The sequence below is a fragment of the Ruditapes philippinarum genome, unplaced genomic scaffold (genome assembly GCF_026571515.1).
Source record: "Ruditapes philippinarum isolate M1 unplaced genomic scaffold, ASM2657151v2 ctg267_1_1_1_1, whole genome shotgun sequence".
Classification (NCBI taxonomy): Eukaryota; Metazoa; Mollusca; class Bivalvia; order Venerida; family Veneridae; genus Ruditapes; species Ruditapes philippinarum.
Genome location: NW_026855002.1, coordinates 51,333 through 123,421, shown reverse-complemented (window position 1 = coordinate 123,421; position 72,089 = coordinate 51,333). Strand labels below are relative to the sequence as shown.

The window sequence follows — 72,089 nt, the reverse complement described above, 5'->3', positions numbered from 1 at the left end:
TCTAAAAATGAATCGTGAATTTTTTTTTTCGGAAAGTGATTGGAATGCCATATCAAAAGTCCTCTGTTCGGGAATTTGACCATATTTATTTCTAAACCCTTTAATAAAGAGGGAATGCTTTTTGAACTTAGTTATCGGATTTATGTCAAATAATTCTACAAGCTTACTGTACAAATCATAGATTTACTAAAATAAACCTATTTAGCCACAGTTTTATTTTTGTTGTATTATAGTTTCCAAAAATATTTATTTGCCGATTACATATCATTGAATAATATTTTGCTGCAAATGAATATTTTTACCATTAGTAGAGCGAATTTGTACCGGATTCAAAACACAATGTATTTCATGTTTTACGTTTTGCTGTCTATATGACAAATAAGATCACATAATTCAAGGCCACTTTCATTACGAGAAATACGTCCTCTTACAGCATTATTTATACGTTAAAAACTCATGCTTGCCTTTCACATCTATTCGTGTAGGCTTTCAAACGTTATGATCATTATTATTCTGTTTGACCTGGTTTTACTTTATATGATAAATACGAAAGATAAATAAACGGTTTTAAAATGTGTTTAGTTTAAGCATATTTATTTCCCAAATACATACAGTTACATATAAATATATACATATACAATACAAACGCATTTAATATTCAGGAAAAGGATGAGAACGAAATACTAACTCTTATAAAATTATTCTCCTTAAAATGTGTTTATAACATTTATTAAAATATTATGTCACGCGCTGTACTGTGAGCTTGACAGAAATAAACGTATACGTTGAGGCTGTTTTTATTATTATTAAATATGTTAAAAATAAAAATATCTATAAGCAATTCCCCCGCCTGAAACATGGAGTCAAGGAATAAATGAATGTCATGAACGAGAGTGAAAACGGCAGTTTAAAGTAATTAATTAATGTTAGAACAAACGAATTCTCAAGCAGTAATTAATTGTTGTTATAGTACTATGTTATTAATTGCTGCAGATGCAGAAATAATGAACAAAATAATCTAACATCGATGTTGCAACTTTGACCAACAACAATATAAACAGCCAGAGCTATTCCTGCAATATTAATAGTTCAGATGTTCAGCCTAAATTGATAGCCACAGATATTTGACAAAAGATTAATTATACGGGTGTCTATCAAGTCAATTTATCCTTTTGATTGACAACCATTTTTCAAAAGGTTGTAACTATAAATTAATAGTCCAGTATTGTTAAAGTAATAAGAAATTAATTCTCGCGAAAAAAAAAGATCATTCATTTGAAGTAATAAAATCTAGAAAATATAACTTAAATGTGTAGTTGAATTGGATATGTATCTCAATGGTGTTAAATATTTTATTTTGGATACAAATATTGAATAGTTCATTTTCAATTTTATATTTGACTAAGTGTACTGATTTTTTCTGACATTTAGAAGTCTAAGAACAAAATCTATAAGAAGACAGTCTTTCCTAACATAAAATGCATCTACAATGTGGGAAAGATTAATAAAGGATATTTCATCATGCATTTTATGTCCTTATTTGGTCAAGGCAATAGTGGAATTTCAAAACAACGTTCATGGCTAATCACAGAAATGATTTATTTTTCATATTAACTAAAATCCAGAGCTTTCTTATTAGAAATATCAAGTTTGTCAAAATAAAAAAGACAAAATACTGCCGAATAGGATTAATGTGTCATTATGCTTTTTGCATGACCGTGATACTTAGAACTTGGAGTTGCATGAGACACAAGTTTTTAAAACATTAATTTTAGATTTAAAACTATTGAAGGAATACGATTAAGCGAGAAAAAAATGACCATCAAATAAAGCAATGAAATTAGAGCTTTTTGTAACATAATTCAAAATACTTGACCTTTATCGATTCATTTCATTTCTTGTATTTGAATTATAAATCTAAATTATATTGACTTATAATAAATCTAAATAATGAAAACATGCTGATACATATAACAATATTGTTTTCCTCTCTTGTCTTGTCGGGACATCATGATGTATCTTTGAATTTCTGTGCCAATCTTTGGAACATTTAACCTATTTCCGTTCAACTGCAAATACGTCTCAGCCATGCCAATGGTTTATCTTTTCGTAATGTTTTTATTCGCGGTAAATAAATATGATAAAGAAATAGAAAAAATAACGCTAGACAAAATTTATTCCTTTATCAGAAAGATATAACGTATTTCAGACTAGTTACAGATGTGTTATCGCACTGAAAGGAAGCGTTTATGTCAAAATAAAACATAATTGGACAAGAAACATTTCTTTGAAATGTTTTGAACGAAGGACAGGGAACTTCTCGATTTGTTAGAATTGCGAACTATTTTATTGCACAAATATAATCATTACATAATAATTGATAAAGAAAATCATGTAACAATAGATTTTAAAATAAAACGAAAATATCAGATAATGTATATGAAAAGATATATGTTTACGTCTGAGATTATAAAAGGCCAACAGGACAAAACACTTTTTCTCTTTTCTTTTCCATGGAATTATATATAACTCTTTTTAAAATGTCTACAAGCTGTGTCAGTTTTTCATTTATTTTGTACTAAGTCTTGCCGAATTAAACAATTACTGTGTTTTTAAGGAGAATGGGAAGTTATAAACATGTACGGATATAATGTAAAACAATATTTTAGTTCCAATAATATTTTATGAAAATTTCCAATGCTATAAATGTTGCAGGTCCTGAAATCTATATTTCCATTGCTTTATTCTATGATTGTGTTTTTTTTCTATAAAATTTGGATGAATTATTATGCTTTATACGTTTAAATGCATTTTCAAATATGCTAAATAACTTTTCTGAAAGCAGGATCTCGTGCTTACACTAGTCTTTATGGTTTTATGTTTAATAAACGTGCTTATCTTACTCCATTTCAATTCCTTCCGGAAATAATGGTTAGCTTTTCAGATTAGGGCTTCAATAAATTTACACAGCTTTGTGTATTTCTAGATGTAATGTATAACCGACTCTAGATATATCCGACCCGATGAATATTTAACCTGGGGAACAACATAAGTATGATGTACAAGTACCTTGTGCATATAATTTTCTAAATCACTGCCTGTTAAATTTTAAGCCGCTATCATTCTGATCACAAATACTTTCTTCTTTGCTGCATTTTAAATGTAACCACAAATTCCTTGTAAAAGATATCAACTTTCCCTAGCATAACATGCTAATATTTATTCTGTTTAATCGATTTAATTTTTTATTTTAAGCAGGTCATTTTTTTTACCCGTGAATCCGGGTACTAACGATTATATCACATCGCTCTGAAATGGTATTTCAATAAAATAAAAATTGCTGGTTCCCATGATATCATTTTCATGCATAAATGTAATGCTACTAGTAATAAATTGGTAACTTCAATCATTTGAGAGATGAAACTCGTTCACTTAGATAATTAAAAAGCGAATTGAATTGTTTTTTAAAGCTAAACTACTACATACTAGTAAATTTGAGAACTTAATTTAGGTACGTATAACCCTACAACTATAAAAGTTAATTTGAAATATATGTCATATTTCTGCAATATATCAAATTTTTACCGTGTATACAATTACATAATATGAGTAATTAAAAGTACGGTATATTGATCTTTTTCAACAATTAATTACAAAAGAAAAGATCATCTCAATTTAAGTATTGTTCTGTTTGTTATATAAATGATACTTTTTTGTTTCTTCATTGTAAATTACACATGTTCTTCTCTGTTGTTATGCTTTTTCAATCGTGAATTTATATTTTAATAAATATATTCTTCAAATTTTAGGATGAACATGATTAAATTTTTAATTATATTTAATTGAGGTCTGAAAACCCCTCTTTAAAAGATATTAGACAGTGTATACATGTATTATAAATTATAATTATTATTACTTGACAATAATTGCATAATAAAAAGTGTGTGCCAGATAAAAACATAAGTCTAATGACAAGTTTGTGTAAAAGGTAACATATGAATGATTTATCTGTCACTTTAATAACAGCCAAGTGTTAACAAAATAATAAATGTTTGCTTCATATACTAGCGCTTGATTTGGGAATCTGTATCATATCAAATTCGTTTACACATGAAATCAAAGCCCAAATCCGATAAAAAATATCTTTGTAATTAGGTTTTATGAGCTTAAATCAGTTTTTGCACGAATGCATGTGCAACGTTATGCAAATTTGCAGCATGGAGGTATTTTGTTAAAAGAAAATGTTGGCAGCAGTGAGGACAAGGTTATCAGAGCGGTTTTATTTCAAATTTGATAAAGACCGAGAAAAAATAAGTGAATAGTGTAAGTATGCAATATTATCTGTTATTTTATTGAATGGGCTACATCATTATGTACAGACAAATATGAATTACGTGGCAAAGTATTTTTGTAGGTTATTGCAAAAGAGATTAATATAACCGTGGCAAAACTGGAGACTGCCCTCGCTCGACTAGTTATCTTTTCACATTTTTATCAATGCTGCAATCATGAACTGTAGAATATACTTAATTGATGATATTTGTTTTTGTGCAAAGTAATACCAATGTCCAAAGCTTTATCTTTCTAATCTAACATCAGCAGATTAATCAAATTAGAAACACAGTTTTGAATTGATGCCTTTCGTTTTAAATAACAATTGTGTACTGCTTTCCCGTTTAAAATAGCCTTTAAGTTCATAAGTTAGTGTTTTAAAGAACATAAGCGTTTGACGCTTTACATAAAGATAATATTATATTTTTATCATTTAAAAATGAAAGGATGTTTAATAAAATATAAATGTTAAAGACAGAAAATCGGATGATTTATTAGTGTATTTAGTCTATCAAAGTGTTTTTTTACGGATATATCAGAAATAAACGCCGATGTACCTCATATTTGTCAAGAAAATCTTAGTGCTAAAGATTAGAACTGCAATTACTGCATGTACAGAATTCATCAGAATAATTCCCAAGTTGTCTTGATAGTGGTTAATATGGTCTAACCTGCATTGTTTTCAAACACATTAAGGATTCCTAGGTCATGATCTTTAGTAAGCTAACACCCATTATATCTGACAGAGTAAATATTTGCCTTTTAGTAAGCACTACATTGATGAAACTCATTTGCTGGCTTTTATCAATTTAACTTCTTCTGTATCAAGAAAATGTAATTTGGTATTCGAACTGTTATTGTATTCAATCTTTTTATGATTACTAGCAATAATTGCCACTTGATTACGACTGCATATAGTCAGAAAAGTCTGCACATCTAGGCAGCCAATATTGACCTTGAACTGTTTGGCCTCGCAAGTTTAGCTTTTTGAAGATGAAGTATTTTAGAGTAACAACTGTAAAGCTTAACAAAGATCTGTCAAATAGAATATAATTACTTTTTTATTATATATTTGTCTAATTATTATGGGTTAGTAAGACGTAGTATTATAAAAATGTTCAAAATATCTATTCAAATTAGAAGGTTTATACTTAAGTGGTAAGTTAATACATTTTTATGCTCCCCGAAGGGACAGCAGATAGTCACCGCCTAGTCCGTCTGTCCTTCTGTCCGTCCGTTGCTAGTCCAGAGCATAACTTGAAAACCCTTGGAGATAATTTGTTAATACTTCACACAATGGTAGAGGGCATCGAGGCGGAGTCCAATGTCAAAGAATCATACTCTATTTTGTCTAATTTTGGAGTTATTGCTTGTTTTAACACTTTGAACTTTGTCCGGAAAATAACTCTTAGATTATACGAGATATCAACATAAAACTTTGTAGATAGATAGATCCCATTAGGTAGAAGTGCAGTGCAAAATAACCATATCTCTTTTAGCCCCGTTTTTAATTATATCCTCTTTTAGTAAAATATTGTCCAAGACATAACTCTCAAACTATACGAGATATCAACATGAAACTTTGTAGATCTCAATGGGTAAATACGCAGTCACAAGAACCGAAACTCTTCCTTGCCTAATTTTGGAGGTATCGCCCTTTGTTCATTTTTAACATTGTCCAGGACATAACTCAAAATCCATAAGAGATATCAACAAGAAACTTTGTAGGTAGATAGATCTCAATGATTAGAAGTCCATTGCAAAGAACAGTATTGCCTAATTTTCGAATTATTCGTCTAGGGACATAACTCTGAATTTACAAGAGGTGTATTTTCCTGTGTCAAGAACCTATTCGGGGAGCATCATCCGGTTCAAACCGGGCTCTTGTTAATCTTATATCAAACATAAGATACTTAATGAAATAAAAAATATATCTTGATGTTGTGATGTTGTTAATTTTTAAAGGCTAAACAGAACATTGAAAAGAATAAGAATTCTTGAAGAACGTCAAAAAAATGTCAAAATTGAAAATGTTGCTTGAGCCTATAAACGGACGGTACTGCAAAGTGCAAGCTATTTCCTAGTGCCAGCACTAGCTTAAGCAGAATTCAAGATTGATTACGAAATTGTCAATTTTTATATTTAGAAATATTCGCAGCTTTATTGTCATGCAGCCTTTAATGGTACATATGGTATTTAAGTAAAGAAATAACGAAAACAAAAGAAAAATTGGGCAAAACATTGGGCAAAACACAATAAAATGGAATTTCAAAAGGGTATCAGAGGTCATAAAATAGAGAAACAGAATCGCTAAAGAAAGCCCAACACAGTAAAACTCGGGTTGACACAGCAAAGTAGTTAAAAGACCAATTTAAAAGAAGGCAACATACTCTAGTGTAATTATACAGTATTCAAGTAAGGAATACTTGAAATACCAAGCTGAGTGTACTAAAAGTACCATAAACAAAACTTACAATAAATCTTGAACATTTTGGTTATAATTGTTACTAAAAGTATGATGCGATAAGTAGCCATTGCGTTTTTTTTTCCATTTTTTCAAATAATATTTTATATGTTTTCAATGAACCACACACAAAACAATAAAACTTGCACATTTTTGTTATAAATAATTGTTACTTAAACTATGAATAATATAAGTTACCATTGTGTTATTATATTCTTGATTTTTTGCCCCATTTTTTATCAAAGAATATCTCATATCTTTAATACGTGCAGTAATTAATTGTCCAAGTAACTTGACTTTCTCATTTATCATTGAAGCGCATATAAATGTCTTGAAAACATGCATTTTCAATCTTCCTATTTCTGATCTAAAAAATAAAAGAAAGACAACTCATGCACAGTTCAAACTAGCTAGCTAAATATAAAAACATTTATTTGTTCCTTTCTAGTAACACATTATACCATGATGAATTGCACGTTTTAGATTACTTTTAGACGCGGACATATAATTATCCCGCTTTGTAAAGAGAGCTTTGTTATATGAATAAGTTTTAATATAATGGCCGCGCTTGCATTAAACTGAAACTGTTCACAAGTTTTAGTAAATAGAATAAGTACAAGTTTAAAAAAGGAAATATATCGGTCGAAATTACATAATGCGTTAGGATTTTTGATGTTTATCGGTACTTGTTTTGAAAAGCGTATTGAAATTAAAAAACGTATTGAAATTAAACATGCTATATTTACTTCCTTTTAACATCTGATGAAGTTGTTCTATAAAGACTACATAAAATGTATTTTATATTTAATAATAGTTTATATTTGTTATTAGGGATACTTTTCTACAATAATCAAGGTAATTTCTAAATAAAACAACATTTCAAGTATTAAATAAGGAAAATATTTTGTTTTACCTGTTTGACCTTATACTAATGGTAAGGTGACATGTCCTTGTACACTGGACTGTATTGTTTGGTGTCTTCCTTGGCTCCTTTCCGGTAGTACTATATTGCTAGGTCGTGCGGCAGAATGCGTTCATTATATGTCACATTTTCTTGTTGATTTTGTATCTACATATGTGATCTACATTTCTTTTCAATATGGTGGCGGTTAACAAAAACACCAATACTCAAGATGTTAAGAATATACCGAAACAAGAGGACATTTTTATTGATATTTCATCATTTTGTAAATTGATACCTCGTGTGTTAAAAATCCATGGCGAAATCTCATTTTTTCTTCTTTCTCATTTTCTAAAATGATGTAAGAAATGTAGACACTTTACATCAAATCTAGTACGTGTATGTTATAATCTAGAACATAATCATTTTGGATATTGTTAATTATATAATTTACGTTATTTTTATACTTATTTCGTATTGACATATAGGTGTCCTTTGTAAGTAAATTTTAACTTTTGTACATATAATGTTGTGTCAATCATGGTGAAAATTCTTTTTTGGAATTTTTGACGAAGTGCTCATTAGGGACCGTAACTCTTTAAACAGAAAATTAACCGGTTTATATGGGCTCCTTGCCACTGACTCTTGTTACTGGTTCGGGTGGGGCTGTGTTCATTGAACTCCGCCTTTCCTTGATGATCTTGTTTATCATATTTTATGTAGACCAGTTAATATGACTTAAATGTCTCTTTCATTTTAAAACAGATTTCTTGCTTTTTAGTTTTTGGATGTAATTCAACATCTATCAAGTACGCAAGATCTAAGGAAGATGTGTTAATACAGTTCCAAGCAGTAACTAATAACTCGGAAGATTCTACAATTCCGGTTGGAAACCAGATACTGTCGAATAATAACAGTCCGTTATTGTCTGCAATGTATAGAAATGGTGAAATAGATTATATATCCCCTTGTAACAACTGTACATTTACCGGTAACGCTGCAACAGGAAACCTCTCTTTAAAACTTGAATACTTACAACCATCAAATGCAGGAACATACAAACTTACAGTTACTCAAGCCACCAGAGAATTTAAGGAATGTGTAGTTGTCTATGTTCTAGGTAAGAGTTAATCAAAAACAATAGAAGTTGTTGCATAGACAAAAACCTTAACTCTTATAAAAGTAAGCACATACGAGATTTGTAAAGCAATACATTTGTCATTGTTGTGAAGTGTAGGTATTCAAAAAAGATAACGAGACAAATAGACAAAAACAAAGACATTATGAATACATTTTATTGGGTTATACGTCGCACCATCACAGTAGTGGACATATAGCGTATTTCAAGCTTTATTGGTAGAGAAATACCTCAGGTCACACTGTGCATTATTTCAGGCACACACGGGCTCCTGGGTAGAACCACCGACCTTCCGTAAGCTAACTAAGTAGCTTTCTCACATAAAAAAGTCCGACGACACTTGCGCGATAAATTTTAAAAGAAGAAACCAATCATCTTAGATACTTATTAAATCTACGCATGTGTTTTAACGGGAACATTTCTAAGTGCTTGTACTACAAGTCAAGATTAGAAAGATGTCATTTCATTATCAGGAACCAACCAATCCAAACAAACATTTAATGGAAAACAGAAACGAACTTTGAAACAATACATGCTGTCTATTGATATTCACTTCTGGAATGGCTTAGTTAATACATATTTATTATGATAGGTTCATCATACAAGTTCTATTAGTATTCTTTGGCATCTGTTTTACCATGTATCTGTCACAGCTTTTATTCAATATAAAAATATATTCAACATTGAGATTTAGCAACAAAATGTCATCTCTGATCGTTTTGTGTTGTTTTATTGGAACATATTCTGTTTAGCATGTTTAGCAACGATGCCAGTTTCCTCGTTTCTACATTAATTTTAAAGGAATACCTACGAAACCAATCATCAAGTTGGATAAAGTACCAATAGAAGGAAAACGTGCAATAATAACATGTAGCAGTACGTCGACAACCAGACCCAATGACCCTCACATAAGTATGACATACAACTGGAGAGTGGACAACAACGAAGCAAATGACCAACGATATACTTACTCTAACAATAAAGATACATTGACGATATCAAACACTGACAGGAAAGATTCCGACAAACAATTTGCCTGTTCAGCAACGGAAAATGTTACTTATGCATATACATCCATCGACAGTGACCTTTTTAGCATAGATGTTTATTGTAAGTTTTCATCAACAGTTTACTTTCTTTTCTTTGACATCGTAGCATTACCAGCATAAATTTCATCTGATTTCACTAACCATTTTGTTTAATTTTAAATCCTTATAGTTATAAATGCTTTTTAAAGGGACTACAAAATGGAATTTTGGTATGACGTGACTGAAATATTTGGTTTCATGCATTTGATAAGGGCAATAAGCAACACATTGTTCGCAGATTTCAAATCATTCGCTCTTCATTGATCCGATCAATCATTTCTATTGAGATTTTATTTGTTTGTTCATTTTACGCCTTTCCCTAACAGTATTTCAGTCATATAGGCGGGAAATTTCCTAACCATCGTTCCTGGAGAGTTACACCAGTACTAGACTACCTTCCTCCGCGCTAAACTACCAAATCATCTCCCGGGGATCGAACCCACGCCAGAGAGGTAAATGGATAAGAAGTCATCGACTCTAACCCCTCGACCACGAAGGCGGTTAAAATGACATAAAATGAAAATAGCATGTAAATGCCTCTTACTCGAGCTACGAATCACACTTTAGATAGATTTTTAAGTTAATTTTAAATGTAATTCTTTACTGTCTTTTTTCATGTTTTTGTTTTCTTTTTAAGTACCCAAGTACCCTGTGTATTTTTTCAAATTTTATGTTTTAGGCCTTTTGGACCTCAGCTGAGTTCAGCCAACAGTATGAACAGATTGAGTTGCAATGTCATTCAAATATCGACATGTTTAAAAGTCAATCTTTATAAACCTTAAGCAAGTTGTTGTTTGATTAAAGTTAATTTAACTGTAAAACGATTCAAATTTATAATTTTACATTTGATATACATTCACCATTTAGATATTATTATTTCAGATGGTCCGTCTGTACGCCCCTTTAAAATCGGGCCAATAGTTGAAGGATCAGCACTATCAGTTGAATGTATTGTTGATCCAGGAAATCCACTTATAAATACTTATACATGGACAAGAGCATTAAATAATTCAAAAGCGAACGATTGGCATCATATACCCGATTCTTCAACTATTAACAATCAACTCGTCAAGCATAATATTAGCAGAAATGATGTTGGACTGTACAACTGCACTGCAACAAATGATTTAAGACAAACAGTTGACGATTATCATACAGGGTCTAGTTCTCAGACATTTTTCTTGGATGTTTTTTGTTAGCGAAATTTGTTTCATTAATCAATGTGTTTCAAACATGTATCATTTAAATATATATAGGTAATCAAAGTTATGGTACATGTGAATGCTGCTTGGTTATTCTTTAAATCGCACCATCATCATCAGGTTCGTGTGACGACTTTTCAGCTAAACTGGTGGAGAAAGACCTCATGTGCCCTTCTGTGCATTATTTCAGACACCTTAGTTGATCCATCGATGTTCTTTAATTTGGTGATAGAAGCTATCCAGATGGCTTTATCACATTAAAGAATCCAAGAAAGAAATATTATAAACAAGATCAACAAGGAAAGGCGGCGTTTAATGAAAGCAACCCCCACACGACCCAAGTCAATAGCAGGATTCGAACCAACAGTGGTGAAGGACTAGTGGTTAGAAGTATATGAACTTCTGACACACCGAGGAATGACCAGAATGTGCGAAATTATAATTATAAAATTAGGCACATGGTGTGCTGACTTGTGCTGATAGCCTTTACTACGTTTGTCGCCGATAGAGTTTTCTAGTAATATCGTAAAGTTTGCAAATACTGTCAAATGTATGCCATTAAATATTGTGCAACAAATGATTAAATATTAATCATAAGTTTATGATGATTATAAAACGGAATAAAATTTAAATATTGTTTCATACAAATTGTCAAATCATTCATCATTTGTTTAATCATTATGTCTAATTAAAGTAAAGTTACCATACATAGGATTCAACTCGTTGAAATTTATTTCTATTCTGCTTGTTTAAGATCCAACATCAGTTTCTGCATTTGATGTGAAGGAACATAAAGGGACGTCAAATGTGATTCTGGACGAAAACAATAAAGGTCTGCAGTTTTTATGTGAAGTTGATAGCAATCCAGTTTCGTCTGTAAAAATTTTATTTAAAGACGATGTTAAGAATGAATCGTATGATGTTAATCATGTCACATTCACATTAAGTAGCGTATCATGCTTTGATAGCGGTGACTACTCGTGTGAAGGAAGCAACAAGATTGGACGGTCTTCAAGAAGGAACATCCAGTTATTTGTTAATTGTAAGTACCATATCATTGACCTTAGAACAATATACATTACAAGTTAAGAATAAAACCATTTTATTGTACCTATTTTTAAAAATGTATCACATATTTATAAATAAGTGTGCCTATCTTATTATGTCTTATCACAGGTAAACCTCGCCCACTTCATCAGATAAGTCAGGATATTTCAAGGTTACTTCACACACAAGCCAAAATGAGTTTTACCGCTTTAGCCTACCCATATCCAGGCGCAAAAGGATTCTTTTGGCAGAAGAGAAATGATGCTAAGTGGACACCTGTTTTAGCCAATAGAGATGTACTTATATTATCAACAGCACAGCAGTCTTCTTTGACAATCCTTAACATAACAAATACAGATTATGGTCAGTATAAACTAACTGTAAATAACAGTTTAGGGACTTACATTCAACACTACAACTTAATAGAAAAGATATCGGACAAAGGTATAGTTTTTTTCCTTTTTTATCGTGAACTTGTACCGTCTATGTTTTGTTGCCTTGGCGCTGCTGAGAATGTTTTTGTGTAGAGGTGACTTACTTGATTGTCGTCAGTATTCGCTAGCACCTGAACTTAATATGAAATTATCATTCAATTCTGAGACCAGATATTCTTCTGTCCATGCATCAACCTGATACATGTATTTTTATAAATCAAGTCGTTAAAATGAAATATATCAGTACTCTAGCATCATTGTTCAGTATCGGAACAAATGAGAATATTAGTCAACTTTTTGATTAGATGACAATCTATGACTATTCAAAAATAGTCAAGAAACAAAGAAGGATTTAGCTAATCACACACAAAACGCCAGGTTGACATATTCAAATGTGAAGGTTTTATCTGAATGTCAAAATAGTAGTACTACATTGATGTTGGTGTCTTGTCCCATCTTTGTCATATATGGAAATAATTGAGCTCGCTGAGAACACGAGAACGAATTTGTATTTATACTTTTGATATTTTAATAGTAATCATGCCATGGTTCCTCTAATGGGCCCTGTTTGGGGGCATCATCTGTCTGTTTCAAACGACAGTTCTTTTTGTTTTAGATTTTAGTATTATCACAATGTAGTTATTTAACGGATGATATATTTCTGTTTTGTTGTTGCATAACTTGTTGTCACAGATTTTTCTCTTTTAAGAGGTACCTGGCCATGCCACAGAGTGTGACAAATATGATTCTAACAAAAACACGATCATTATAATTGGAATATCTCTTGGAGTAGTTATCGCAATACTTGTTGGGGTACTAGTTATCGTTTTGTGTAGAACGAAATCAACTAAAAATGGTAAAATTAAATTAACTTTGGTGATTTTATTTTAGTTATTTAATATACGTACATAACTTTAAGAATTTATATGTCATGCTTTAGTACTAACAAAGCATTGTGTGACAGATAATGACAAATAAAATACCTTTCGCTTTCTATTTCATTATAATTCATAATCGTTATAGTAATGTTTAAAATTTTAAAGGTCTCTATTTGAAAGCTTTTTACCTCAAATGGTTAAAGTCTATTTGGAATTTCTTATTTAAATAAGTTGCTTCTTTTATTTTAATCTTTAAAACAATTCAGATCCGATATAACAATATTAAACATAACCAAACTCTTACGCATTTCAATATGCAACTTCATTAACGATTAGCTATAGAAAAAAATCCAGCACACATTTAAAACTACGATATCAAAGTTTGATTACTAAAAAGGTATATGATTGTATACATTTCAATAAAGTTTTGATATGAAAACGTACGTTTATCTTATTTATGATATTGTTCTCCTTTATCCATTTTCTTTTCTTTCCACAGGCGCACAGTTAGGCGATCAAAATACGAAGTATGTGTAAGATATTTTAAACATTATTATATCTATCAATTGATTGAGTTATATTTCAGATTTAGAAGTACAATCAGTGTAGACCGGGTCCATTTTTCCAATTTTAATGCTGAGAAGCATATTTTAAATTCATAATTTGTCATTTCTCGCAGAGACCTATCCGTTTTTTAGTCAAACTTGTATTATTTATATGAGCTGCGCCAGGATCCATGCTGTTCACCTATAAACCCTATATCAAGTAGAGAAACTGATAGCGAACAGCATGGATCCTGATCAGACTGCGCAGATGCGCAGGCTGATCCTCGCAAACGCATTATGTTGGTTTTGTCATGACGCGGCTTTTATGTCGTCATAAAACATACTTTAAAAATGGGATAGGGGTGTATATATTCTTGTTTCAAAATGGCGCTAGTATTAGTAAGGAGTTGGATGTTCTCATTTAAATTATTATTTTTGAAAAAGCTAAAACATGTTGTCATCAATATTTGTTCTCACATGATGGTTTACTATCTTAAGGTAATAATCTACTTGGACCTTGGCAAAGGAGCTTTAATGAGCCGATTAGGTATCATCAATAATTTCTACCACGTTTATTTGATTTTCTTATAAATAATTTATCTTTTAGGGAGTATGTAAACCTTTCATACGATTTGAAGAATCATGTAGAAGACGAAACAAATATTGAAGAGAATCAACAATGCAGCAACAGAAAGGCCACTGGTATCTCTACTGTTCCAGCTGAGGATAATAAACAGTACACGGAACTTTCTGAATATTACAGAGATGATAAAAGTACCTATGATGAGATCAAAAGACAGTCACATTTGCGTCATAACTAACTTGAATTTCTGCGAAAATTGCAGCTTTTTTTATTAAAAGACAATAAGAGCTGAGGCATCTTTCCTGCAACCTTGGCACATATAAGTTTTAAAAAGAATATAAATAGACTGTAAACTCTTTTTCTAAATTGAACGTTTCAAGTAAATTTCGATGGATATTTACAGAATTTTCGTTAGGTCAAGTAAGATATTTATCTTTCATATCAAGTTAATCATAACATTGGAAGTAATTGTGGCCAAATAAACACTTATTTTGACTTTCACATGTTACGTCACTATATGCCATTGGGTGAACATATTGTTACTTAAAATATAGTTTCACATTTATTCTTATAATCATACTTCCTTGTAAAGTATTGTTTACTATAATGGTACTTCACACTCTTTTGGGTTTTCCATTTTATTCCGGATAACACAATAATACAGCTTTTATTGTTTGAAGTTTTCACTAGTGGCCTTTTCCTGAAATAAATCACGCATGTTCATCATGAGGAAAAGTTCACTTGATATTTGCACACCTTATTTAATTGCGTAGTTGCACTTAACAAATATACAGCAAATACTGTTTGCAGCTTTTTATATCCACATGTCATATTATGCACTCCTTATGCAAATGTTATGTGCACTTCATGAACTATGTGTATTTTGTTCCTTTTTCAGTTTGGTCTTGAATATTTCACTATTTCCAAGAAAAGACATCTTAGCCTGTATTAAGACCTCATCAATCCATTATATAACTGGAACATTATAACAGTTAATTGTTTCACTACTTAATTAATGAAATGTGTGAATGCTGGTCATCAGAGCTGCACAAAACAGAAAAAAGCAGCAACAAAAAACAAAAACAACAACAACAAAAAAACGTAAATAATTACACTTTAATCATTTTTTCTTGTGTCTATCATTGCTTTTTTCTTTTTAGAATACTCATTTAATGAACACAAATGTCGGATGACAAATCCTTAGCAAATTGAATATATTCGTGAACATAATTGTTCGCTTATTTTTAAAGGTATTTTCTACCTTAGAAATGTTTTTTATTTTGCTTTCTGAAAAAGCCATTTATTTTGACAACCTGTTATGGTTTCCAAAATGTACACATTGATCAATTATCTGAACCATCTTTTGCTTCCGTTGCATTTTGATTATTAGTACAGATAAATATAGTTTTAATTATTTTGTATGGAAGTCTAAAAACTTCTTTTTTTACATTTTGCTACAAATGGCAAACAATATCACATTAAAACTCTTTCTTCATAAGATAAGCATCATATAACACCCCAAGAAATTATTTAAGCGATATTAAATTCATGTATGAACTGATTAAAGAAGAAAAAAATAGTTTCTGAGGCATTTTTATCAAACGTTCATATTGCGGCTGACGAACTGGTTTGAGTGCAGTAATGGCATTAAATTGACGCTTAAGGACAAAGTCACTTTCAGTATGACAAGAATATTCACCATTATCGAATATTTTAAGATACAAAATACACAAAGACTTGAAACATTGAGGTCCACAACAACTGTTATGTAAGGATGAAGTGGTTTTTAAATGAATTTATCAGAAAGGATGTACTCAGGACATAATTAATGAAATGTATTTAACTATATAATCTGTAACATCAGAGATAAAATGAAGAACCATATTTTGAAAGAAAGCAAAACAAACCAGGATAACTGATAGTTACATGCCTAAAAATTGTCTCTGCAAAACGCTGCAGCATTGAGTTATTGTTTGATCTAAAACATGTCCACAATAATAAAATGATGTTTCGTCTTTAATGAAACCGCATTATCTTTGAAATGGACATTATCGGAAAGTTCTGTTTTTTTCAATTTAAAAAAACAAACACACAAAAAACACAACAAAAAACAACACAAAACAACATATACTTGCTTGAATATAACGATCAGAATATAATGTCATTTCTGATATTAATTGTGATGGTTGATTTGTGCCATGTCTAATTTTCCCTCCGCGGAAGTCAGGCAAAAACACGAAAATACGACGAAGTCAACATTTTGTCGTACTTTTCTCCGCGGGGCAAAAATACGAATATATGACAGTTACCAATTCGTCGTACTTATATTCCGCAAGGCGAAAACACAAAAACTTGACAAAGAAGTTCTTTTCCTTTAATTTTCATATTCTTCTTTTCTATTGTATGTGTTATGTATCGCATCTTTTGTGTAAATACATGCACATGTATTCATTTCATTGTCTGTTGTTATAAATTTCCTTTCATTTCAGATGCATGCCGGAAGTTTATGATACATTTAATGTGTAATGTTATAGTTTATATTTAATGTTTTAAGTAATTATCTGACAAATATCAAAACCCTCATCAAAATTTAGAAACAGGGAACATATTTGTGAGTTTAAGCATGGAGTACTTTCCTTTTGTGATGAAAATCTAGGTCATTAAAGAACTCTTCACTTTGAAGGTTAGCAGCTGAGGTCTAAACAAAATGGAACAAAGTATTGAGAAAGATATACAGAGATACTCTTGATTATCAGAATAGATATAGGAGATTTAAGAACATTAAAATTAATGTTAAAGCGATAAATATGGAATAAAGAAAGTTTTTGATATACCAGCGAGATATTTATATTAAAGAATCATGCCTCATCAATAATGCTGATTTTCATGAAAATTTTTAATTGAATTTAAAAAAACAAACAAATTTGTTTATAGAGCAAGGAATTGTTCAAAGTAATTTACACATTGCAAACGGCAGTTACTGTATACTGCCAAAAAAAAAACAGTTCAAAATATGCAAGCATAATACTAACTGTTTAAGCACACAGTAGAAATATTATGATAAACAATTCGAAATCAGTCTTAATCGCACATAACTTGTAAATTATTGCTTGACCCTTGAATCGTTTAACTTTTTTGAATTTTTTATCTCAAGATTTATATTTTTGAAATAGTTTGGCTCATCTGGAGGCATGCGGCTTTAAATCTGTTTTATAATTATTAAATTCTACTTTACTTGTTTTATCGTACGTCTTTTTTATATTTGCATAAGTAAAGCCGGCTTGTGTCGATTACTGCGTCTTCTTGCTTCGTCTGTTATTTATTGTGGGCAATTTCATGACCAGAGGCCGGTGCATTTTGATTCGTAGCGAATTCATTTACATCAATTCATTTATTTATGAATTCTTTAAATAAATCGCACATTCGTCCGTCCCTCTTGAGGTATAATAGCCAAATAATACAATTTGAAAATTTTTCATTAATCAACTGGTGCACTTAATATAAAAAAACTATGCAAAAGATTATATTAAGTAAATATATTCGGTTCTTAATTCTATGCGGTTGTTCGGTCGGTTTGAGAAGGCGCTTTTCATTTTGGGGTCAATTTGCGCAATACAATTGATAATACCAGGTAAACGTAGTAAACAAATGATCTGAAATTTTACACGCGAGTTATTGCTCCACACCTACATACACTAATGCAAAAGCCTTGAAAAAATATTTCCGGTCCCTTCATGCCAAAAATCCTCAGTGGTGCCCCTTTGACATAACAAAGCAAGGATACAAAATATTCAATATTTTCAATATCTTATCGATCTTTCAATGATGTTTTTAAAATTCATTTTTATCTTCATATATGTAGTGACAATAGTGAGACAAACCAGTAAATCAATCAATGCCCATTATCACTAATGTCCTATACCGGAGTTTGCTGAAAAACTTGGCATGCCTTGCCTTTCTTTCTAACCTTTTAACCTGATGTGTTTTGCTGTAAGAGACACGGAATATTTCACCGCAATGTAACATAAAAAGTGTTTATTACTCTCTGAAGGGTTTCATAATGCTAATCGGTGCTTTCTTTTAAGTGCGTAGTTAAATCAAACATGCCATATTATCTTCCTTATCGTTTGGGTGAAGTTTTATAGGCTACCTACTTTTATAGACAACAAAGAAAATGTGTTTTTGCTGAATAATATATTTTATTTGTTATCTGGTCTGGGATAATTTTATACAGTCATCAAGGTTAAACATTATATATAAGGTAATATTAAAACATATATTGCAATTCTGTAGTTGTAATTCTGCAAAGAGGGTATGAACAAATAAAAGGCATTCCACAATGCTACAGGTTTTTCCTCGAACATTGATAAGTAATATTAACTTTTATATACAAAACTAAAGAAATTCCAATGATCATCAAAATTATAATACTTTTTAAAAAGATAGAAAGAAACTTCACAGTTTTGTCTTGAGACCATTTATTGTGGTTTCTTTATTAATGAACGTTTCTCATTTTAGTTTTAGGCTGTATATCAAGAACTGCTATTCACAGAAGAATTGGGGACGATGTTGAAATTCAGTTTAAAGTAAAAACCGTAAACTCTGAAGCTTCTTCATTAACTGTTACAAACCAGATACTGTCAAATAGTTATAGTCCATTATTGTCAGCACTATATAACAATGGCGTAAATACATAAACATCAGCATGTAACAACTGTACATTTACCGGAAATGCTGTAACTGGAGACCTCTCTATCAGAATTGACATAAAAACATCGAATAGGGGAACATATAAGCTTTAAGTTACTCAAGCAAGCTGAGAAGTGAGGGAATATGTTGGTGTCCATATCCTAGGCAAGGTGAAATATAAATTTCACGAATGTATTCGGTATAATTAATGTAAGAATTGAAGTTGTCTATTTTCTACTTAAAAACTGATTTCAAAGCCGGTAAAAAATCATGACTTGCTATAAAAATGTCTTGTCTGTATTGTTATCTTTCCGTTTGAAGCAGTACTGAACAGGTGGATTTGAGATAATAGAGTTTTTCCTCATTAAACAATTTTCAGGGAAATTTCGAAACTAAGTGTTAGTGCTTTGTGTCGCATATCTGGTAAATATTCTCTGCCTATTTATACAACATGGACATTATATTTTTTCGTACTTATTAAAAGGAGTGCCTAAAAAACCAGTAACCAAGCTGGAGGATAGAGTACGAACTGAGGGACAAAGTGTAGTACTTACCTGTAGCAGTAGGTCAACAACATTAAATACCCCAATCTCAGTATGACGTACAGCTTCAGAGTGGACAACTTTAATGCGAATGACCAAATATATACTAACTATAGTATTCAAAATAAACTGACGATACCCAAATTTGACAGGAAAGAAGTTAACAAATAACAAGTAACATGCAAATCTTCTACCTTAAGCAGTTATTTTTGTGTTGTTGATTTGACTTACAATTTAAATGTCGGATGACGCAACATAAAATATCATTCACGTATCACTTTCTTTCAGATGCTCCATCTTTCAATCCCTTTAAACTTGAAGGATCAACACTGTTCGTTGAATGTGAAGCTGCACCTGATAATCCACCTAACACTACATATTCATGGACGATGAAATTAAGCAGTTCATTGGCAAAGACTTGGCATGATATACCGGATATATCAGTGATTGAAAGTAAACTTATCAAACAAACAATTACCAGAAATGATGTTGGACTGCACTGCACTGAAATGCACTGCCTCGAAAATTATTCAACAAACAGATGACGAATATCGGAGAGTTTTAAGTTCTAAGACGTTTTTCCTTGATGTTTTGTGTAAGTTAGTGTGAGCATTTTTTTGTTTCATGACTGTCCTACTGTTTGTATATTAAATAGGTCATTTTTTAATGTAATATAGATTCTAACAAATCGAATTTAAAAGTGGAATATAGTTCATTAACTGTATAATTATGCTGAAGTTTTACTATGTTTCTTAATTATAAACTCGATAACTCAAAACGAGTTTTTAATTCGGAGTATGAAAATGTTCTCGTGTGAACCAATACATCTTCACCATGAATATTTGTTTACCATGCGCCATTTTTGTTTACCGTTATGCATATAATTACGAATGTAGGTAGCTTTTAGTATATAACTTACCTTTCTCTGGTGATGTCGCACAAATCACAATTTGTATGAAAGGCACTGGTAATAAATGCTTTATGTATACCTGTGTCGTAAATAAATGAAATACATGAAATACCATCAACTATCGTCCTTATACAAAAGGTTTAAAGACTGGTACATTGATCATTATTGAAACTATGCTTGATTATATTTGTTCAAGATCAGCCATCAGTTTCTTCATTTGGTGTGAAAGAACAGATGGGACGCCAACTGGACGAAAATGATGATGGTAAAGAATTAGTGTGTGAAGTTGACAGCAATCCAGTTTCGTTTGTCAAAATACGTTTCTGAGACGAGGTAAAAAAAGAATCATCAGATGTAAATGGTGTCTTAGTCACATTCAGTAGCGTATCATACTTTGATACCGGTAATTACTAATGTGAGGCAAGGAACAAGATTGGACGGTCATTTAGAGAGATCATCCAATTATTTGTCAATTGTAAGTAGTATCCCATTGATCTCGGAATAACATACATGTGAAATGATTTGTTATAAAGTATGCGAACAAAACAGTTTATGGTTCTTATATTACTATATTTATTACAAATTTACTAATGTTATTATCACATCATATACCAGGTAAACCTCGACCACTGTATCGGATAAATTAGAATAAGCTTACTTCACACGCAAGTCAAACTGAGTTTCACTGCATTAGCCTACCGAATCCAGGCGCAGGAGGATTCTCTTGGCAAAAGGAAAATGGTGATAACTGGACAGACGTTTTAACCAACAGAAATGTATATATATCTTCCTAATTTGACCATCCTTAACATAACAAAGACAGATTACGGGCAGTATATACTCACTGTAAATTATAGCATAGGACCATACATTCAAGACTATAACTTAGTGGAAAAGATATCAAACAAAGGTATTGTTTCTATTATACTTTGAATATGAATGGTGTGTTGGTGAAGCGGGAGCTTACGATAACATTTTTGTTTAATCATGCCTTACTAATGTGCCGTCAGTATATTTGGACAGGCATACATTCTATCATTGATGTATATACTAATATCATCAATGATCAAGTCTAAACAATTTAATGTTTCGGTTATGTTACTTTGATATGTGCCGGTATCAGCTCAATTTTGCAGTTTTAGACAACTATATACAAAAAGTATTATATTAGTCAACATGTCTGCAGAACTGATAAATGAAGATGAATTTTACCTGCAGGATGAAGATCGATTTGTGTGATAGTTTTATCACAATGTAATGTATTAAAAGTTTATATATTCTTTGTATTTTCCTATGATTTAACAGGTTGTTTTTTTATTCTTTCAAGAATTACCCTGGCGTGACACATAAGGTGACAACAACAGCTTAATTTTAATTGTAATATCTCTTGGTGTTGTTATCGGAATATTTGCTGGGGTATTAGTTACCGTTTTGTATAGAAGGAAAACAACTAGTAAGAAATGGTGAGATTTAAATATTTATGTTATTTTTTTATTTCAGTACTTAATATAACTATAGGGACTTATTTCGTGCTTTTGTTATATATTTGCTAAATTGTACAATAACAAACATTTTAATCTTTAGAACAAAACATATTTGTCCAGCTCAACTTTATACTTTCAAATAAAACCATACAACTTCTGTTTTGCTATTTTTGATTAATTGATTATTTTCTCCTGTGTCTACAGATTCACAGTTAGACGATAAAAACAGGACATAAGAGTAAGTTATTTTAAACATCACTGCCTCGATCATTTGACGGTATTTGTATGAAAAATTACACATAACTATCAATACGCCATGTTCAATGGTTGTCCAGTAAGATTAAAAAGATACATATCGGTATCTAAGTCTTTTTCTATAAAAACAGGATTTATTTTCATTGAGTCGTATGAAAAATAAATATGTATTGAGTGGCGGTAACAACGAGTGATAATTTTCATACCAAATGATGAAAGTAAAGCTTGTACTTATAAAACAAACTCGACTTTACATTTTTCTCTTGTTTTTTGGACATTACAATTTGATTTGTTTAGAAGTCAGTAATATGGCAAGACTCCTTTAAAAATAAGGAAAATATGTTTCACTGCAGTGAATAATAATTTTTACTGTAAAAATACGGAAAATGAAAATACGCATTCTATTTTATCACTATTACTCAATATTTCATTTGTTAGTATATATTAAACAACATGTTTTGTATCAACATATGAGCGAATTTCAAGTATTGATGGGGATGTTCAATCATAGATAGGAGTAATAAACTATTAAAGTTAAGAGATGAGAGTACATATGTAGTTAGACAATAATACGTGTATAAGATGCCTAAGTTCAAAAGAAACCTTATTCATTTACTCCACATAATATCTGAGAAACAGCTAGTTACAATTGTCATTTCTTGCAGAGACCTATCTGTTTTGTGTCCAACTTTCATTGTTTACATGTCATCATAAACCCTCAAGCACTTGAAAGGGAATAGGCACCGAAACATTATTGAGGAATGGAATATCCTTTAAATTTGAAAAAAAAAAAACGCAACCCATGTGACTATCAATATTTTTTTCTCATTGAATGGTTTCGCAAATCAAGCCTATAGTCTCCTTGGATCTTGGTATTGGATCTTTATTGAACCGTTAAGGTTTCGACAATTATTTCTGCCAGATCTATATGATTGTCTTATAAATATCATATTATTTTCAAGGGAGTATTTAAAAGTTCCATTTAATGCTATTCCTACAGAAAACAAACAAATGTTACATCGAATCCACAATACAGCAACAGAAACGCCGCAAGTATCGCAAATGCTCTAACGGAGGAAAATAAACAGCATATGGATCTTTTTGAACATGCCAGAGATGATAAAAATACATATGATGAACTCAAAGCAAATGCTCCAACTGTAGAAAATAAACAGTATGTGGATCATTCTGAACATGCCAGAGATGATAAAAAATCATATGATGAACTCAAAGCAAATGCTCTTGCAACTGAGGAAAGTAAACAGTATATGGATCTTTCTGAACATGTCAAAGATGATAAAAATAAATTTGATGAACTCAAAGCACAATCGCATTAACGCTATAACCTTTGAAAAGGGCAATTGCTGAAAATGTTTCATTTAAAAGACATTAGAATTGTATCATCACCTCAGCTTAGCTCCACTAGCACCTAGAAGTGTTAAGAAATAGATGATATAAATGAACTATACGGTAAAATACGTGCATATTTTTTAACTGTTACCCCACACAGCTATACATCGGTTGTTGTTATTAATTATTTTGTCTTGATATAAAAGCTTACAAAAACATAAATTCGCTTAATATATGAAAGGTTATGCATGATCAAATTACCACAAAGTGAAGCGATATGTTTTGCAATCATTGTTTCAATAGACCAACACATGTTGTTCTGATAACGAAATTGTCGCTATCTTTTCCTTACACAACGATATTTTTAAAACTCTCGACTTTCTTATTATTTTATTATTATTATTCACAAGCTGCCATTACAGGAAATTAATTATGCGTAAGTTCATTAGGAAATTCACACTTGTATAATAACTATCTTGTACAGCAAATTTAATTATGTTGTTGCAAAATTATACAGCAAAAACAATAACAACATGGGCAGCCTTACGCCTCCACATTTTCTCCTACGCAAGTGCGATCTGTATAATGATATTCATTGTCAGTTTCCTCTGTATATATGAAATGATATCTTATCCAATATTAAAGCTCATCGCGTCTTTATACATATACACCTAGAACATTATCAGTAGTTTCCTGTATAGAAGCTAATATAACTATTCAAATAAATATTGAGGGCCGTCCGTGCCCGAGTGGTAAAGGTCGTTGACTTCAAACCACTTGTCCATCACCGTTGTGTGTTCGAATCTCGACAGGTACTTTGGATTCTTTCAGGTGTCGGTGGTGCCCGTTTGTGCCTAAAATAATGCACGGAAGGGTGTCTGAGGTCTACCTCCACAAGTAAAGCTGGAACGTCGCCATATGACCAAAACTGTGTCGGTGTTACGTGAAAAAAAACATATTTAACAATCCTGTTTAACTTTATGACAATTTGCATATCATATCATAATATTATTTGCATTATATATAAAGTAGCATTTAAAAGATAAAGCTGTGAATATTATGCTTGCTGTCAAAGCCTTTGATTTATACTCATTGCATCTGATCACTTATCTTAGAAAATGCTACGATAAAATATCTCTTATGGTATTAGAGGACTAATGCAGCATCTCTTTTCTGAACAATATTCATTTGCAGTGAGGAGACAGAGTTTCGATAGGGCATGGGTTCTGCCCCAAGAAGATGCATTTTTCTTTCAATTTTTGTCTTTTTTCATATTGATTTCTTATTTTGTCTGATTTTTATTTTCTTTATTTATATCTAAAAATTTCAAAATTCTTATCAAGTTTTATGTATTATAATTTATACTTTAAAATGTATGAAATTGGATAGCATAACAAATTAAAATGATTATAATTTAAAATAAGCATGTTAAACTTTCTTTATATCTTACATTGATGTATTGGAAATCATCAGAATTGACTTGTCGATTTAAATTTGTTCGTCCGTTCGTTCCCACGTTCGTTCGTTCGTTCATTAATTAATTAATTAATTCATTCATTCATTCGGAACAAAGAAATTAAATAAAATCAATTTCTTTATTATAATCGTAATTGTTTTTTCAATAACCATATTTTTACAAGGCTAGACCTACATCAAATATGTATCAACATTAATGACATGTTATGACTGTTTTACATTTCTTTGTACTTTTTACTAATATGTTGAAGCATTAAACAATTATGAGTAGGTGTTAATTCAAATAATAGCTAAAACAAAATTGAAAACTACAATGAGTTAAAAGATTTTACTATCTGAAGTATCATAACGCGTGACGTTATACGATGTTCATCTACAAACGCTTTAAAAGTGGATTTTAAAAGCAAACATTCTATACTTACATCCTTTAACGCTGGAGTAAAGTTATCAAATATAGGCTACGTTTGTTAATATATCAGAGATAAAATGTTTTTTGTATTGCATATAAGTTTAAATTTCTTTTTTTGGATAATTATCTGTAGTAACAAAGGTAAATAGAATTAACATTTACGTTCTTATTAAAAAATATTTTTTTAAGAGAAAACCTTTCCACAAAGTTACTCGTTAATCCTCGTTGTATAACTACTACACGTAAAGTCACAGATAGATTTGCTATATACATACCAGTCATATTAAGGAACATACGGTCAGTGTATTCCATAGTGCATAAATACAATTTCGTTAAGATAATTTCCGTCTAAAATAATTGCAGATGATATTGCAATACCTTTTTTCAAAAATTACATATGCTCAATGACGTAATTCCATGAATAGCATGAATTCTACCAACTCAAATCGTAAACGGTCAATGTCTTATAACAGAGTACGGGCTAATACATGTAATAAGTAATTTCGAGTTTACATTTCAAATGTTATCAACATTATCCGGATAATAAATTGCGGTTGATGATTTATTTTTATTAGTGTTTGGCTGTACTTCAACAACGTCTACATACAAAAGATCTGGGGACAGTGTGACCATTCAGTTTCAAGCAATAACTGTAAACTCTGAAGATCCTTCTATGCGTGTAATGAACCAGATACTGTCGGATAATGATACTCAAATATTGACCGTTTTATATAGAAATGGTGAAAATACATTATTATATAACTGTACCACGTGTACATTTACCGGTAATGTTGCTACTGGAGACCTCTCTATCAGAATTGACAACATAAAAACATCGGATAGGGGAACATATAAACATTCAGTTACCCAGACAAGACAGGAAGTAAAAGGATGTACAAAGGTCTACATCTTAGGTAAGATAAAATAGAAATTGTACAATGGTATTCACAATATTTGAACCACACGTAAAGTCTTTTGTGTGTGCTTTTTTTGTCTTATTGCTAAGTGTTACTTTGTCAACTGATTTTAAAGCAGCATGTCTCCAAAATTATGCTAATTTCCATGAAAAAATTGAAAAAATGCATTTAAAAATAAAAGATTGTGAAGTGACGAAAGAAAATAACAACAATCCACAGGAATTACCAAAGAAAAAAAGAGGTCACAGTACGGAACAATAGCCCTTACATCGTTAGTCATGCAGTAAAAAAAATGGTAATTAATTTTGCAGATACGGTCACTAATCATGCAATGCATATAAATAAGTATGTGGATTTTGAATATGATAATAATATTAACATTATTTAAGTTAGCCTATGAAATATGGTGCTATATCAGCCAAATTTATCTCATATTTGTTAAAAATAAATATGAAATAAGAATTTAAAAGTGGGCGGAGTCAAAACTCATGTTTATTTTAAGGAACTTCTTTCGCCATTTTGTTTGAAAAATCTAATAAATAAAAAACAATTTTTTTTCTAGAATGACATAAAATGGTCTGTCTAATAAAATAAATCCGAACACCAATATCGTTAGTTCAGTCATAAACGCTGTAAACACGTTTTAAGAGTGTTTACGCGATGTCACAATGTAGCACCAGACAGAGCGTGCAAAAACAGTCAATTTCATTGCCGCACACCAATCAAATCATCATAAATACTCTGTATTTTGCTTGAAAAATATAAAATGAAATAAAATAAACACGCAAAAGAATCGTTGCTTCCTGTAGACCTTTTCTCGGAAAAAACAACATCTTCTTTACTACATGCAATTTCTAAAAATTCCATAACAAATCTTAGGCTATATACGCCAAAACTTGAACGATAATATAAGTGCAGATGTCGGACGGGGTGTGTACAACGGGGTAAGAGGGAAGGGGGCAGGTATAAGAAGGTATGCCTGAATTCCCAGAAAAAATGGGTTAAAAGCTGTATTCCTCATGTGAGTAATATTTTAAGTATTATTTACATTAAAGTAAGGAGGCATTGATATTGTGTCTAGACATTTTGAGTGACTGTTAAGAAATTTTCTATCCCTTACGCATTATCTATTGATTTATTCTTATTTCAAATTTAAACGCAATTTGTCTATGATGTCTCTAAATATATAGCATGAAGCAGGTGATGTGTTGGCTCTGGAATTGAGTGTATTTGTATTTCCTATCTAAATTCCATACCCGTTGAGAATTTTCTTCAAAGTTGTCTTAAACGTCAAATAAAGCATTCAAAACATTTTGTCAAGCACTAATACTTTTTAGATAAATTTTCTCATTTATTTTTATTTATAATAAACGCTAAAATGTGATTTATACAACTACATGACTTTGTATACTAAACAGGAAGGCAATTATGACCCTTTAGCCCTGTTTACACAATTTATAAAATAGAGAAATAAAGAATCCCTAAAGAAAGCTTAACACGACAAAATTGAAAATGTTGCAGGCTCGGTTTGATTTAGCCTGTTCATGGACGGTAATGGAAAGTGCAAGTTACCGTCCACGCCCCCTAGCACCGGCTTAAGCAGAATTCAACATTTAACACGAAAATGGTGAAATTTTGAATTTAGAAACATCCGCAGATGTGTTCTAACGGCAGTTATCAAAGAACCTTCAATGTGACACAGTAGTGCCATTCCATGAAAAGCGCGTATGGTCCCTGAGTAAAAGAACGATTGTGCCCTAAACGAGAAAACAATGGGCGGAACTAAATCAAATGGAATTTTGAAAGAGGATCTGGGGTCATGAAGCCTGCATATCACAGTTATGACGTCAAAAGACAGATTTAAAAGTTGACTTACTCTTGATCCCAGGGCTTTTATTTGAACAAACTTGGTAGACACTTACCAGAAGATGTTTCATGATCAATATCTAAGCTCTAGCTTTTTGGCTATTAAGAAGAAGATTTATTAAGATTTTTCCTTTTTACAAATAAGGAAAGTCAATGATACCCGGGACGGTGCACCCTTTGACCCCATGGCTTTTATTTGAACAAACATGGTAGACACACACAAGAAATATATAAGCTCTAGCTCTTTGGGCTTTTTTTTAAAAAAATTGTTTAACTATATACATATTCGGAAAAGCAATGATTCCCTGGGGCGTACCAATTTTGACCCCAGGGCTTTTATTTGATTTAACTTGGTAGACACTTTCTACAGCATGTTTTACGCTTAATTTCTTAGCTCTAGCTATTTGTTTTTTTTAAGTTTATACTATATAGTTTATAAGGTAAATCAATGACCGCTTGGGACATTATATATAAACTTCATAGCTGTATATAAAAACACAAACAATACAGCAGAGGGATATCAGACAAACCACAATTTTGAAAGCTCATTCTGTGAAGCAAAAATATGTTAGCTTAGAACATTTACTGACCAATTTGATATGTAATCTAATTCATATTATCAGTACGCTGCATGTTAATCATCTGATTGATGCGAGATAGAAATTGATCACTTTTTTGTTCTCTTTTGGTTTCATTAATTTAGATTTTTTCCAATTAAATTTAAATTACTATGAAGTGATTTCGTTTTGAAAACGGAAATGCGTTGATTTAACACCGCTCAAACTTACAGCGCTTCCTTCATATTCTAAGTTTCAAAAGATTTCAAAATACTTTAATTTTTTATTATTTCAAAAAAGTTGACATTTTATGGTTACTTATCAATAATTGATATTGACAAATGTTTAGATCAAAATATATAAAAGCTGCATGCTTCAAGATTCATTCTGAATTTTATGAAATTTTTTAAAGTAAGATATTACCGAGAGATCATAGAAAGTAATTTATATATTACAAACCACACAAATAACCCACGTAAAATGTCCAGGTAACAATATGAAAAAAAAAAACATACTGCGTTAGTCACACAGTAGAAATACGTTGATAAACATTGCGAAAAAAATCATTTATTACATATACAGTAATATGCAAATTATTACTGGCATTGAGATTATTCTACTTTTCGTAAACTCTAAGACTATTTTTTTTTAAAACGATGTCTCCACTTTTTAATGAACATTATGAATGCATTGTATACATTATATTTCAAGAATTTTTTTTTATTTTGGGGTTTTGATTCCTGCAAAATTAATATAAAACTGAAAACAATCACGACGGAATCAGAGTTGTTTTGACTTGTAACACCACTAATACTTTGATTGTTATTAGAAACAGGATAGGTTATTGCTTTAAATTTAAAATGTATATTGATTCTAAAAAGAAGCACAGGAGGCAAAGTTCAACAACTCTTTTCTTCTACTTTTATTTACTTTAACACTGGTCTATCTGTGATACCATTTGAAAAATTACAAGCAAGCTTATCTCTAAGACACTGAGTACATGTATTTACTAACAAATTACATTAAAACCATAACAGATACATGCTTGGTTACAGGCAAGCCCAGCTTACAGAGTTTCACAATTATTAATGTAATTTCTAAAATGGTTGTACTTTGTTTTAAAAAAAGTAAGAATTGACTGTTTTGTTTCATAAGAAAGCACAATCAAAGGTTTTATTGTCGTATTCAAACCCGTTTTAATAATTGAATCATCTGGTCTTTAATTTAAATAACAATAGATTTAACCACAAACGTTGCTACAAATAGTTTATGGTCATCTTCCACTCTTACTATAAATACTCCAGTTATTTTTATTTTAATGATGTAGTCTACATCAGTGTACTTTTTATCGTTACTTTTGTTTCTAACTATAGACAAATAAAGTGGAATAAATGTTTATGGTGTAATAGAGAATCAGTATAAATCAGTCTAACTGGGTTGTTTGTTTAAAGAAAATGGCATTGACCATTGCTCTGTATTTTGTGTGCCTGTTACATATATATTATCTCACAACACTGTATTTACTTCAGTGTACCATAATTCTAACCTGAAATTGTTCCTAGTTAACTATAGTGACCGAAAAAACCGTCAGATGGGTTATTTCATATGAAAAATTTCCATATGAAGTTTAAATTAATAGAATGTAGAGTACTTAAGTATTGTCCCTTCTAACAGGTCATTATGTACTTTTAAAAAAAACATTATAACTCATATAAAAAGTTACCTTATCAAAGTATGTCAGGCACATATTTCCCTTTAATTCCATGTTTGATTTTTTGTTTGTTTGAAAGTAGATCGATCTACATATTCGTATCTGCTAATTCTACAGGTATGCTTATGATGTTACCTTATTCGAATATGCGTTACCTTTTTATGCACAATCAAAACTTCAATTATGAAGGAATGGAGTAAAATATGATATAAACAACTTCTCTGGAATTTTCTCTTTTTTCAGCTCGAGTTAAGCGTTATAATGCAAATAAAACTCGTCGAAATCCAAATAAGGATAAGAAAATTGTCCAATATATTACAATCATTTTTCAGAAGAATCAAATCAGTGAAAAGTAAACATTTATTTCATTTTTTATATCTAGATCTAAATGCTAAATAAAGATCTTGTTTGCAACTTGGCGTTTGCAGCACAATGGAAGGGAGTGAGTTATCTGTATGGAATGTCTTTTTATATTTTACCTTGTAACTATAAATCAGTATATTATTTTTTAAGTTAGTAATATTCATTCAACTTATATTCATTTCAAATTATGTAGAATAGTTTTGACACTGTGAATCAGATATTTGAAGTGAACTATTCCCAACATCCATATATATATAACTTAAATATTTCGAATGGAAATTGAAAGACTAGAGTTGAGAACAAAAATGTTAAAGACAATATTAATTGTCTACAACATTGACATAAAACCCATTAAAAATATTTTAAGGAAGGTGAAGATTGTGCGATAAGTACTACATTTTAGCTGTGAATACGATAACTTCGTTACACTGTTGTGTTTGTATTAAAGTCATACAGGTCATTTTACAGCATATTTTCCTTGATTATATCATATTTAACTTATGGTGAAACAAAAGAAAAATAACAAGGAAAAACTAAACTTATTACAAAAGGATATAAAACCCATCTTTTTTACAAGAGAGATACCTGGCTATGTTTTGTTTTTCTAAAAGCAAATAACTTTTTGAACTATTTAAAACAGTGTACACGTTAGACTTTGTGCTATTTCTTTTACATTCAATATACATGTATGTACTTGATGTTACTTTCTTAACTATAGATAACGTCAATAGTAGTACAATTAGCTTAAATATCCCCTAAATCCTTAGTTAAAGCACATAGCTATATTTGATATATAGGTCTCTGGCGATCTTGCGGACAAAAACGGCACTCGGCGTACACTCATAATAAACCGAGGTACGCCCCTGATACGGAAAAAAATATTGTTTATGAGAATATTACTTGATTTGCAAATTATATTGTGTGTTTAATATCAGATTGTTGCAGCCGGAAAATTACCTTATTGGCCGGAATGTTCCTGGTATATCTTGAAAATCTTTTACTATGTACAATGAAATGGGAATGAGATTGGATAAACATCTGAAAACAAAGTGATCACTCGGAAGCATTGATCACAACAAAGTCACATGAAAATTGCAGACTCGTTTTGATTGAGTCTGTACATGAGGGATTATAAATAACTGCAACATCCCTCACGCCCGCTAGCACAGGCTTAAGCGGTACTCAATTCTCAACACCTAAAAGTGCTGGAGTCAATGATCCCGAAGAACCAGAAAAATATAACACTTAAGTGAAGTATGGGCAACCTTTTACAGCTGCCACACGGCACTTGACACCTGGAAGCAATAATCACAACAAAATTACATAAGAGTTGCATGCTAGGTTTGATTGAGTCTTTACATTAGGGATAATGAATAAGTGCAACATCCCTCACGCCCCCTAGCACCACCTTGAGCGGTATTTAATTCTTAACACTTAATAGTGCTGGCATCAATGATTTCGAAGGACCAGAAAACCCTCAGTTGAGATTAAATGTTAAACATTTGTTTAAAAGTACTTTCACTTAAAAGGCCAATGACGCTAATATAGGTATTTCAATTTAAATCTGTAATTCTAAATTTACATGACTAGGCAGGAACTTCTAGTTTTACTGGTAGATATCAGGTGCCCCTCTACATTATTTCAAGCATAGACCTTAGAAGAACCACGATGTTTTATTAGCTAGTCGAATTGCCTTTTCAAAAATATATATTATGATCTGAATAAGGAACTGAAGCGTACAAACAATAAAATATGATAAACAAGATCAACATGGAAAGGCGGTGTCAAATGAGCAACCCCATCCAATTCCTCATCGCAAGGTGTGCGACGAGGCATCGAACAGGGAAAACTAGAAATTCAGAATTGTTTTAAGTAGCGTTTATGTGAATTGTCATTACTAAGAATTTGTATATCCAATCAGAAACTTGTATAATTAAGATAATATATAATGTGGTCTGCCTAAGAAGTATTCTGTCATACATATATATCTTGGTCTGCCTAAGATGTATTGAGTCATGAATAGAAATCGTGGACTGCCTAAGGTTTATTTTGTCATAAAAATATATATCGTTGTATGCCGTCATTATGAAAAACTTAGGCAGACCTTAAACAAATATATATTTCTTAACATGACATCAAAATAAACAGACAATCCACACAAACACGAACATTCAGTAATTAATTTTTATTTAATACGTTTCGGCTATAAGCCTTCATCAGTGCAAAACATAATAAAATTACCGGAAGCAACGTCATAACGAACACGCGTTAAACGCGCGAAAAACGTTAAGGCGTTTAGCGCCAAAAATATGATAGCATGCAGAAACAAATATTTTTGTAATAAATAAAGCTGGTACATGAATTAAAATGGATCATTAGTGATACATATGTCTATTAGACAGTGTTAATAAAATAAGATAATAGCAAACATATTAATATACATATAACACATTATAAATCAAACAATACTTTTACTATTATTTAGTCCTTTTGGAATCATAATATTTAATTTATGGATCCAAAAAGATTTTTACATACCGGTCTATGTTGTTATCTATAATTTGAAAATTGAAAAATCTGACAATGAACACTTATTATCGTTTGATCCGAAATGGATCGCAACATGTGAAACTGGATTTACGTCACAATTTCTTATATCAAATCTATGTTTATTCATTCTGCATGATACATTTTGATTATTTTGACCTACGTATTGCTTTTTACAGCCTTTACATGTAATTAGGTAAATTACATAACGCGTAGTACAGTTAACATCATTGTGTAAATCAAAAGAACGACCTGTTATGCTGATATTAAATTGTGAACGAACAATTATATTGTTACAATGTTAACATCTACTTCGTAAACATTGGCTAGTTAAAAATGTGCGATCAAGTAAAGCACTTCTCATAAGATAATCTCGAATGTTTTAGGACGTCTATATATATAGCATATAGACGTCCTAAAAACATTCGAGATTATCACATGAGAAGTGCTTTACTTGATCGCACATTATATATATATTTCACTCAAACGAAAAAAATATCCTCTTACTACTAATCAGATATTACTACCATATGTATTAAAATCACTTGTATGTGTATCATGACGTTGCAATAAGGGAGTATATACATCTAAAAACATTTTTAATAAATAAATAAAATAAGTTAATTAACTTTTCAGCTTTTTATTAACATTTATGTTTTATGCTGCATTAACAGGTGTGCCTACTAAACCAGTTGTTAAACTGGCTAAAATACCAATAGAAGGCGAGAGTGCAGTATTAATATGCAATAGTACATCGACAACAATACCTAATGACCCTAACCTCAGGATGACCTTCAACTGGAAAGTAAACAACAGCGATGCAAATGACCAAAGTTATACTTATTCTAGCAGTAAACATATACTGTCGATATCCAATATTGACAGGAAAGATATTAACCTACAATTTACGTGTACAGCAACAGAAGATGTCAGTAATGCATATACATCGGTCAGCAGTGACATTTTTAGGATGAATGTTTATTGTAAGTATGATTAGCAATGTAATGCAGTATAGAAATTTTTCAATGGCTGGGTGTCTTTGTTCTGTATTTTGAAAGAGCTGAAGAGGTGGGATGACATAAATTGCTTATCTGATACTGCAATTCTAAGATCTTCTATTCATTTTGGTCATATAATGTATTTATTTTATTTCTACTGATAAGACCTAGGCCTACTTGTTTAGATCATCCTATCAAAGCTTTTGTTTAAGCCTTATGCTACTCTTTATGCATTTTAAATTAAAACAACAACTACATTGTATGATCAATTCTTCAAAATATCTGATAATACTTTAAATAGAATTTGAGAATCAGTCATCCATGATTTCAGTAACTCGTTTTCATGTAAAGAAGTAAAAGATCCTATAGACTACACGTGTAAATTTAAAAGGACATCAAATAAAAAACAATAAAAATATAAAGTATACTATACCTATCAATCAAATTTTCAGTGTCAGTTCTAATTTGGGCGCCACCGTATAATTAAATACCGTCAGCTTGTGTAAAACTGTGTGAAACAGTTTTTGCTTCTATTTTATCTTATTTCTTTGATGTATTACCATAGAAAAGATCAAACTATTTAAGCATGACAATTAAATCTGTATCTAAGAACGTTATGTAGATAGAATATTTGACCTTTTATAACCAAATTCTTAGTTTTATCGACATGTCTTTTGTGGAAGATAATTTGTATTATTGACAAGCTAATTGGAATATTCCATAAACACTTAAAATTGTCATATGAAATTAAAGTTAATTACAAAATATGTATGTTCATGTATACAATTTTGAAAAAAGGGTGCTTTGAATATATATACACACTTTTTGAAAAGAAGAGGTCCTTCCGAGAAGCATTGAAAACAAATATGAAAATTGTAGACTCGGCTTGTTTTGTTTTATAAACCAAGAGATATGTTGTTTACTCCGTATGCATGCCGGTATTGAAAGTACTGACTATGTTATATAATTGTCATTTGAATCATGTTTCTGAGTATTTCAAATGAGTAAATGATTTGAGGGTCTATATGAAATGATGCATCCGCGTTTTCTTTTCAATAATCATAATATTAAGTACTTATTCAAATAATCAAGCTCTGTTGGTAGCTTTCACTATGTCTATCCTCCATCATTGAATCCAAACTTTTAAATTACATGCTTATATCAATGTATATGTAGTAAACCTAAACAATAAAATATTTTTCTTTGGTACAAACATTTTTTTTACTAAACACATGATTTGCAGATTACATTATTGAAACAAGCGATATTGTCTTTTTTCATGCTACATTTTTCAGATCCAACATCAGTTTCTTCATTTGATGTGAAGGGACATAAAGGGACGTCAAATGTGATTCTGGACGAAAACGATGAAGGCTTGCAGTTATTATGTAAAGTTGACAGCAATCCAGCTTCGTCTGCACAAATTCTATTTAAAGACGAAGTTAAAAATGAATCATCAGATTTTAATTATGTCTCGTTCACATTCAGTAGTGTATCATGCCTTGATAGCGGCGACTATACGTGTGAAGGAAGCAACAAGATTGCACAGTCATTCTAGAACGAACATACAGTTACTTGTTAATTGTAAGTAAAATATCATATGCCTTAGAAAAATACAGCATCTACTTTGTCAAGAATGCTAGCACAGTCCACCCTTTATGTCTCAAATTAGTATGCGGCTTTTGGTTTGCGAATTATCCCCAGCTGGAATGCAGAGTGAATTTAATGTTAGGAAGCTTTTCAGCTAGCTTACGGATCATTGGTGGTTGCTCACAGGCATAAGGCTCATTTTCTGATCAAAACTTTTGCTGAAAAATTGTAATATGACTATAACAGTGTGATGTTTGTTTGTTTGTTTGATTGATTTTACGCCTTTTCCCAACAGTATTTCAGTCATATAGTGATGTAAAACCAAACATACACAAAAGCAAAAACAAAAAAGTTTAAGTTCTGTGTTACAGGTGCACCGCGTCCACTGTTTCGGATAGATCAGAATATTTCAAGCATATTACACGTGCAGGCCATGTTGAGTTTTACTACTTTAGCCTATCCATATCCAGGATTGAAAGGATTCTCTTGGCAGAAGGAAAATGACGCAAACTGGGCCCAAGTTTTGACTAATAGGGATTTTTTGATAACATCAACAGCGTTACAGTCTAATTTGACTATCCTTAACATAACAAAGACTGATTTCGGACGGTATAGACTCATTGTGAATAACAGTATAGGAACCTTCATTCAACACTTCAACTTAGCTGAAACGATATTGGACGAAGGTAGGGTTCAATTTATATTACGTTTATTGTTGGTGCGCTAAGGTTTGAGATATGATGATGTTTTGCGGAGGTTGGCTTACGTACGAATCCCTTATAAGTGTATCTTGATATCAAATTTTAAGTCATCGAACGTTTTGTTTCCCTGCAGCATAAAGTAAGATAATTGCATGAGGTTCTAGTTTATAAATGGATAAGAAAATTTGAAACATAGTATGATGAATCTATCCGCATCTTTGCAAAATAGATTGGTTTACATTGGCCTTTCTAGGTTTATTATCATATGGTAATGCGTACCGATTATAGATTATGATTTATCTTTGTTCTGTTCCTGTATAACATAACACAATTTTCTTTTTCATTTTCCAGGAGAAGGATTTTGGGATACTTATAAAAGCACAATCATAACAGGAGTTTCTCTTGGAATAGTAATTGCAATACTCGTTGGTGTACTGGTCACCATTCTTTATAGAAGGAAAATAAACAGAAAAGGTAATATGAACAAAATAACTTAAATGTTCAAAGCATTAAAACCAAAACTGTGTTAATTTCTATTTCAAATTACTGCAACTGTTGTGTTAACAACAAGCGTTATTTGGCGAACTTGACATTTTACAAGTTTGCAGTGATTATCAGTTTTGCTGTTAGAAAAGTGATAACAAATTAACGATGTTAAAGTTCATACTCAGATTTTTATATTTGAGAAACATTTAATGAAATTGTAAAATAATAGATTTGTTGACATCATTGTCTGTGTGTTGACATTCATCAAATTGAATGAAAACTTCAATTTATCATGTTGTAGTTCATTTTTCAGGGTCGCAGGCACACAAAAATAAAAGGCAAAAGTAAGTACTTTCGATACAAAGACAGTCACCTTTACGTAGATTTAATGTTTATGTAAAATTTTGGAATACACTATCAGCTTAAGACACGAAATATATATAGTAATACATCAACCTAGCATTGATCGTTTAACATTTACAATTTATGGATAGATTACGTATATAAATATTTTTCTCTTTTTTAGAGAGAATGCTACAGTCGCCAAAAAATATGACAAACAAGATCAACAAGGAAATGCGGCGTACAATGAACGCAACCCCCGTATGACCCAGCGACAACAAGACACTTGTACCCACAGCGTCGCCTATGGTTCAGCCGAGGCAAGCGAATATAAGAAGAAATGAACTGAATGAAATACTGTATGTGTTTGCACGTAAAACACTGAAATGATATTATATATTTTAGGTGTGTACTACAGTGTCTTTATCTTAAGAAATAAAACTTTTATTTATTATAACATATATAATTCAAGTTAAAATCACCTTGTAATTGTCTAATTTTTTTGTTTCGTATCCTAAATATCTCAATAAAAGTGATTCCTCGGAAGCATTTAAACAGCAAAATTACATGAAATTTGCAGACTCGGTTTAATTGAGTCTGTACACAAAAGATAGTAAAACAGTGCAGCAATTAATCCTTCATTATGCCTACATAATAATTTAAAATTGATGTAGAAAATCCTATATGTTCTTTTTATTTATATGTACATTGTATTTGTATTTTTGCAATAAGTGACGTAAGAAAGTTCTTAAGACCTTGATAGTCATGTATATAACCTTTGATTTATGTTCATTTGTACGTCCGATTTCGCTAGAATTATCTCTTTGATGTTCCGTTATGATTATTGTAGCTGTTGTTATTAAGATATTAGTTTATTTATAGTTTCTATAAATAATATTACTTTTATTCGGATGAATGAATGAATGCGAATATCTTACCTTTACATATATGAGTATTTCATATTTTTTTGTTTGTACAAAAAGTTTTCAAATTTTGTATAGACATACAAGTATTATCTTTATAATTGTTTTTCTTTTTCGTTGTTATTTTTAAATCAGAAGGCTGTAAATGAAATAAATATCAATGATCTCTTTCTGTGAAAGCTTAGTTTGTTACCTTCTCTAAAAAAAGACTTTATCATAAGCGTTATATTTTCAGAGAAACTACGTTGAGAAGTTCAAAATTTGTGGTACACGTATTCTGTCTTTAGAATTTCGAAATCCAATGTATTGGATATGTTACCGACAAAAAACATTTACTATACGAATATTGCAAATTTAAAAATTTCTCTCGAACTAGAAATGTATATTTATCAATATTCCTTCAATATAATAACATATAAGTAGCCTTTTTCTGACATTTTTGTACAGATTTGTTTCATAACACAATTAATCTTTTAGCCTTTTCGCTGAACATTTTCATTGTTCTTATAGTTAAATATTTTAGTATGTTTTAAAATTCTTTGTTTCTCCATTTTAACCTTAACGTTTATGACTGACCTTGCTATAATATGACTGTCGACATTGCAGCTCGTTCAATTCTTTGTTTAATCTCATAGGAGTATATAGGATATCGTTTTTAGTAATTTTCTCACATAATTATAATCACGTCAAGGTAATTGTGCGGAAACGTGATTAATTAATGTAGACAAATGACTGCGAAGAAAAGATTTTATTACAAAACATTTTCCAGTGAATAAACAATAAATAAAGCCCCTTTACCCAAATGACAAACTCTGCATGTCTGGCGGCGATGTGGACAAAGTGTTCAATCAGCGAGAGATATCTGTTACCGACACGAAATGGATAGTTTGATGTAATTGATAACATAACCATAATTAAGTTAACCAACCCTTAAAAAGGCAGTAATAAAAACTAAAAATGGTTGTCCTGTACATCAAGAATAATCGTATAGCGTCAGCTCAATTAAGGTTGGATGAAAATTAAGAAAAACGTTAACTTTGTTGGGTTTTTCTTTTCCGGTGGTTAAAGAATCATGCACTTTTTCTGCAATTACTATCAAGAATATTATATCTCAAATAAAATGGCCAGTAAAATATACTATTGTATGTTGAAGGCAATTAAACACTGTCCCAGTTCATGTTTGGTGGGGTGCCATTTTGTTCACTTTTTTTTTTACTAAAGTTTCAGTTCATATAAATTTGATCCAAATGTCATGTGAAGTTGGAATTAATTTCCATACTTTTGACACCTGTTGTATGTTTTGTTTTATTGACTAGCATATTATCGAGAATGTTATATCTCAAATGAGATATCTTGATCACAATCAAATTGTAACTATAGCCACTTTCAAATAATCACCTCAATTACAACAGTCTGCAACTCTAACTGCATACACTTTAACACCATGATGAACATCTACTGAAGATACGTTTGGTTTGAGTAATAAATAACTTTTGACATTGAAGTCTGGAGTTCAAATGCCAGTTACGACAACTCATGTTTTTCTTATTTATTTTATTTAATTGTATGAGCCAAATAAACATTGAACTGAATATCAGTGTTGAAATCAGCCTTATAGCCAATTTGCTACATTTATAACACAGAAAACAGCACATTGGTGTTACTATACAAAAACAAATTGATTTACAAACTTCACCTTTCTGACATTCCTTGACCTAAACAAATTCAGTGCCTTCTGTGCTTTTATTACCCTATCTTACTACTACCAGTACGTTTACACTTGAACCCTTATTGTTCTGGAATTTCATTCATTAAACACATTATCGGGGGATAATTGGGAAATATGTTACCTGTAATCGTTGGAGGTCTATACAACAAGTATTAAGAGATAGAACATGTCGTCTCCTGAAAATCTAGTATTTAGTTGACTGTATGAATTCAAGAAAAAGTAGCCTTCACACTTGTACATCTTAGTTTTAATTAGTGTTGTACTGCAGAATCTTACCCATATAACTGTAAATTGGCTCTTACAACTCGATATCAGAAAAAATAGAGAAAGTGTGACCTTTTTAATTAAATATAACATTGTTTCCCCCCAGCAATCACGTACAAACAGGGATGGGGTCCAATTACTTAATCTGACATGTAAAACAGTTTTTCGAGTGAAAACATCAAAGACAATATTTAGGACTGTTAATGTAATTTATTCCTGTCATATGAAACAAAATAATGTTTTGCTTACTTTTTCTAGAAGTATAAACAGTCATCAATTTATGCAATTTATAATTTACATTTAGAGTCAAAAGGATATTAATAAGTTACTGTGTAATCATCTGTCTCTGTGAGTTCTACGTGTATTAGCTATGTAATAAATTTGAATGTATCCTCAAATTGCTACAGTGTTATCAGGCTTTTTAGAAACACCTGACCTGGCTTATTGAAACCTGCCAATAAAAATTATCACTATCAGCACTGGTCTCTTCACGAAAAAAGCGGCTACACTAATTACTGCCGAGCCGATTTGAAAGTATTTATTTCTAATGAAGGAATTTTTTTTTCATTTTGGTATTATACCGTCTCGTGTGGATAAGCTGCATTTGCAATTTTCACACATTTAAAAAAGTGTTCTCAAGAACCATAAAATGTAGAACAATGTACTTGGTATTAATATTTAAAGACATTTACCGTGCATTTACTAGGTCAGGTCTAGTTCTGATTTAAGAAACGTTTCTCACCTAAATTTATGAAAATGATGAATATACCGACGCTCAAAAGTCGCCATTACTCGTTTGTATTAGTATGCAATGTCACGTGATTCCCCTGTGTACACATTTATTTCCTTTTTTTATTCACATTTATATGCAGTCAGTGTATTATTTCTAAGTTAGTAACATTCATTCATCTTATATTCATTCTAATTGTGCAGATTAATTCGGGCCCTTTGCAACGAGCCATTGCCAACATCTGTCGTCATATACCATACTCAACTTATGTTTTATTTACCGTAAAAATATACCACTATAAAAAGTTATTTCTATTGTCTTAATTTATTGACTATAGAAATAAATTGCAACCTTCCGCAAACAATTACATATATTCTTTATAATGTAAAGTAGTCTCATCTATACATCTAAAGCATAGAAAAATATACACTGAGAACAATGTATACCCATATAAGAGATAGTCCCGACTTTTTTATTTTCGCGAGTCATATTATACCAACATGCTTTATTGTGCGTTAGGCATCTAACTATGTACTGAACTAACTTTAACATTTCGACTAAAAATGTTATAAAAGAGTTTGGGGAAAACTGTTAAACATAAAATTATTGTCTGTAACATTCACATAATGTGCATTTAGAAATATTTTTAAAGGACATAAAAGATCACCCGATCCTACATTTTAGATGTGAACTCGATAAGTTATTGTTACATTAAAACATTTAAGCAGTTGAGTTTCTATAATCGTCATACAGATCATTTTAAATAACATTTTCCCTGATCATATCTCATGTTTAGTTGGTGAAACAAAAGAAAAATAACAAGGAAAAAATACTTCTTAGAAAAGGAAATAAAAGCCATCTTGATAACAATAGGGACACCTGGTTATTTCTGATTTTATGCTTTCAGTTCAACTACGAGTGATATATATATATATCCCCTTAATCCATGGTAATAGCACAGAGCTATATTTGAAGTAAGTCTCGGTCTGAACTCGGCGTATACTCAAAATAAGCAGGGTTACGACCTGGCATTGCGTTAAATAATATAGTGTAAATGCAATTTAAACTACTGTTATGTCTTTATATATCAAGTGTTCATAGCAAAAAAAGAAAAAAAAGGAATTTATAGGAAAATTACGGCTATGGCACGAATGTAGGGAAAATACACTGAATGCCTCTCAATTTTGGAAAAGTATTTTTTTCCACAAAAAAAGCTGTAAACATTCACTGTTATATCACATTAACAATGTAGATCTTGCATCTTACATACAAAATAATACAATATACGCAAGACATAAAGTAGCATACACAAAACAGGTTAAATGATAAATCCTGTTTGGGGTTATTTTTATAAAATAATGTAAATCACTTTATATTCGCGTCAGATTATTTCGCCTATTCATGAATTCGCGATGGCATGGTCAGAAATTTATATTCGCAATGTTTGAATTTTATTTCCGCAATATAACAGGGTGAGTTTAATTTAATTTCCATACCGTGCCGCACATATTGACGGTAAATGTTATTGGTGTTATCAATATACGGTTTTTATTTATTTATATTTTATACAGACTTTACCCACATACCTGTAATTGACTTACTATTAACGGTTTTTCTAATCATTTGTAAAATTTGGTTTTTGTTGCAAATATCGTATTTGATAAGACGTTAAATGATTGTAAGAAGGTGTAATATATTTGTTCATGATACTTAATTTACCGTAGTTGATCACAGTTTCACCGTAAATCTATTATTATCTAAACAATATGTGTTCACATTTGACTGTAAAGTGCAACATTTGTAGATATTGTCGGAAAATAATAGCTTTTGTGTTTGATATGCATGTATTCATGAGAAAGAAAAGAAATGGGGAAAATCTGTTGTTCAACCTTCATATCTTTATTATGATGTAATTAAAACATTCCAAATATTTTTTTTTATTTTGTAATCAGTTATTGTATTCATTATCAAACTTAATAACAATTCGAAGAAAATTGTAATCAGATTAATTTTTTATAATGTATGTTATGTTATAAAATTTATGCGGCATCATGAATTCGCGACAGAGCAGATTCACGAATGATAGCGAAAATTAAAACATCGCAAATAATACCGGATTTTGTGATAAGAAGTGGCTGAGAAAACTGTTATGAAAATTTCCTACCATTGACCATTAATGTCGAAAATTTAACTAAGTGGGTAAACAGGAAGTGGATGAGCGACAGACCTGACTCGAATCCCACAGTATGGGATCATGTCTCAATGTTGTTTGCAAAATATCAAAAGGCTGTGATAAGTAGTTGCTGAGAAAACTGTTATAAAAATTTCCTACCAATGACCATTAATGTCGAAAATTTAACTAAGTCGATAAACAGGAAGTGGATGAGTGACAGACCTGAAATCGAATCCCACAATGCTGTATGCCAAATATCAAGAGGTTGTTATTAGTACTTGTCGAGAAAACTGTTGCGAAAATTTCCTACCATTGACCATTAATGTTGAAAAATTCAACTAAGTGGGTAAACAGGAAGTGGATGAGCTGCAGACAGACCTGAAATCAAACCCCACGGTATGGGACCATGTGTCAATGCTGTATGCTAAATATCAAGAGGCTGTGATTAGTAGTTAATGAGAAAACTGTTACGAAATTTCCTACCATTGACTATTAATGTTGAAAATTTAACTAAGTGATTTAACAGGAAGTTGATGAGCTGCAGACCTGAAATCGAATCCCACGGTATGGGACCATGTATAAATGCTGTATGCCAAATATCAAGAGGCTGTGATGAGTAGTTACTGAGAAAACTGTTACGAAAATATTTTCACCGCCCGACCACTCGCCCTCCGCCCGACATTCACCATACTATAACCCGGGTTTGCACCAGTGCAACCCGGCCATAAATGTACTTCTATCAACAATTTTTATGAATGTTTTAGAATAATTATGCTTTGGAGTTTTGTTCGCATTTTATACTACATGTACAATAACAATTTTTGACCTTGATTGAAGTTGATTGATCTAATTATTTTAATTTCCATAATAACTTTTCGTCAAATCATTGTTTTGTGCAGATGAAGATACATATATTCATTTATTATTATTTTTGAATTTTCATTTTGTGATTAATAAGATCAAACTGTATGTAAATGCTGCATTCGTTGTATCTTTCAACATAATTGAGTAAAAAATCAGTCTTCTTCCCATCAATATAATGAAAAGTTAAGAATCTTATTAAGATTTAAAATCAGGGAACATATTTCAAGCGGAACCTTGCAGCCAATTATTCTACAAATTGTGTATTTTTCTTTTATACACGATTGATACGATGAAATTCTAGGCCATTGATATACTCTTCACTATGAAGATAAAAGTCTCAACTCAAAGGTCAGACTACTTTATAGATTTTTCCATTGACAAATATTATGAAAAATGGTCCAAAGACCTTGAATATTCATATACACAAAAAGTCATCTTGTACCATACGGGTACTCTTCCCCCACATATTCTGTTGATCACATGACTGACACAGACCTCTAACAATGCAAGTATCAAAGTGACAAAGTATTCTAGAGGCTTATGATAATTCTATATTGAAAGGAATACAATGTAGACTTGGTTCTGATAGATATTAGAAAAACTCAATCATTCTATTTTCATCTTATCAACCGATAAATCTTACGATTTTCACTGCATTTTTTTCAGTCAATAGATGACTACCATACCTGCACTTAAACGAACATTATTAGAAATGAGAAATATATACACAGACATTTTAAGAATAAACATTTAAATTAGTAACATATATAAAATATCATCTGTTAAGAGTGCTGTTTGATTTACCAGGACATAAGTCCTAAATCAATATAGATTGTATTCTATATATATCTGATGTGTTTTCACTTAAACACGACGTGATTATTATACAAAAACTATTTCTTGATATACAGTCGGTCGACTGTAAATTTAGTAGACTTATAGAGAATTTGGTTTAGAACTTTCACTAGACTTCCATAAAATTTAATGTATACCTGCTATATGTTAATGTAAACCTGCGAATGCTTACACGTCATATGACGTCATATATGACGTCAATTAGCCAAATGACATCAGGAAAAATGTAGTACGCTCAATGTAGTTCAACATGGTTTTTATCATCTTATAGCAATGTAAATAGATATTGATGTTTCTTGCATTACAGTATACTAATACACGGTGAATCGTTCAGATGCTTTAAAATCAATCACCTATCGGCGTTCATGATTATATTCCTACGTATTTAAACCCAATCCATGCTTTTTTCTAGTAAAGTAATGCGCTCAAAACTGACATCTTTTTCCGTAATGATATTATTTTTAATGCATTATGATAATCTAATCCTTGACGCTCATATTTAAATTAATATTTGTCACATATGCTTTCTATCAAATTTTCTTTACGACTGATGTGTTCTATTCAGTACTCTAACACGAAATACACTCAAAAAGCTTAATGTTATATGCAACTTTCAACCCAATCAATCAATCAATCAATCAATCAATCAGTCAGTCAGTCAGTCAGTCAGTCGTTGGCTTGTTCGTTCGTCCACGCACGGAACAAACGCGGAAATAAAGAATTTTTCATTTCAGTGTTCTCAAATTTCTATTCGTAAAATTATTTTTTAATAACCTTATTTTTACACAGCTCGATCTTTATCACTTATTTATAAAGCGTCCCTTTTACATTTCAACTGATTAATAATAAGTATGTTACAACTTTTAACGTATATGAATAAGTGTTATTCTTAAAAGAGATAGCTTTCACAAAGTTGACTTCTCAATAAAATAAGTGTTTACTATCTGATGATTTACAACCCGTGCGGTTTTAAGATGTTTATCGGTTTTCGCTTTAAAAATGTGCATTTAAATATACATGTATTTACTTCCTTTTACGATGGTGTTAAGTTTCAAGTAGGCTAAATACTTTAATAAATGATTTATAAAATGTGTTTTGTGTTGAATATAAGTTTATATTTCTTATATTGGATAATTATTTACTGCAATAGTAATCAAGGTAAATAATATGAACATTTACACTGTTATTAAAAATGCATTTAGTTATAACGAGAAAACTTTTCACAAGGTTAACCGTCTATCATCGTTGTATAATTATATTGTAATTATAACAAAATAACCTATGATTTGTACACAACAGTCACATTCAGCGATAAAGGTCAGCATTTCCAAAGAGCATTGATTTAAATAATTGATGCTTAAAATAACTTCTGACAATTTTGCGATACAATCTTTTTATACGTATCATTTTTTGTGGTTAAAGTACTAATATTTATTTTACATATTAAATATATGTAATTAAAGTGACCCGAATAATTTATTGTGGTTTAATATTGATTTATTTTAGTGTTTGGCTGTACTTCAACAACTTCTACATATAAAAGATCTGGGGATGATGTGACCATTCAGTTTCAAGCAATAACCGCACACTCTGAAGCCCCTTCACTGAGTGTTACAAACCAAATATTGTCGGATAATGACCTCCCATTATTGTCAGCTTTATATAAAAATGGTGTAAATACATTTATATCTAGCTGTAACAACTGTACATTTACCGGTAATGCTTCTACTGGAGATCTTACTATCAGAATTGACAACTTAAAAGCATCAAATAGAGGAACATACAAACTTTCAGTTACTCAAACAAGCCGGGAAGTAATGGGATGTGTAATTGTCTATATCTTAGGTAAGATAAAATAGAAATCGTGCAAAGATATTAACCATCGCTCGTAGATTATGATTTGTCATATTGCTTAGTGTTACTTTTTAAACTGAAACATGCCTTTTGCTGATTTTCATGAAAAATTTAGAAAATGCATCTAAAAGTAAAAATATTATGAAATGGACAAAAAAAGTAATTGTAACGGCACTTACAAGCCACGTGAATTGCCAAAAAAAAAGATGTCAAAATATGCAAAAAATAGTCCTGACAGCGTTAGTCACACAGTAGAAATGATTAATGCTACAAACACAGTCATCTATTGTACTACATATGTACATTGTTACGTGGACCTTGAATCATTTTACTTTTTCAAAAATCTTTATACATTTTTTTCTCAAATTTTCTTTAAATATTTTGGCTTATCTGGAAGCATACAACTTTAAGCTTAACAAATAATGAAGGTTGATACAAACTATAAAACATTTGCCTCATATGATAATAATATCAAAACCTATATATCAGTCAAAATGTACCATATGGATTTACACATTCTTTTTAAACTTTTACTAGTATCATGAAAGTACAATAAGGGAGTGTATACATCTTAAGAAAACACGCACTTCAACAAGTACAATAAAATAGAAAAAAAATTAATAAAGTGCCCAATTATAAACATATTTCTTTCAGAAAAAGAAATTATTTTAGTGAATTTAAGTAATAGAAAGAGCATCGAAACACGAGGCTATCTGATTTGTACGAGGAAACGTAGCCCCCGAGTATATATCAGATTGCCGAGTGTTTCGATGTTCTTTCTCTTTTGTATCATAGTCAAACATAAAAACACGTTCCCTGATACCACAATATGAAACCCCACAAAAAGGTAACCAATGATCGAGCATCTGAATATGATATTTCCATCGCTATCCCTTTCTCTGTCGTCACAATATGTAAACCCCGGACAAAATGAACCAATCAATATGCATGATCTGAAGTGCGGGTAACTAATACCTGCACTCCAGTTAACGCACTGTGCATGTATATGTTTACTATTTAACTCTGTCACATTTTCAACAGAAAGGTCCCAAAACTATGATACAAGCATTATATACTGTAATATTCACAAACTAGGTAAATATATTTGACTAGAGTATGTAACAATATTGACACATTAACTCCTAATCCAACTTTATATTGATAATTGAAAAAATAGAGCAACTTTTTCTCATCGAATTAGTAAAATCAATATGTCAGCAAATCACGCATATATATCAGCTTTGTAACATTATGCATTATGCTGCAGGTGTACCTACAAAACCAGTAATTAGACTGGATAAAATACCATTAGAGGGCGAGAGTGCAGTACTAACATGCAATAGTGCATCGGCAACTACACCTAATGACCCTAACCTCAGGATGACTTATAACTGGAAAGTAAACAACAGCGATGCAAATGACCAAAGATATACTTATTCTAGCAGTAAAAATAAACTTACGATATCTAACATTGACAGGAAAGATGTTAACCTACAATTTACGTGTACAGCAACAGAAGATATCAGTAATGCATATACATCGGTCAGCAGTGACCTTTTGAAAATGAATGTTTATTGTAAGTATTATTAGCAATGTATAGAAAAAAATAGTTGCTTGATGTCTTTCTTCTAAATTTTGAAAGGAAAACAAATCGTTCTTTTTGTGGGTGTGCAGGGGTAGGATGGCATAATATTGTATGTCTTCTAATGCAATACTAAGATCTTTCAAAATTCTTAGTTTTACCGACATGTCTTATGTCAAATATAATTTGTATTATTGACAAGCTAATTGGAATGTTCCATAAATATTAAAAGAAAATTGTTTAATACAATTTAAGTTACCTACAAAATATGCATGTACATGTATATAATTCTGGAAAAAGGGTGCTGTTAAGACTATAAACAATTTTTGAAAAGGAGAGATATTTCCGAGAAGCATTGAAAACAATAAAAATATGAAAATTGTAGACTCGGCTCCACCAAGTCTTTTTAAATGGTAGCAAGCAAAACCTGCCACGCACTCGGTTATCGATACAATTAAAAGTTTATGAGCTAGACCCGTCTGAATGTGCAGTTGTTTTAAAAGGAATAGGAGTATTGACAATATCAAAATTATGTGAAAACTGCAGATTCGACTCCACCGAGTCTGACCATGATCTACATCTTTTACATGGAAATGCTTGCTTTGATTTCAGATGCTCCATTTGTAAAACCCTTCAAAGTTGGGCCGAAAGTTGAAGGATCTACTTTATCAGTTGAATGTATAGTTGATCCTGGTAATCCAATTTTAACTACATATCTATGGAAAAGAAAATTAAATAGTTCGCTTGAGAACTCATGGTATGATATTTCTGATTCTTCAACAATTGGAAATCAGCTCGTTAAGCAAAATATTTCAAAAAATGATGCTGGACTCTACAATTGTACTGCATCAAATAATATTACACAAACAAGTAACCAACAAAAGACAGGATCAAGCTCTGAAACGTTTCTCCTCGATGTTTTATGTAAGAATTACTTGTTTTTGTTTGTACGTTATTTACTCAGTATGCATGCCGGTAATAAAAGTTCTGACATTGTTATGTAATTGTCATTTGAATAATGGTTCTGAGTGGCTGATTTGAGGTTCTAAATGGTCTATAATGAAATAATGAAACCATTTGTTTTCTTTTAAAATCAACATTTATATGAATATTATGTAATTATTTATATAATACAATTTTGTTGATAGCTTTCTCCTCCATTATTGCATTAAAACTTTTAGAATTAGATATCAGATAACATGCTTATATGAATGTGACTGTAGTAAACCTAAACAACAAAATATTTTTCTTTGATACAGACACATGATTTTACTAAACAAATGTATGCTTTGCATACAACATTATTGAACAAAGCGGCATGCTTCATCTTTAAGATCCGGCCACAGTGTTTGCATTTGGCGTGAAAGGACATAAGGGGATGTCAACTGTGATTTTGGACGAAAACGATGAAGGCGTGCAGTTATTATGTGAAGTTGACAGCAATCCAATTTCGTCTGTAAAGATTCTATTTGAAGGCAAGTTTAAGAATGAATCATCAGGTGTTAATCATGTCTCATTCACATTAAGTAGCGTATCATGTCTTGATAGCGGTGACTATTCGTGTGAAGGAGGCAACAAAATTGGAAGGTCTTCTAGAAGGAACATCCAGTTACTTGTTAATTGTAAGTAAATATAATTGACCTAAGAAAAATACAATATCTATGTTTAGATACAAAGAATGCAATAGAACTAGTTTCTGCTGGACCACTCACATATTTATGTAAAATTTACAATAATTTTGTTTAAACTTTTAAGTGTGTATTTTGTGAGTGTTTACTTCAAATCAAACAAAACTAAAAAACACAACAACATCAAGTTCTATGTTACAGGTACACCGCGTCCACTGTTTCGGATAGATCAGAATATTTCAAGCATATTACACGCGCAAGCCATGATGAGTTTTACTGCTTTAGCCTATCCAAATCCAGGCTCAAAAGGATTCTCTTGGCAGAAGGAAAATGGCGCAAACTGGACACCAGTTTTGGCTAATAGAGATTTACTGATAACATCAACAGCGTTACAGTCTAATTTGACTATTCTTAACATAACAAAGACTGATTACGGACGGTATAGACTCATTGTAAATAACAGTATAGGAACGTTCTTCCAACACTTTAACTTAGCTGAAACGATATCGGACGAAGGTAGTGTTCAATTTATATTAAGTTGGTATGCACGTTAATGTGTTAATGCGCTTAGGTTATGATATGAAGAGGTTGACACAATTGATTTCTATCTACAAAAGTTGACGAGGAAGTAAAACAAAATCCTATAGTGGTAAAGTAAAGTAAGACCTAAAATGTGCGTACAACTGTCTTATAAGTATGTCTTTGTATCAAATTTTAGGTCATCGAACGTTCTGTTTGCCTGTTGCAACAGAAAGTACGATTATTGCACAAGGTTCTAGTTTAAAAATGGATAAGACAAAAATCAAACATCGTATGAATCGTACCAAGCCCAATCTTTGCAAATACAAACTGGTTTACATTGACTTCTGTAGGTTTATTATCATATAGTTATGTGTATTGTTGTACCAATTAGAAATTATTATTTATAATAAAAAGTTGCTTTATCTTTGTTCTGTTCCTGCATAACATAAAACAATTTTCTTTTTTATTTTCAAACGAGCTATCAGGAGAAGGAGCAAAATGTGACATTTGTGATCCTAATAAAAGCACAATCATAACTGGAGTATCTCTTGGAATATTAAATGCAATACTTGTTGGAGTACTGGTCACCATTCTTTATAGAATGAAAACAAATAGAAAAGGTAATATAACATAATAACTTTATTCTTGATTAAGGCAAAATATCTAAATCTTTATTAATTCCTATTTTAATTTACGGCAAAAGTTTTGTTTTCAATAGGCGTTTTTTGCCGAACTAGACATCCAGCAATTTTGCAGTGGTTTTAATGCTGGCTGTTAGAACAGAAAAAAAATGTTAAACTTCATACTTTTATATTGGAAAAACATAACATGAAATTGTAAAATAATAAATTTGTTGACGAAATTGTCTGTCAAATTGATGGACTGCTTTGACATTCATAAAATGAATGAAAATATCATTTTGTAGATTAAATTTGTTTTTCATTTTTCAGGATCGCAGTCACAGGAAGAGAATGTAAGGCAAGAGTAAGTACTTTCGATATGAAGACACCTATACGTTGATATAATGTTTCATAGTACAAACAATACACTATACACTATCCGCTTAAGACATGAAATAGATATAGCAATACATTAACCAAGCAATCCGAAACATCCGTCATTTAAAAGGCACATATGGAAATACGATGAAGGCAATTATACTAAATTTAATAATATACTGTCGAATACCAATTGGGACAATATCCTTTCAATAGAAAATCTTGACATTGCAACATCATTATTTACAGATACTATTTTAGATGCTGCGAAAGAATCGATTCCCAATAAAAACGTCACAATCCGCCCAAATGATGTCCCTTGGTTTAATTCAAATATTCGGAAGCTAATTCGCTCTCGTAAAAGAATACACAGTATAGCTAAAAAGAAAAATACCGAATATTACTGGGACAAATTTCGTAGAAAACGTAACGAAGTAACGCTTGAAATGAAGAAAGCCAAAGCTGAGCATCATAATAACTTAATTGAAAAACTTAATAACAATACATTAAATCCGAAACAATGGTTCAAACTAGCAAAATCAGAACTCAAACAAACAAAAGCAGATGACTTTATACCTCTTTTAATCACTCAAAACCAACATGCAAATACCGATAACGAAAAAGCAAACCTATTAAATGACTATTTCTCTCAACAATCTACAGTTGATGATAACAACATGGATCCTCCAACATTAAACTCTCATCCAACAACATCCTTTACTAATATTATCATCACACCACAGGACGTAAAGGATTCAATTGCTAATATTAATCCCTCGAAATCGTCTGGACCTGATTTCATAAGTCCCCGTCTTTTAAAAGAAGCTAGGAATGTACTTGCTGCACCACTTTCTTCTTTTTTAACAAGCTTCTTTCATCTTCATATTTTCCAACCGACTGGAAAAAGGCACAGGTAACCCCAGTCTATAAAAAATCTGACCCTTCTTCCCCCGCGAATTATAGACCTATATCACTTTTAAAGCTGCCTAGGTAAACTCATGGAACGTTGTATCCATAAACATATGTACAATTTTGTGACGTCAAACAAATATTCTTTCTGAATTTCAATCTGGGTTCATAAAAGGTGACTCCACCACCAACCAATTGATATTCATTTATAACGATATTTGTAATGCCCTTGATGATGGTAAAGAAATTAGAATGGTCTTTTGTTATATCTCAAAGGCGTTTGACCGTGTTTGGCACCGTGGCCTACTAAGTAAATTATCATCGATAGGTATATCCGGTCAACTTCATCAATGGTTCGCTTCATATTTGTTTAATCGTCAGCAACGTGTTGTTATTAGAAATTCAATGTCAAACTGGAGTAATATATTAGCTGGTGTGCCACAAGGCTCAATCTTAGGACCTCTACTATTTCTCATTTATATAAATGATATTGTCAGTAAAGTAAAATCAAAAATCAGACTTTTTGCCGACGACACTAGCCTTTATCTTATTGTTGACTTACCTGACTCTGCCTCTTCTATTCTTAACAATGACTTGCAAAATATACATTATTGGGCAAAATCGTGGTTAATCGATTTCAATCCCAATAAGACAGAATCCATGATATTCTCGCGCAAAAAAACCCTCCTCACCCTGACTTAAAAATGAACGACACCACAACCAAAAATTTCGATGAGCATAAACATTTAGGCATAACTTTTCAAAACGATGGAAAATGGCACTCTCATATCTCGTCAGTTGTAATCAGGGCTTGGAAACATATTGGAATATTAAGAGCATTCAAGTTCATTCTAAACAGAGTCTGTCTTACAAAACTTTATTTTACTTTCATACGACCACTATTAGAATATATTGATGTTGTCTGGGATAACTGTAATAATTACGAAAAACAAAAGATCGAATCTGTTCAAATAGAAGCAGCGCGTATTATCACGGGAGCGACTAAACTTTGCAGCATTGAAAAACTTTATAACGAAACAAAGTGGGAAACCTTAGCAACTCGCAGGAAAAAACATAAACTAATAACATTTTACAAAATGAAAAACCACATAACACCAAATTACTTATCAAACATAATCCCTGAACAAACACAAAATAGATACCAATTACGTAACTTCAATAACATACCGATTGTAAACTCTAGAACTCAACTATATCAAGATTCTTTTCTTCCCTCTGTCATTCGTGACTGGAACAATTTATCCGATGAAATTAAATCAAGTTCAACCTTAGAAATCTTTAAATCAAAATTGAATGGCCAACTTAAAAAGCCCCCCATATATTATCTCACTGGTGATAGAAAAGCACAAATACTTCACACTCGTTTACGTCTAGGCTGTAGTTCGTTAAATCACGATCTCTTTCGCAAATCTATTGTTAACGACTCACACTGTTCCTGTGGTAACATTGAAACTGTAAATCATTATCTTCTTTCTTGTCCAAACTTTCAAGTTCAAAGAAATACTTTCTTTGCAAACCTTCAGTGTCCTTTAACTGTTCAAAATTTACTATATGGCTCTGAACATCTCAACCTTGAACATAACACAATTATCTTTAGTTGCGTCCAAAAATACATTGTCGCCACCAAACGTTTCACTTCTTAGTGCTTGCGCATGTTACAGAACGACTTCATAAGCAGGTTTTATACATTATACTAAGTTAACTGTTTTATCGGTAGCAAACAACTCAGTTCCACACTGGAACCCTTTTTTCACTTTTCAAAATCTCAAAACATTACATATGATTTTGACCAGTCAGCCGTCATCCTTTCCAACCCACTGAGGAAATGAATTTACATAAGTCTTGGACTTGTTTTCAAATCCTCTTCCGAATTTAATTAAGTTAAAAATTCTTTAGCATTGTATATCTTTAACTTATATCATCAGTCTTTCATGTATTTTATTATACAATGTATTCTGTTTGTAATGTATATTTATGTTTTGTAAATTCTGGAAATAAATATTGTTTAAATTAACCAAGCAATCAGTATTAGAACATACTAGTAAGCCTGATCGTTTAACATATACAATTTAATGATCAATTTACGTTTATAAATATTTTTATGCTCGATCTTTATTTAGGGAGTATGTCAACGTATCCCAGTCTAATATTGCAGAAGACAAAACAAGGATTAGACAATATAGCGTTAGAAATGACACCGATATAAGCATCGCCAGTGTTACAGCCGAGGGCAACAGAGAGTATATGGATCTTTCTGAATATTCAAGGGACGATAAAAGTACATATGATGAGCTAAAAAAGTAGTCATGAACTGCATAAAATACTTCATGTGTTTACACGTAAAACACTGAAATTATATTATATATTTTAGCTTTGTACTACAGTGTCTTTATTTTAAGATATAAAATTGTACTAATTATAACATATATTTTTTCACAAAAAGTGCAAGGTCAGATCCCCTTGTAATTGTCTAACACTTTGGTTTTGTATCCTGAATATCTTATTAAAAGCGATCCCTCGGAAGCATTAAACAACAAAATTACATGAAATCTGTAGACTCGGTTTAATTGAGTCTGCACACAAGAGATAATAAAAAAAGGGCATCAATAAATTCTTCATTATGCCTACATAAGAATTTAAAATTGATGCAGAAAATCCTATCTGTTCGTTTTATTTATATGTATTTGCATATTTTCAATTCGTGACGTAAGAAAGTTCTTAACAACAATAACCTTGATAGTCATGTATATAACCTTTGATTTACGTTCATTTTTACGACATATCTTGTTTGAATTATCTTTTTGATGATGCGTAATGATAATTGTAGCTGTTGAAAATGTTGATATTACCTTATAAGGTATAAGTTTATCTATAATTTCTATAAATAATATTAGTTTCATTCGGATAAATGCATGAATGAAAATATATTTCCTTTACATTTAGGAGTATTTCATAATTTTTGTTTGTACAAAAAGTTCAAATTTTGTATAGACATACAAGTATTATTTTTATAATTATTATTCTTATTTCTTCGTTGTTATTATTAAATCAGAGGGTCGTACATACAATAAGTATAATTGCTCTCTTTTTGTGTAAACTTAATTTGTTACCTTCTCTAAATGAAGATTTCATCATTATTACACGCATTTGCGATACACAGATGATGATCCGTTATATTATCAGAGAAACTATGTTGAGAAGTTCAAGTTTTGTTGTACACGTATTCTTCACGTATTTAGAATTTCGAAATCCAATGTCTTGGATTTGTTACCGAGAAAATACATGTACTATACGAATATTGCAAATTCTAAATTTTCTCTGGAAATAAAAATGTATATTTATCCATATTCCTTCCTTAATGTTGAAAGATCCTGCATGTTTGTAATTGAGTGTATACCACTCATATGGATAAAATTATGCTAATACAACAATTTTCAAACATCGAAGAATATGTAAAATATGTACTACAAATATTTGTACATTTTAAATGTAATCATTAGATTATATGCATTCATTTCTTATTGGAAAATTTGACTTAGAATTTATAGAAAACAAAGTTTTTATTACCTCCCTTTATTTACATGAAATATTAAATTCGGTAATATCTTTATAAATAATACTTTTTGGAACTTACAATAATGATAAATCATAATTTGAGCATCATATTCTTTTTATAAAACCATGAAAAATTATGTAACAGGATCTTTAATAATAAACAACATTGTTTTTTGCCAATTATGCCTCAAGTATTCATTTATTTATCAACTAAAATGCTGTCGCTTTTCAACGATCTACAGAAACAATATATTAATATATCTAATATAATAACAATTTAGTAGCCTTTATTGTTCTGATATTTCTGTACAGATTTGTTTCATAATACAATTTATCTTTTAGCCATTTTTGCTGAACATTTTCATTGTTCTTATAGTGAAACATTTTAGTATGTTGTATTCTTTGTTTCACCTATTTTAACATTAACTTTTCTATAATATGACTGTCGACATTGCAGCTCATTCAATTCTTTGTTTAATCTCATAGGAGTATATAAGATATCGTTTTTAGTAATTTTCTCACATAATTATAATCACGTTAAGGTAATTGTGCGGAAACGTGATTAATTGATGTAGACAAATGACTGCGGAGAAAAGATTTTATCACAAAACATTTTGCAGTGAATGAAACAATAAACAAAGCCCCTTTTCCCAATAGACAAATTCTGCATGTCTGGCGGCAATGTGGACAAAGTGTTAAATTAGCGAAAGATGATTATTATGACATGAAATAAATATTTTGATTTAAATGATAACAATATCATAATTAAGTTAACCAACCGTTAAAAATGCAGTAATAAAATCCTAATATGGTTGTCCTATACATCAAGAGTAATCGTATAGCGTCAGATCTATTAAGGCTGGATTAAATTCCTTAAGAAAAAAAAATGTTTACTTTGTGGGGGTTTTCTTTTCCGCTGGTCAAAGAATCATGCGCTTTTATTGAAATGAAGAACAACTACAGTCTTGGTTATTAAATTAAGATATTTTTATTGTCATGACAAATCTAGAGTGGCAACCATTTTATCAATAAAGAAGCCTTGCTTTCAAGAAAAATCGGCTTTAACGTCATCACAAACTTAAAATGAATATTGATCTAAAACGTCGTGTTTATTACATTTTATTCAGATAATATACAACCAAGCATTAGAATCAGTTTCGATTGATAGAAAGGTATATTAAAATGAAATAATGTATTTGAGAAAAAAATATACTTACTAATGTATTGTCGATATCTTCAACATTTTGTAAGATTCATACGTAAACGATTATTCATTCAAGTGCTGTTTTTTATGAAATATATGTTTTTGTTATGTCCTTTGTAGACATCGACTGTTGATTAGGGACCACATTTTTTGTTTACATTACTTTATATTTAACAGTTTATGTTGATGTGCATAAAAATTGGATATCGAAGATAGACATCGTTTTTTTCACTACATGATATATACTGTATTTTATATTTATTTATTATTTATAAATTATCATTAAATATACCGGTACATGATATTGACTAATTTCAGAGTTATTCGTTTTCCTATATTCCATAACGAACCCTAACCTACCATGATTTAATGAAAGGAAGCTGAGGTAACCAAACGGCGACACATGGGACAATCAGTACTTATAAATGAATGTAAAGTTTCTTGCTGAAGGAAACAACCTTGAACCCATTTAATAAATTATAAATTATTTGATCCAAGTTTTATATTTTGTGATTAAAAGCAATAATATTGAACTGAATGAATATTGAATGAAGAGTTACATCATTTAAATACTAATAACTTTATACACGTTCTTAACAATATACATGCTAGTACACAATTTGTCAATGAGTCACTCTTCTCAATACATCGCCTGATTAACTTCATTGTTTGTACTTACATTTTAATCTCTTCAGTTTGTTTTAGATTCTGAAAACGTCACCCATTCAAACCTTTTCAATAAGCAATAACTTTGCTATTTTATTACCGTCCACAAAACAGACTACACCAAAGTTTGCCTAACTAGCATATATGATATCAGGATTTGTAATTCTCTCACATATGATTTCACGCTAAGTCAACTGTGCGGAAACGTTATTAATTGACGTAGACAAATGACTGTAGAGAAAGGATTGTATTACAGAAACACTTTGCAGTGAGTACATAAAACAAGCTCCCCTTTTTTCCAAATTGTGCATGTCTGTCAGCATTCAGAATAAAGCGTTAATTCATCTGAATTTAATTGTTACAGACATAAAAATCACAGTTATAAAAACGTTATGGTATGCTATTGATAACTGAATTAATCAATGAACCAATAAAGGAAATCATGCGTCAAAAGTGCAATAGAAATGCACAAAATAGATAAATTATCACATTGTGTAATATCTTAGTCAATGTCGTTTGTTTTGCTAAGCGAACACAATTAAGTTTCAACTTTTTATTAAAAAGAGAAACACAAAATCCAAAAAGAATGCCCAAAATGACAAAATTGAAAATAATGCAGGCTCAGTTTTTTATGAGCCTGATTTGACGGTACTTGAAAACACAAGTTACCTTCCACGCCCCTAGCCGCGGCTTATACAGAATGTAACATTTAAAAATGAAAATGGCTAAATTTTGAATTGGAAAAACATTCATAAATTGTTTGAATAAAGCATATTCTTTGTTATAAGGAAAGAAGGTATCTGTATTTGATAGAATCGGTATTTTTGCTTTTTTATCTCGTGAAATAGCTTGAAGTACAGAAAACAGGTTTTTTTTTCAAACGAATATTTGATAGAAATCATTTTATAACTTTTACATAATGCAAAAGCGCGAAAACCATTTAAGCGTAGTTCCTCATAATTTATCCATTTATTGTTCGACATTTTACATCATTAAGATGAAATAGTTTGCCTAGACGCACAATATATGGCGCAATTATGAATAAGATGCTATCATTGGAATGTTATTTGTATAATTTGCGCAATAAAGATGACAATAAAGAAAGAGTTGTTGCAAGATAAAACATAAAAACCTGGTTGTGGGAAACATAAATAAAGACGAAAATGAATATTATTGTATTGTGTATTTCACTACATGATTATTATAATGTACACATTTATATTTCCTTTTATTTACATTCGTGCAAAAAAGTGAATAATGTGATTCTGACTTGTAGGAATCGATCAATGATAGTGCTTGCTCTTTCAATCGAATGGTGAAGAGCAATAATAACGCTTTAATGCTGCTATGCAAGCAAACACATATTCCTTAAAAAGAGACTCATAAATATTCATAACTTTTCAAACGCATACAAGTTAACAAAACCACAACAACAAAACCACTTGTTACTAACCGTTGTTTATCATTGTAGGTTCTATTCCAATAGTGAACATGATCTTTGTTTCTTCAAGCTGACGAACTTTGGTTCATCATATACCCAATTCGAAACTTGATTACACGTGTAGCTTCAGTGGTCTGTCTATACGTTTTCAGCTTGACAGTCTACATTCCGGCCAATTAAAAAGTATCTTATGCAAACTATATAAATATAGCTAAAAACAACAGTTTAAACATTTTCGTGCTTTAGTTTTTGTTTTAATTAAATAAGTTTGATAACTGATATGAAAATATTTGCATGTATGACTAATTCTTAAGTTTAAGGAACTCAAATGACGTCCAAAGACTTAGAGCATATTTTTTTAATTTCTTTTAAATATTAAAGTAATCATTCTGGAAAAGGACATAGCGAATTATCTGAAATATTGCACTCAAGTTGTTGGCCCACAACCAAATTAAAAGGTACAAAATCTCCAATATTTCCAACCCCGACATGTCAAATACCTGATGAGGCAAATCATTGAAATAAATTATCACTGAAATACGTTGAAATTTTCTGGAAAATAAGAAGACTAAGCCGAATTGTCAAAGGAGAACAAATTCTTATAAAGATGGCACACGTTCCTCAAAAAATACCAGGACACATTTATTGTTAAATAAGCGGATTATGAATTGACAAACCAAAACATATTTCCAATTTATAAGGTAAAATATGAGGAGTACACGAACTTGACCTTACTAATGATTTTTAAATTCTTAAGACTGAGACAAACACAATGCTGTGATTTATTCAAATGATATACAGCTTGACTTTAAAAAGAATTTTGTGTAATTGAGAGTGACATTTAAATGCAAGTTTGTCTACCTAATCAATTCATGGCAAGCATTTGAGAAATATTTCTAGAATTCATATGGACACTTTTTGGATTAAATATGCTTAATGTAATCCAATGAGACTCAAATTTAGCTTTTTATAATACCAAAATTGTATCTCAGTGTAGATAAATGTCAACCAAAGAGAACTTTCAGACCTTATTTAAATACATTTTGAATTTGAATATTCTATTTTAGATAAAAGAATTGTTTTTAAAATACAATAGAGTGCGTGTATCTAAAAAGTATCTTAGACTACATCAATCCATCAGTTGAAACGATTTCAAAGTGTAAGTGTCACTTAATATTGTAATGAAAATGTGTGTCATCCATTTGTAATGCTCATTGTTATTTCAGATTTCTTTTGTTCCGGACCTTAACGACAACGATAAAACGAAGAATATTAGACAATAACAAAATGGCAGTTGTCTACAAGAATGGCAACACGTACACACGTACGCGATTTAAAAGGAAGCAACATATGCAAGCATATTGGTTGTCATCATTCTAATTTAAATGTATCTTAATGTAATTGATGCCCGTATGTGAAATGTCTTATTTTGACGTAATAAATATCTGGCATCATGTCTGCATGCAATGATCACAATTTAATTTTTTGAATTAAGAGTAGAAATGAGTGGCACGGTGCACTACTGGAAATCAAATAACATTACCTTGTTTCTTACTTATGATCTGTAACTCATCTCTAAAGAATTCTACAAATGTTTTGCATGATAAGACGTGAATTTTAGGGGATCCATCTTGTAGTTAAGAATATGACTCTCAAGTTCTCATAGCTTGGTTTGATCTGCCCGGATTATATGCAAGACAATATACCGATGTAGATTGTTTTAATCTCGTTTATAAAGGATTTGCAAGACAGCTGATCAATACCATTTTGGTGTAATAACATGCATGCAACCTGAGTCTGAAATTGAAAGGCACATGCACAGTCATGCAAAATCAATAAAAAATTTAATGAATTTTAAAATTGAATTTGATTTTTTTACAATGTCGTGTTTAACAATGTCGGGTGTAACATAAAATTATATAGCCTAAAAACCAATGGAAACCTGTTATCATATACTTTATTTAAAGTATTTCCATGACTGTAATGTCATGTTTAAAAATCTGTGACTCGTGAAATGTTTCAGTCATTTTCACACCAGTGTCATATTTAAAATTAGCATAAGTTTGTGTAAGGAAATTGATCGGTATTATGCACTAAACAATACCATCCATGACCAAACTATGTTTTCAATTAGTCACAATTTGACCACCTCTACGTGTTTAATTTTTGTCTTATATAATTCAATCTGTTGGGAAAATGAATATTTGTTTAGATACAAAAAATTTACAAAAGCTACCATGATTGTGGTACCACAGGTATTATATTAGACTTGTTTTCAATATTCAACTGGCATTATCAGGGCATCGCTAATGTTTTATTCTTAACAGGGAAGTTACATTGTCAACATAACTCAGTATGTACCAATAAAACAGAATCAACTGAAAATATATTCACAGCATGTTCTATCAAATAAACTTACAATGTTTCTATGAACCTTTGCAATAGACGAAACATATGTATACAAAGGTTGATACTATGTTTTCTGAGAAGGTATATATAAGGCATATATAAGGATAAGAATTTAGTGCTAACAGTCAACTCAAGGCACAACAAGAACCAAAATACCAACCAACTTATCCACATGAACTATTTTAGCCAAGATACCTTGATTACAAAAAAATGTAACTATAATAACTAATGATCACCTCAGTTAAAACAATCTGCAACCTTAACCTCATACACTGCAACGCCATACGTAGGGTTTGAGTAATAGATAACTTTTGACATTGAGGTCCGCTTAAAAACAGTAGTTGCAGTTGTGCTTAAAGTTAACTTGACTAACAGAACAGAGCACAAACTGCTACTGGAGAAACAGAAAACAACTCGTATAAATATTTTTGTATTACCACTCTGTTTACATTAATTATTTTGTAATCTTAAAAGTTTGTATTTTCGTGAACAAAATTACAGCCAAGTTATTTATTGATATTTGACATTGAAATGTTCTTTTACTCGTTACTGTTTTTTTTTACACTTTTGTTATGAGAGCATATGAATGTGGAACTTTTCTTTAATAACTAAACGTTTAACCAAGATTAGTACATTCAAGACAAACGATTTGACGTGAAAAACATTATACTTTTCTTTACATATATTTATGCACAAATTCTAAAGAGAGATAATAAAATAAGGAGCATCAATAGCTTAGTGGTTGAGGCTGCCAAACAGTACCAAAATGCCTATAGTTTTTCGTGTGCCTGATTGTGCCTTACATAAGGAATACGAGGTTTTCTTTAAATAAACAAGCTTCAAAGTTACCTTACCTAAACTAAAAAAAAGAACAAACGAACAAAAACATTTGAATATGCGTTATTTCGTGTTATTAGAACTGTATCAGGCAAGATTGTTTCATGTGATGTGATGATAATCGAGAAAATCCATAGTATTGAAGGTTAAAAAAGCTATTGATAATATCTATTGAAACGTTTTATAAAATTAACCAATTGTTGAACTATGTTCAGTTCATAATCTTATTGTGGATTAGCAAATGAGTTAATAAAATGCCTTTGTTATTTAGCAAACATGCATATTGTTCATAAAATGAGTAAAATATTCCGGAACATATATGATGCAGCAATTGTAATAGTGTAGCAATGATTTTTCGTGCATGCGCCACCAACTCATGATCATATGGGATATACTAAAATATTTCTTTCATAGAAGTATTTTAGAATTATTCTTTTTCAAAACTACAGGCAATTGATATGTTAAAGTTGTCAATAATGTGAAGTAGCATAAAAATCATCAAAAGCGATCTTTAAGTTTCATTATTAAACGCGTCTTGTACTTGCTACTTGTTGTATGTATTTGTTTGTAGGATTTCGTGACAGTCAACCAGTTATTACATTGAATTACCAAATACAGTATTGAAGAAAATAACACACTTTCTCGAACTGCTATTCTCGGTCAAAAGATTACTTAAGCACGAATAAAAATCATTTGTTTGGTACCAATTTACGTCTAAATTGAAATCGAAACTGGCAACAACAACGGTATTAATAAGATCTTGTTGCATGTTGGGAAAATTGAAATAGCTTCGAGATGTGAGATGTCGATGTCATTGTGATTGATAGAACTGCTAATGTATTATTCTACATTCGCATCTAATGTTGCAAGTAGGTTTTGGTTAAACACAATAATTAAAAAAACGTTACACTTCAAATGCAGATACAATTTTGAAAATGAAATTAGATTTCTTTCTGTTGAAATATACGTAAGTCTGTCTTATGCGCAATGGAGATTACCAATGACATCAAAAACAATTCGTCACTCTCTGTTAACTTGGCCATCTATTTATGATATTTTCCCGATTTCATGTTAATTTACTATAACTTACTATAACTTTCGATGCTCGTCACTTTAAAGAAAGAAGCACTGTTTAACCTTTCTCTCTTGCAAAAGAAACAGGAATAAGTTGTTAAAGGCAGCGTTGAAGCAGTGGAATGATGATGTTTAAAGCTACTTAAATCGTTACGTAAAATCACAATCAATACTATAACACTTAATCTGAAGTGATAACATTCAACCCCGCAGTTCGTCATGTGAGGCATGAAACTTACGATTAAGCACACAGTTCAAGTAGTAAAATGGGGTCTATTGAGGATTTTTTAACATGACGGGATTTTCTATTTAGAGATTATTGCTATTATTTCTCTCTATTTGTTGTAGGTTTCACTTATAACTTATATTTTTATGACAAACATGTTTGTACTTATTGTATAACAATTATTCGTAATAACGTTAGCTGTTGCCAATATTAAAACTGTCCCCATGTATTGAAAAATACGTTTAAAGTATGATTTTGTATTAAGTACCATGTAACCCACACTTTTTGTTACTATTGTGACGTGCTTTCTAATAAAAATGATTGTTGTTGTTGTTGTAAAATTACAGATAATATTCTCTGATTTTTTCCAGAAAAAATATTCTGTGAAAAATTACCCAAAATTGAAATGCGTTTTAAATCCGACTTTGTTTTAGAGCAACAAAATGCGAGCTTCAATTTATTTCTGAGTATACTTTTTACATATCGTAGAAATTTATGTAGCAAGGAAGAAACAGTTATGTATGTCTAATCACTAGTTTACTGGCATGCACGAGACATATTCCAAATATGTCAAACAATTAAATCTCAGTCTGTCGTGACATTTCCGGTTGCGATACTAATAGCAATGTGGCTGTAAGAAAACGAGAAAGGTGTGTCTATGAGGTGTTTCTTTAACATGCTCATATCAACATGAAAATATTTATTCAATTTTAAATTTACGAATGTACTTCACTAAGACTAGAACAAGTCTATACTACTACTACTTATTGCGACTGGATAACAATAACTACATAAGAATGTGTAGTTGCAAACTAAGACAATTAAAATGACAAAAGGCTATATATTGGAATATTATTACGTTTTCAAAATTACATGCTTAAGTGCAAAAAAACTATTTAATTTAATGAATTCATTGTGTTTTAATTCTAGACGTGCTAAATTGAAAATATTAACGATCTGCATTCGTAACCTTAATTAAAGGAATTGATTTCTTGAACGTCATTACTTAGGCAGAGAAGTTCTCATACACTCACTTATTTTGGATCCTATTATGATTAATGGTACCAATTTACGAACATAATAGAAACTGGCAATAATGAAGCTATCTTTCAGTTCCAGTTTTTTTACGTAGAATATAAAAAACAATTTACATGGGCTAAGGCAAAACTCACCCGCACGGCCCTTCCCCGACTTTTGGTCGCTCAGATCACAGCCAAATAATTACCGTTGCCGTAACGTAAATCTAAAATCTTTCCACAGCGTCATCTCATGTGCGGCCTTGTTTGCAATGTTATTAATGTAGATGTAATACAGATATTTGTTAAGGCCTATCAGGTGCGGGTCTCACTTGGCTTATGGGTACCAACAATCCCTTATTCAACGAAAACGGGCCGTAAGGTAGTTTGCGATACGCATTCGGATATATGAAATTAATATTCATGCGGGCGAAATAAAAGAAGCACCAGCAATAACAACAGCAACAACAACATCCAATTGCATTTCAGTAAATTGGTTAGAAACAATCGTGCTTGTAAAGGTCTTTTGCATACGATTCTCTCCCGACCTTCCAAAGTATCGTTTATGTTGTGAAAATTATATGATTATGCTTTTTATTACATTAAACAATTTCAAGTGAACAGTATTCATTTGCAACCTTAATCGAAAAAAAAAAAAACGCAACAAAAACAACAAAAAACAATGACATAAGAACGCCCTCTTTTTCAAAAGATTGCATTAGCAACACAAACCATTTGTTTGGATGGTTAAGCGATTGATGATACACATTTAGGAGCGTAATAAGATTGAAACACGATAACGAAGCTTTCAATCAGGTCTATAAATTTTACAATGGTTGGTACTTTCTAGTATACAAGCAGACATCGTTGCAATGGGCCTTCAAGTAGTACCCGGGACAAAAGTAACCCAATAGCGTTACCAACTATAATGTATACATGTGCAGTCGAACTTTAAAAATGTTATCAAACACTTATCTTGCAAAACATTGCTCAACCTGAGTAACACAGGACCTTCACTTAAATCCTCTTAGGCGATTTTATTGCATTTTAGTGATCTTCATTTCGATATCAATATTTTATTGGACTAACCGATTTTAAAATAAGAACAGGAAAATATAATAAAGACGCAATAAGTACAATTACTTAAATAAGTGCAAGCATTTTTAGCCTCCTTGGTTTCGTCAATAGTATCCAATTTAATTATATTATTAAATAGAAACTTGTTATTGATTATCTCGAATATATACAGTAGTATTTTAATCTGTGTAATATATCAATTTATAATTTATATCAATGAGCACAAAATAGCAACATGACAATAAAAAGATAATATTTTAAAACATCAAAACCATAATAAAATAATCAAAGTGACTTTATTGTATGTGGTATATTTGCAGCAGCAGAATGCAATTCTCAAACAAAAATTTCAAAACTGAACAAATTCACATAACACTGTTGCAGAAGATTGGCTTGGTGATGACGTGTAACTTATGGAATGTTTTATCTTAACAGATCGCATCAAATCCTGGTTATTGTTCCCTGATGACTTAAATGATGATGGCATTTGCGTCACATTGATCAAATAAAAGTTTTATCCCTTCCAAAATTAGATGGAAATCGAAGAGGTTTTCACACAACGTGTTGAATATCATTTTCAGTCCTAAACAATATGATTAATGTTCGTATCTTGCCCTGAATTTTAAGAAAATTTCAATGACATAATATCAATTTAAATAGGTTTTGATGCTTATTTTTCTTGCCGTTTTAGTAAACACTTTCCTAAATCAAGGTACTTATGTGTATATACACTTCACAGTAATTAGCCTTGTGATATGATTGATCAACATATCCTAATAAGGAGTCCGTATTGTTATTGTTTCCAACACCTGCATATGATGTATCTCGGATGTCTTTGTTGTTTTAGTTGGCTTAAAACCATGTAAGATATTCAAGGTATTATGCTGGTCGATATGTTGAATTATTGAGCTTATATGGCAATATTTCTATCTAATAAATACTTTAAACAATCAATTTATGTGCATATCAGTCTTTCAGATAAAGACAAATGATGTCTCCTGAATAATTCATCAACATAATCGTGGAAAGGCTGTCCTCTAAAGAGTCATATAATGGGATTAAGTGCAAATGGGAATTTGAAAGAAATTTGTTTAATGGAGATAAAAAATTGTTAATAACCGGTTGTCAGTTAAAATACATTACTAGTCCTAGTGGTAAATGATTAGGTTAAATGCGGATTATGTCATGGTGTAACTTGAACGAATTCCTCCAAGACAGATAACCGATAAAGAGGTGATAAATGTCTTTCAAAACGATTTCAAAGAACCTAATCGATACTGACAAAAATATTAATAGATTGCACGTTTTAGACATTTCAGTCGAATATTTATATTGATTTTAGTTGTTTTTGTTGTATATAATTGATATAAGTATGATTGTTTAAGAACATAAATAAATTATACATATAAATTAAAACGAACTAAGCAATGACTTAAGTTTCTTGCACAAGAAAATGATGTTTTTTTCTCTTCCGACGTAATAACTACACGGCCATCCCGCCATGTTTTACCTTGATATCTGAAAATAACACAACACAAACGTTTTATCTATAAAAAAGGTTTAAGTAATAACAGCAAACGTGTAAGAGCAATCAAAGACAAACACTTGTTAAGATGTTAAAGTCATCAAATCCTGACCTTTGCACAGACACACGTAAATTCAAAATACTAAATGATTATCTATGACTAATAAATAAACATAACTTATGTTTTTAAAATATATTATCTTGCCATGCTCCTTTTTTTGAAAGTACAAAACAGTGTTTGAAATATAACTTTGAAACAATTGAGTAGTTACAGATTTTATAAACCAATATAGTATGGTTCTGAAAGTATCTGTCAGAACCAACATTTATTTTCCAACGTGTATTGCAAAAGCGTAAGGTATTTAGATATCAGAATCAACATTCTTGGTTAAAAGCTAAGCCCGTGGTTTTCTAAATTGATGCAGTTCTTCCCTGCTTATGTACCAGTTAACAATTTACTTCATAAAAAAATTAAGCACAGTAAGTAACAGTCGCAAAGTAACCCCTCTATCATCCCAATAAACACATGCTTTTGGTGGCTGATTTCTGTCATATCGTATAATCGTGTTTTCGCCTCGCGCCCCGTGGAGCGAAAGTACGACAAAATGTTTACACAAACATAATATAATTGTTAATAATATTATGTAACAAATGCATTATTCTCTAACACACAAAACAGCAACGTAATCAATAGCTATTACGTCGACCTTCCTGATGCTTTTTTCCCAGCACGAATTTCACTCGAGAAAGTTTGCGTTGACGAGTAAAATCAGTTTGCTTCAATAAAACTCAATTTACTAGAAAAAATTTTCCAGCGCTTCCAGAGAAAAAAAATTCTTACAAATATTCTGTTAATGATTATAAATGAAAAATTCAAACAATTGAAATAACACATTTAAACTACTACATGTAGTATTGTTGATACCGTGCTCTATAAATATATACAACAGTTATCTAATTTATCATCATATACTGAAATTCGACAAAAGTTTGTAAATAAGCAGTTGGTAATAGAACTATCAGCCGTTCTTTAAAGTGACATTATGCTCATATTTTCATAGTCAAGTTGAGCTGAATTGACTTTATATTTCAAAAGATTGACTGTCAAAATGGTGTTTGACCAACAGTTGATATTGGAAAATGTTTAGGATAAAATTATAAATCTGCCTAAAATATAAAAAGACTGCCCCACTCTTTTCATAAAGTAAGCGTTATAGGTAAATTCTAATGGATATTTACAGAAATTTCGTTTGGATCTGTACGTTATTTATTGTTTATTTGAACTTAATTAGTAAATTAAAAGGAATTATGGCAAAATGAAAACTTATTTTGATCTTCATTCGTTCATTCACTATATACCCTTGGATGGGCATAATGTCACTTTAAAGTGACATTATGTTCATTTTTAGCTCGACTATTCGCAGAATATTCCAGCTAATGCAGTCATCCATTTGTTGGCGTCGGTGTCGGCGCCGGCGTCCCTCTGGTTAATTGTTTGTACCTGTAAGCTGGTATCTCCATAACTACTAAAGGGTTGGTGCCTTTTTTGTGACAATCTTATGCATTAATAATAATTAAGCAGTGATTTATTCGATAACAAGCCTTTCATGCCTTTTCGGACAATTTTATGTATTCATAGGTAAGCATTATTATACTCAATAAAAACACCCTTGTGACAACCTTTTCGAATAGTCGAGCGTCGCTGTCCTCCCTCTGACAGCTCTTGTTTATTTCACTGTCAAGCTGAGATAAATTAATGTTACTAAGTATATTTCAAATATCAACTATTTAAATTAATAAAATGATTGAACAAAATACGATATTCACACAAGTGGAATTTCATCAATGATGTATTATCATCTGAACATTATTTAATGATGGGACTCTTTCAATGCAATCATGTTTAACAAATAAATATTTCATTGCTTTATATGTTTAACGTCAAAATGAACTCGCCAAACGGTATAAGTCCTTCATTAAAATAAAACAAAAAAACGTATCTTGATAACGTTTTATTCATATTTGATAAACATATAAAAATTCTTCTCAATTTGTAAAGTAAGTTTTGACCAAAATTATTGATCTTATTTTATTGTAGCAAATGTATTTTTAAAGCATGACTACAGTTCTTTGGAAAAGACTGTGTGTGTCTTTAATTTTTTGAGAACAATTGTAACTTTGAAACAATCTTCTAAATTTCATCTATCAATTTGACATGAATCCAATAAAGTAATTAAAATGTCAAAAGAGTATAATAGAAACGCAATAGAAACAACACAATAATTTTCTTAATAAATTAATACTGAAAACGAAATATAACTGTTACAATAAAACATGAGCTTATGCTCACACCGACTTAAGCAGAATTCAACCTAAAAAGACCGTTATGCATCACTCCGAAATTGCAGTTATTTCAAGATTATAACAATGCATTATTTAAAATTACATTTTGTGTTTGATTGCGTGCAAAAATATTTTTTATCGAAGAATGTTCATTGTCGAAATAGGGATAGTCATATTGTTGCTCACTTTTCTTCTTAGCATCTTATGATGTTCTTATGTTTTTTCATGAAAATAAATTTATGTTAATAGTCTTTGAATCACAGATAAAAAGGTGCGTGCTTGTTTGTGTCTGTTTTTTCTGAGATTAAAACGATTAATTTTGAAACTAACAGGTTTATTAACCACAGACGAATCAGTTATGTACTCGTGTAACAGTTTTAACCTTAAAGTAACGATTCTTATGTGCAAAAGTAGTAAAATTAAACAACATGTTATTTGATGAAAGGAGGTTCTTAGGTTTTGTTGCAAAATCTAGAATCAATATAATAAATACTTAAATGGCAGAAATATATTGTTTTTCATTGCTAATTCGTTAATCACCTATTTTTTCTGGTTTAATGTTTAATTAACAATTTTAGTAACCTTGCCCTTTGCACGTTATTCCAGGATGTGACAGTATATCCGATTTAACATTCAATTTGACGGCATCAAACAAACAAACAAATTTAATTTTTTGAAATTGATGTATCTTTATCTATTAACAATAAGAGATATTTACAAAATAATGTTAAGGAATTATGTTTGAGGTGTGAAAGGAACAGAAAAAAATTAAATCATATTATTGACATTTACTTAACAGACAGATATATCCTCACTGTCATGTACTTGTGTTGACTTTTACCATTATTCAATACTTAAGAAAGTTGTAGACACGAGTAAACACAGATAATTAAATACGTTTAATTGCGAATCTACGACGCAAAGTCGGACATATACGAAGCAATGATATAAGTCTCAATGCAGACAGATAACTCAATAGATAAATTCAGTCTTAAGTAAGATTTCTTTGCAACAATAACCGCAAATGACAAGAAACTTATGTATTGTTTTACTTATTTACAGAAAACTGTTTTATGTATATTTTTTGCTACGTATTTGGCAATTGCTAAATAATGGTATCTGGAAGATAGTAAAAAATGTAAAGTTAATTTAATTCAGACATTAAAGCATTCAGACATTAAAGCAATTACACTGAAATTTGCTCAAATACAAATATTTGTGACGTGCATTTCCTTATCAACCTACTCCTTTATTTTAAAGTTAAACATTTGCATTGCTAAGTAAGGTCTGATTGAACTGCAACTTTTACCAGTCTGACGTACAAATTGAATTTTAAATCCATATGGAAGCTTGTTTGATTTATATGCTTATTTTATTGCCATAACTCCCATGAGTTCCAAGTTAGACGATTTGATAGATCAGAGTTGTATCACAAAGTAGATTAACGTCAATCATTTTGGTGAAGATATATTGAACTTATTTGAATAGTATTGCATTAAATTGGACATTTGAATTCAATTCAGGTTTTCTTTACTTTCATAGTTAAATAAATAATTATCTGTTATTTAGAGTATATTTGTAATTTTAACTGATCTTTCACTTTATTTTGGTTGTAATAAAACGTCAGAACAGAAGCAAATACTTAATATGTAAAATCTTCCATAACTTATCAATTCTTGATATGAATATTTTTAGAGTTCATATGTAACATGATTTACTACAAACATTTTATAAATATATGATAATAACTCATACATGTACATATTTTCAAAATTCAAAAGCCTCTGAATAAAGAAACTTGTGTATCACTTTCATGAACAATTTAAATGATTGTTTTATAATAGTTATCCTTTGAATTT

The 72,089-nt window shown here is 30.9% G+C and overlaps 3 protein-coding genes across 5 annotated transcripts; all 3 read left to right on the top strand.

Moving 5' to 3' along the window:
• Window positions 1-7,389: 7,389 nt before the first annotated feature.
• LOC132741776 (neural cell adhesion molecule 2-like) lies at window positions 7,390-14,037 on the top strand. The gene is made up of 8 exons (XM_060730032.1): window positions 7,390-7,651; window positions 8,479-8,817; window positions 9,637-9,945; window positions 10,806-11,117; window positions 11,880-12,167; window positions 12,302-12,616; window positions 13,316-13,462; window positions 13,984-14,037. Exons 1-8 carry the CDS (start codon window positions 7,588-7,590, stop codon window positions 14,019-14,021), a joined length of 1,812 nt encoding a protein of 603 aa, XP_060586015.1. The 5' UTR covers window positions 7,390-7,587; the 3' UTR covers window positions 14,022-14,037.
• Window positions 14,038-25,663: 11,626 nt separating this feature from the next.
• LOC132741775 (uncharacterized) lies at window positions 25,664-38,681 on the top strand. Of its 3 annotated transcripts, none has more exons than XM_060730030.1 (8): window positions 25,664-25,868; window positions 26,303-26,641; window positions 34,363-34,671; window positions 35,982-36,270; window positions 36,648-36,962; window positions 37,329-37,451; window positions 37,765-37,807; window positions 37,990-38,681. In XM_060730030.1, exons 4-8 carry the CDS (start codon window positions 36,054-36,056, stop codon window positions 38,147-38,149), a joined length of 858 nt encoding a protein of 285 aa, XP_060586013.1. In that variant the 5' UTR covers window positions 25,664-25,868; window positions 26,303-26,641; window positions 34,363-34,671; window positions 35,982-36,053; the 3' UTR covers window positions 38,150-38,681. The 3 variants fall into 3 exon arrangements, 2 of the variants coding, with proteins under 2 accessions (XP_060586013.1, XP_060586014.1); XM_060730031.1 differs by having other exon boundaries at window positions 25,665-25,868; window positions 37,777-37,807; XR_009627330.1 differs by lacking the exon at window positions 37,765-37,807 and having other exon boundaries at window positions 25,666-25,868; window positions 37,990-38,680.
• Window positions 38,682-46,328: 7,647 nt separating this feature from the next.
• On the top strand, window positions 46,329-57,922 carry LOC132741774 (hemicentin-1-like). The gene is made up of 9 exons (XM_060730029.1): window positions 46,329-46,501; window positions 46,850-47,188; window positions 48,465-48,773; window positions 49,392-49,703; window positions 50,114-50,401; window positions 50,609-50,923; window positions 51,415-51,549; window positions 51,880-51,913; window positions 54,978-57,922. The coding sequence occupies exons 1-9, from the start codon at window positions 46,420-46,422 to the stop codon at window positions 55,159-55,161; spliced, it is 1,998 nt and encodes a 665-aa protein (XP_060586012.1). The 5' UTR covers window positions 46,329-46,419; the 3' UTR covers window positions 55,162-57,922.
• The last annotated feature ends 14,167 nt before the right edge of the window (window positions 57,923-72,089 follow it).

Excerpts from the sequence above, each read along its gene's own strand:
- LOC132741774 (XM_060730029.1), top strand. The coding sequence starts at position 46,420 with ATGATTTATAAAATGTGTTTTGTGTTGAATATAAGTTTATATTTCTTA. Across the intron at positions 49,704-50,113 it reads GTTTCTCCTCGATGTTTTAT|ATCCGGCCACAGTGTTTGCA; the intron begins GTAAGAATTACT and ends TTCATCTTTAAG. Across the intron at positions 51,550-51,879 it reads AATGAAAACAAATAGAAAAG|GATCGCAGTCACAGGAAGAG; the intron begins GTAATATAACAT and ends TTCATTTTTCAG.
- LOC132741776 (XM_060730032.1), top strand. The coding sequence starts at position 7,588 with ATGTATTTTATATTTAATAATAGTTTATATTTGTTATTAGGGATACTT. Across the intron at positions 7,652-8,478 it reads ACTTTTCTACAATAATCAAG|TTTTTGGATGTAATTCAACA; the intron begins GTAATTTCTAAA and ends CTTGCTTTTTAG. Across the intron at positions 13,463-13,983 it reads AACGAAATCAACTAAAAATG|GCGCACAGTTAGGCGATCAA; the intron begins GTAAAATTAAAT and ends TTCTTTCCACAG.
- LOC132741775 (XM_060730030.1), top strand. The coding sequence starts at position 36,054 with ATGAAGGCTTGCAGTTATTATGTAAAGTTGACAGCAATCCAGCTTCGT. Across the intron at positions 36,271-36,647 it reads CATACAGTTACTTGTTAATT|GTGCACCGCGTCCACTGTTT; the intron begins GTAAGTAAAATA and ends TCTGTGTTACAG. Across the intron at positions 37,452-37,764 it reads AAGGAAAATAAACAGAAAAG|TTCATTTTTCAGGGTCGCAG; the intron begins GTAATATGAACA and ends ATCATGTTGTAG.